Raw genomic sequence first — 60,948 nt, 5'->3', positions numbered from 1 at the left:
GAGGAAGAGGTAAAACCTAAAAAGCCCCACGTGATGCACAATACTACTGCTCTCTTCCCACTGACTGATGCCCAGCCCATTCCTGAGGGCGATCAGTGCCTCCCAGCCAGCTCTATCCCAGCCAAAACTGGGACCAGGAGTGTGTTGCTGCACATCTGAGCACTGTCCCAAGGGTACCCGCCCACTACTGCCCCATCCATATCAAGGATTCTCATAAATGGTGCAAGTGCTGAACTGTTCCAACTATCCTGCAGTCATAAACCTGAAGGATTAAATGTCTTCTACCCATAAAACTGATTCTTCTCCTCAATTTTAATGTCATGTATGTTCAAGCTGAAGATAAAATTTAAAACACATAAATGTTAAATCTTTCAGAACATAATCAAAATACTGGCTTAGAAAACATGGCTTTTAGAAATAAAAAGTGCTGAATTATTTCATTCATGTTCTCACTCTTGAGTTTCTATGAATGAAGCTTAATTAACTCAGGCTTTTAAGTTTTTACAGCTAAGAGGGTGGGTTGTGTAGGTGTGATAATCATAAGACTCCAAGAATTAAGCACTTTAATATGTTGCCTCTGATTTCCATGGCATGTGTCCAAGAGATTGAGAGCTGGCACAAGAGTATTAGCTTCTAGAATTGGCAAGGGATCCAAACCCCACAGCGGTAAACATGGATATATATGTCTGAACATGTTAGCCAGGGAAAAAAAATCTTTAAATCACACAGAAAGCCATTTTGAAGTCAGATGTCTTGCAGTGAACTGGGACTTTTCTCAAAAGGGTACTGAAGGCCTGATTTTCTTTTCTTACTCCTTTGCCCCTTTGGGTGGGCTCAGGTAGAGGAGAGGACATGGTCAAAGAGCTTGGAGTAAGAAGCAATGAGTGTGTATGTAGTAGGCAGTGTGATATTCACTGAGTACAGCTGAAATTTCAGAGCTGCTATCAGGAAGGAGCAGATACCCACTGCAAAAAGCCAAGGTGCAGCTCAGGCAAGCCACAGACCAGGAAGGAGAGAGTTTTCTTTGAGAAGTGGAGTGCATATTGATAACTGCCTAGGAAAGGGTAAGATTTGGAGAAGAAGGTGAAGTGTGAGAGATGTGTTCAAAGCTCCCAGTCTGAAGGGGGAGAAGTTGAAGGCAGTACCAAAACTCACCAGTTTTCCCAAAAATCAGTGGAGAAGGAAAAAGGGTCTTTCACTTTCCCAGAGGACCCAGGAAGAAACTTGCAAGTTTCCTTGCTCTCATAAGAGTAGCTGCAAGTAAGCAACAACTCCAGTGCTGCTCTGGAGTTTCTGGTTACTTTTTGTGGTGTGAAATTAGCTTCAGCCAAGTCAGCAGCTTTCTGCCTATTGACTCCATGTACCCAAAAATCTTCCTCATGCACTATGTCCATGGTAGGAAAGTCCTTTCCAAGAGCTAAACTTTATCAGAGCTAACTAAAAAACTATGCTGTGTTCTCTCTTGTTTGACAAGACCTGCTGAAGTTAGAAGCTGTATTGGAAGGCTAAAGCATTGTGTGCACCCTGTTTGCTGTGAACCCAATGTCAGACATTCTTTCCTTGGGGCATTCCTGCTCAGAGGCAGTGCAGTGCTCTTCAGGACACTGCGAGTGCCCAGCACAGCACATGCTGTACCACTGAAAGTCCCCTGGGCTTTGCCAGCACCTATTTCATCAGTGTGAATTTAAACAACTAATGCCTCAGTGATTAGTCTGCAAGAGAGAGGTTTAAGCCAAGCTGAGCAGCACAGAGTCTGAATCTGAATGAGAAGGGAGGGAGGAGGGTGTCTGCTGAGTGGAGTCGCTCATAGGCTGGCAGCCCCTGCTGTGTAGGAGGCAAATGAGTGCACCAGGACTTCTGTAGTCTTCAGAGAGACCCAAGCCCTGATGCTGAAGTCTCTTGCACAGAAGTAAGTCAGCCAAGCAGCCATGTTGGGATGTCAGGGACCTTGGTGACAAGTGGCAGCTGCCTTCTTGTGAGGCTGCCTGCCTTTACCAGGGGCATGGAGGGAGGCAGCAGCAGGCCCTGCAGGCTGCAGTTCTCAGCTGCTCAGGGAGCTCCTTCAATACAAATCATGCTGCTAAACTAAACAGAAAACTACAAGACAGGGTTTGCTTCACAAAACCAGCTTTGCCAGGGTGATATGTATCTTGGCCTTTAAAAAAAAAAAACAAATAAAAACTCAAATGCCAGAAGAGCAAATGCCAGCCTCTGAATTGCAGCAGGCTGCAATCCCCACCAAGTGTTTTTGGAGGATGTGTGGATGTGTGTCAGGGATCCTCTCTGAGGCCACAGCCCAACTGAGGGTTTCTTTCCTGATGAGGTTCCCCGGGCTCCCGTGGTTGCCCACCCAACTGATCTATGTTGGAGAACCAGGCAGCTCCTGCCGACACAGGCACAGCCTGCCTCCAGGAGCTGCACAACATAGTGTGAGGGGCCAGAGACCTGGTGCCTCAAGGGCATCCACTCCCTTCTCACGGTGATCAGGAGGAAGTGTCATTGAAGTGGGAAGCAAATAAGCTGTTTTCTGCCAGGCCTCTCTCTGCCAGCAAAGTGCCTACCTGTGCCTCCAGGACATGCAGTAGAGAAAGGAATCTGTCCCCTTCCTGTCAAAGTGTGGCCAGCATAGCATTTCCCCTGCCTGTATTTCAAAAGATGGGATTTTGGTGTGTGCAGAGGAAAGGATTCTGGGGCAGAAACCCTCCAGTTTTTCCAAAGAGCCTCTCCTGTATTGTCCTGGGTTCTAATAGATCTGTCACTCCACCTACTGAGCTTTCAGTGTCTCCAGCTCTGAAGGGGAATGGTAATCTCAAAATCAATTTGAGACACCCCAGATGCACAGTGTCCACTGAAGACTGCCTTTGCTACCTGTTAATGGACTCAGGTGACAGAGGTTCTGGGGAACAGGTGGCCTGAAGCATTTATTGCATTGTGGGAGTGCCCACTGCTCATTTCTTTGGGACTGCTGGGTTGAACACAAACTGACCTGTGCTTTGGAGGCTGGCTTCATTTCCTGCTTGCCTGCAATGACTTGAAAATTTGGATGGACTTTGGAAAGCTTTACCCAGACATTTGGTTTTAATGAATGCATGTAAAACTGCTTTCAGATTGCCAGCTGTGGTCAAAAACCAGCAAGAAGGCAAAGCATTAATGACATTTAGTTGTTTATTTTTGCAACAATAAGATTTTCAGGAGAAAACAAAACACATTGTCAGTGGAAATAATTAAAACCATGAAAATGACTGCATTTCCTGTGTGACTGACATATTCCATGTGGGAGAAAATGTTTCCCAGCAACAAAAAAAAATACAGTTCAGCAACTCAAACTTTTCTTAGCAATGTAAACCTCTTTCCTTAACTGGAACAGGCAAAGGGAATTTCAGCTTACACATTTTTAACAATTCATCACAAGAGTAAAGAAAAAACTCCCCTTTCCACTGTACAATGATCTTAAAGGGTTCAAATTTTGGCACCTTTTTGGAAATTCCTAGAAACCACCTGATTTCAAGCTGTGGGTGACATTACTAACTGGCTTCTTTGGGCTCAGTCCTCGCACTGGGAATGTGCACTGCCTCCCAATTTTATTTCAGATGGACAATTTTCTTTCCAATGTGAGGGCTGCTATTTCTATTATTTGTTAAAAAAGAAAAGGTAAATATAAAATATTTGAAGCAAACAGGAAAGAACAGTGTGTGATGACAAACAGTGGACATGTTATTCAGCAAGAAAATACAAGTGGCCCCTTTGGATTACTCAGAAGTTAAAAGATCTTTCTTTTTACTTGTTGGAAAGGCTACACAGCCATGAATGTGAAAACCTGAGCTAAAATTTATATTTTATTTTGTTTTCTCATCTCAATTCTATTTGTATTGTATTTTCCAGTCTTACCTTCAGTTTGATTTCAAGTTTCTGCCAAAACATAACTCTCAGAGTTGCTGACCAAGGCCACACTGTACTTCTAAAGAAGTACTAACAGAAGACCAAAAGATTAAATATTTCTGCCATGAGTCAGTGGGACTCTGGAGGGAGTCATGGAGTGTGATGAGCTCTGGACTATGTCTATGATTGAGTTTTTTAAAGCCAGATAAAAATATATTGGTATAAATCATTGCCTCTGAGTGTGAGTAAGAACATAACAGAAAGAGTATGGCTTAGTAAGAAAACACAGGACTTAGAGTGAAAAAAACTTGTGTTCTCAGTTGTCATGAATTTTCTATATGATATCAGACTATATTATTTATTTACTTACTCTCCATTATTATCCAGTATTATCCATTTATTGATGTGTCTGTACTTTATTCAGTTGCAAAATCACACAAATGGCATAGCCTAAACACTGTGTTTATGAAATATACCTTACATTTATAAAAAGCATCTTTGCAAAACTGACTGATGAATTGTAATTATTTTGCTGTGCAACAGTAATGACAATTATCTTTATATTCAAAGTTCCTGAAGGATGGATCATTTCACTCTCTTGAAGTGAACCTAGCAGCTCTCGGTTTTTGTAATCCAGCTCTCATTGCTCAGTAACTGGAATTTTGGCATATTTTCCTCCTTGTGTATGGGTATCAATGTGTCAACACTAATGGGAAAGGCTACTCATGCTTTTCTAGATTGCTACTCTTTTTTTTTTTTTTAATAAGGAGTATGCTTTTCTTTTGGTTTTTCTCCATTTCTTCCTTGTCTCCTCTCCATGTCACTTCCATTCTTTCATCTTCCCAGCCTTTCTCCTGCTGTTCCAAGCCAGCTATCTCATGAACATGTTCTGCAAATGGTAAACTATTTGTTCTGAGAATAAATCTCAACAATCAAAGATGAAGGCAAAGTAATTTAACCTGACATGTCAAGAACATGCTCTCCATAGTTTGCTGAAAAGCTTTGTTTCTACATTTTAAAATAAATTAATTGGGAGACTTCCACTACCTTCTTTTTAAGACTCATGAAATCTACAGAGAAATAAATAACCTTCTTTACCCCAACTCTGATAAAAGTGGTCTATGAAAACTGATTCAGAAAACTCTTCAACTCTTAATTAATTTCTATTGGCTTATCACCAGCTTCCCTGTCTTTCCACAGTCCCAAATTTGAGTTATTAGATCACCAGAAATACAAATACAAACCACGACCAGAGATTTTAGAAGAAATCCCCACATCAGCCTCACATTTTCTAGACAGATTATTCAGTAATTGAATGTGACTATCTTATCTTCTTTTTCTAGCCTAATCATGTTTCTAGTACTAAAGTGTTTGGCTGATTTTGAAAGCAAGGAACCAAGAAGATGGCAGAAAAGGTGATTTCTTGCCAGCTGTGTGTGGATAAAACCAACAGGGGAATCTTATGAGAGTGTTGCACTCATACCCCTTGCCTGCCTCCTGACCCTCTCCTGCTTTGGGCTTTTAAATCTTTCCCACTCTTGTTTCCCACTCCTGAAGGCTGTGACCTTCTGCCCCCACAGCACAGCTGTGAAGCCAGGGCTCCTACTCTGCAGAGCATCATTCCTCTGTTGCCCATCTCAGCATTTTGGATGGGCTGCCTTCTGGCAGCATTTCTCCCTGCTCTCTGGTTCCCTTCCTGGGTAGCCATGAGAGGGGCAGAGCAGGTGCAGTTCTGTCCTAGCCTGCCACCCTGGCAGGCTCCTGGCCCTGATCCAAGGGACACCTTGCTCCTGGCACAGAGCCCAGCCAAGCCATTGTTTGGAGCATTGTGCACAGGCAAGGCAGTAACAGGAAAACAATGGAGAACTGAAAAGCATCAAAGCACACTTCTTTTTCTTTCTCCTTATCCCAGTCATGTCTGTTGCACCAGAGTTTTTCTTGCTTGCTTGACTGTTTATTTCTGGTGGGAAGCAGAGGGGGTTGTGGGACCAGGATCTTGTGGCCACCAGCAAGGGCTTCAGTCACTGCATTTCACACTGTCCCTCTACAACTGGCTTGACTGCAGAACCAGCACAGGCTGTTTGTTTTCTCTCTCTGTTTGCTTTCATTGGTTGCAATCAGCTTTTTTACAGTTCCTTCATTTTCTGGGCTCCCAGTTAGCACCAGTAAACACCAGTAACATCAATCCCTCAGATTTTTGCCACAGTTGTGATAAGACATCCTCACACTGGCTGAGCTGTGGCTTTTCACTATCAGCTGAAAATTATGACACTGCAGCCCATCCCTCATAACAACACCATACAAACAGTAGATCTCAGGTTAAAATATTTCCTATTTCCACTTACTGGGAACATTTTTTTCCAAAGACCCTATTACACTGATACAATTTTTATTGGTATAGGGTATACCTGAGGGAGCAGGTCAAAGCCCAGGGACCTTCCTGGCACTTCAGCAGCACCCACAGCTCAGCATGGCAAGGGTGCACTGTCCTTTGGGCAGCCCAAACCCAAGTCCTTTGAATAAGGATGTGTTCCTTCATATTTTCTCTGGTCATTATGGTTTGTACTGTGTCTACTGGCTGCTTTACCCTCCGTGCAAGCTAGGTACATACCTTCTGAGATTACCCCAGGGGGCAAAGTTAAACCATTGCTGTGTTGCAGCTGGCATAAGTACCATAATATAAAGGCAGAACTAGAAAGGAAAAATGGATTATTTGATTGGATTTCTTAGTAAACAAGGAGATAAATATTTAAGATAATTGTAGGCTCTGGCTTTTGAGGGGACTGAACTCCAGGTGCAAACATAGTTAAAAAAGTCCTACTGTTTTTGTCTAAAATACTTTTTTGTTCCTATTAAACAAAAAAAGAAATTCACCATTGTATTCACTTAACATTCATTTCATAAAATCTATTCATCCTAAGATTTGAGAAGTCAATGTAATGCAGTGTTTTTATTACTTATTCCTGGGGGTAATATGCTTCTTGTTCAGGGGAAGGTGCAGTTCCTGACAAGTTTTTAAATCCTCCCGAAGTCTGTATGTGCCAGTAGCTGTGTATAATCAACATTTTTAGTCGGAGGATGGTATTTAGTTTAGGGGTTTTTGAACAGTCGCGTTACATCTCTTCTTTCCTCCCTGTCAAGTTGCCACAGGCACCTCTGGCATTCTCTGACACCTCCAGGACCATTACATGTGAAGGCACTTGGGATGTGGGAACAGCTGGGCACTTTTGGAGTCAGCTGAGTTTCCAGAGAGCTTGCACTGACCTGAGCTGTGGGTTATATGAGGTGTGGGCTGTTAGAGGAGGTCGATTACACACCACATTATCACAGAGGAATCTTATCACAGCTGAATTTGATCTATGAAAACATTTCCTTTCCTTCCCCAGCCTAAACAGCCTCTCTTTTTTTTTCCAAAACTTGCAAATAATTTCTTTAAAAGTTAACATTACTTTTTGCACATAAACCATGAAGAAACAACACCTCTTTGGATGTGTTAAGAAATTGCTAACAGCACCAGCAGCGTCCTGTAAGGACTGACAGGTGGACATTTTACAAGTATGTAACACGTGAGAGCAGGGTTAGGCTGACTCTGTAGATACACGTAAAAGGCACTGCCAAAGCCCAAACTCCCTAATGGAAGCAATGTCCCCATGGCATCCCTGGCCGTCCAGTTTCTGAAGCTGACAGTGAGGCAGCTGTCAGATGGAGCAGTTAAAATGTCTTTTGTCACGTTTTTCTTGTTAAGCAAACATCGATAAAGGGCTTATTATGCCTGCTCTACATAAGGAAAAAAATGTGTAGGAATTCTCCTGTCTGGAAATACTGCAAAGCTACTGAGTTTCTACGTCTCCCTTTCCCTCCCATGCTATCTGCAGGCATTAATGTATTACAACAAAAACAAACAAGCAAGCAAGCAATCGGAGAGCTTGTTGAAAACAAACAAGAAGCCTGCAGCACTGCCAGATTATACAACAGTGATTCCCACTGGGGGTAACTTGGACAGCTTGCCTGATGGAGGCAGTGGGTCTGCTGAGAGCACTTGGAGGCTCTCCCAGGACTGGGAGAGAGCGGGACAGGCAGCCTCTATAGGCATCTCACCTGCACCCATGCACAAACTCTCCCTCCTGCTGCCATCCAGCCCCTGGCCACTGCTGCCACAGAAGCAAGTAAGGATGGAGTGGCTCCCAGCAGTGATCAAAATCAAGTCTTTGACTCAATATAGCTGAGACAGTCTCAGTTTTTCTACAAATAATTCTCATGGAAAGAAGAGTGGCTTGCCCTGCATTTGCTTGTAAAATACCACGTGCATCTTTGCCATGTAAAGTCCTGGTTCATACTATCACTGGCTGCAAAGAGCTGTCATGGTTGTTTTCCTTTCCACTACTTCTCACTATAATTTGCTCAGAAGTTACAAGAATGCAGCAATGCCGTGTGTGTGTGCTCCGTGCCTTAACTTTAGCTGACAGAGCAAACACTTCAAACCCTCCCCTTCAGTGTGCCTTCTCTGCTAAAAACCTGTGAGTATGAACACAGGGAGAGGAGGAAAAGAGAGGAAAAAAGAGAGAGAGGCCCTGTAAGTGAATGGGTAAGGAATGTGCATGGAGCTGTGCATGGATAGATGTCTGATGTCCCAACTATTTGTTAAAAGGCAAAAGCAATACTTCCGACAGACGGCCCTCCCCTCGCCTGCAATAGGCTCCCCAGAATAGCAACAGCCTGTGTCACGGCAAAGGGCAAAGCCTTCTGAAATAGCAACAAAGTTGTTCACGAGCCACTTTGTGGTTTGCATTTGGTTTCAGCCAGCTTCGGGAACTTGTTGCCATGAGGAAAACAAGCTGCCCTTTCCTGGCCGGCCGGGGAAGGAGCGCGGCGCTGTGAAGTGCTCCCGCCCAAGGTGCGAAGGGGCACTGATGGCACCTGGGCAGAGCACGGAGGACCTCAGCCAGCAGAGCCAGGCGATGGGAGCAGGGCAGGATGAGGAGCGCGGCCGGGGCTGCAGCCGCTGCCGGCTCCCGGCTGCAGCAGGTAAGGAGGCAGGAGCTGAGAGCCAGCTGTGGCAGCTGCAGCTGCCCGCATCGCGAATGCTCGGCCCCGCAAAGCACAGGGACGCCCGGGACGTGCCTTCTCAGTTTCTAAACGTGCAAGAGGGGAACATGTGAGCAAGGACGGGGACTGCCAGCTTGAATTTTGAATGAATTTTGAATGAATTTTGAATGTGTGATACTTTCCCTAAAAGGCCTTGGTCCTACTACTCGTGTAGGTGCTGTCTGTTGTGTAAATCATTTTCCTTTATGACCATCAGCCATCTGAAAGATAGGAGAACCTGCTGCCCTCTAACAACAGTGATCTGGTCCTTGCACACTCGGGGGCAGTTCAGCCCTTTCACCAGAGTGAGTGGAGGGAGTCCAGGCAAGCACTGCACCTGTCCATGCAGGGGAACAGTTCAGGGTGGGGGGACAGGATCTCCCTCCTGTGTTTACTTCCCTAGCATTTCAGGAAGAAACAAGGTTTCTGTGCTGACACCCTCAAAAATTAGCTGTAACATTTCTTCTGCAATAAGTTCTAAGTGCAGAAACTGCATTTCATAGCTCTTCGTCTTTGCTGTCCTACCCAGCCAGTTTTTCTCAGTTGCAGTGTGGTTTTGCATTTTCAAACACTTTCCCAGATGATAAGATGAAGGGGATAATGCCCCACAATCATGATATTTCTCAGCCACAAGGCTTACTATGCCCTATTATAAGCTGTACCCAAACAGGACAGCATGGTCATAAGCCAGAAATGACAATGTCCCAAGGAGATTTTGTTCACCTTGAGCTGAATGAACTGATTAACGCAGGAATATTCAGGAACCATAGGCACAAATGCTTTGTTGGAGTGTAATAGTGATCCGTCAAGCAATGTCTCCTGATTCTGGAATCAGAGGTTAGCCAAGAACAGAAAGTCAGTAGATGGGCAGACATTTAACATTGCCTTTGGGACTGAGGAGAGCAGTGCAGATGGTTATAGGATAGCAATAAACAGCAAAATTTCTGCAGCACATGGGTTAAGGTTAGAAGAGTATGTGCAAGTTGCATATCTATCCTTACCCTCAAAAATTAAAGCAGTAACCTGAGGAATATGTAATTACATAGTTAGAAATTAAAAGAACTTGTTGATTCTTACTAGAAACAAACAAAACAAAACCCAAATGCCATTTCATGTAGTGAGGGGATAGGCTGCCTGTTGACATAATGAAATTACATAGCAGAGCAGTAAGAGAGGACATGGCCATGGTGGGTCTGTCTGGGATCTGCATTCCCTGTCTTTCCATCATTGTCAGGGAGCTTTTGTTCATGAAATTTCAATATTGTTTACAAAGTACATTATGGCTTATACTGTACAAAGTATTCAGTGCTTCCCACCACTGGAGGAGTTTAGATTAGTGGAACATTTGTTTCGACCTTCTCTTTTAGTTCAATTTACAAAGTATTTGTTTTGGGTTTGCCTTTCACACTTGGGTGGGAGGATTCCCATTTGTCAAATGATTGTGATCCCACATGGCCCTGACATTATTTTTGGTGGGTCAGATGTATTCTAGGTAATAGGAGAAATGCACCTACTGAGCAGCTACTGGATCTAAAGAAATCTCAGGTGTTAGAATAGAGCAACAGAGTAATATATATCTCTTTATACCCAACAACTGGATGAGATAGAGAAAGTGACTGTGGCAGCACAGCAAAGATCCTGATAACATGAAAATGGGAAAATTACTTTTTATGAGAAGCAAAACCATGATTTAATTATGCAGCAATTCCCAATACATGCCATCAAACATTTATCCAAAAAAAAAAGATCCTCATATTATACACTTCAGCAAAATACTGTTTAATACAATTTGGGAAATTTAAATACTATATCCCTTGAAATTTTGTATGTCAGACAGCACTCAGGTGGAAAACAAATCTGTTATTAGAGACAGCTTATTTTCAAATGATGCTGTAGTTTTAAAATTTATTGTAGATAAAAGTAGATATCATTCTATTGAAAAAAAAAAGATACTCCATGCTGTGGATTTATATCTAGGCAATGCATTCAACTCATTAGGGTTTTCTAACCTGTGCTTATTTACCAATGGTTGACAGAACTTGAATTCACTTTCCAAAGGTCTAAATAGATCAAAGAAATTGCAAGGATTTCAAGAACTTTCCTGACAGGAAAATACTTTCCTTCCCTTCTAAACGGAGATGTTTCTCATCTCAGATTGAATCAAAGTAAACAGAAGAAAGTACCATGGTGGAAGAGATTGTCTAGTCTCCTCCTATCCAAATAGATGTATTTGCACAGGTTACATAAAGTATTCTCCCTAACCCCCCCCCTCCTGTAGTTTTCTATATGCACCCTGAATGATCTCTTGGGAGAAAGCAAAGAAAACTACATCACAGAAATCTCAGAGTCTGACTAACATGGAGCTTGGTACTGTCAAACTGAGCAGGAAAGGGCTCCTTTCCCATATCTCTCCCTCCCATTAGGCAGGTGAAGAGTGCTGTTTCCCAAATCAGCCTGCTTGCAGATCTTCCCTGGCACTAACCATTTATCCATAATGCCCATAAGATACATGCACAGACCAAATACTGTGCCTTTGGAATGAATGTATTTTCCCAAATATGTGCTTGAAAGTGAGTAAAGGGGCACACCCTTTGTACTTGGCCCCGTCCAGCCTCATGGTCGGTACAGTGTGCTGCTGTACTACAACTGCAGTTGGTCTCCTTTTCAGGAACCAAGCATAAACACTTCCAACAAATGTTCTTAAAGATAGGTTTGTTTGCCAAGTTGGGCTGCTTTTTGACTTGAACAACAGTTATGAGAAACCACTTTGTTTACATGGGAAACTAGAGAATAGACTTTCCAATCACTGGTCACATACCAGCCACACACTCATTAGCCATGGTGTTAGTGGCAGACAGAAGGAGAAATTCTCTGGTAGCTATCATTAAAATATTTTATTCCCCTGGGCTGTACACTGCCATATGCTCTGTTGGCATCTCATAAAAATTAGAGAAATATATGTATAAATATATAAAGAAGCTTTTTGTAAAAAAAAGGAATGCCTAAGAACTGCCAGCAGCATCATTCAAAGTGACACTTAAAAGGATTGTGAGTACAACTACTGCAACATTTTTTATCTGGAAATGTTAAAGCAAAACATATGCTGAAGTCAGAGGGAATTTTGCCTAGAGGAAGGTCATGAAGGGAAACTGAGCAGAGATTTCAAGGTTTAACTCAGCAGGCAGTGGTGAGCAGGCAAGTTTCGGGTACACCAGTTAAAACAAAAGCTCATGGTGATATAACAATGTTTTTCGGTGGAATAGTGCCTGTGAGGGACAAGAGACACCAGGTTAACTACTGACTTTGTTGCTGCTAATGCAAGAGGACAATGTGTCTCCCTCTGCAACACGTTGGGATCTGCTTCTCATTCGGGGGTGCTCTAGTTACAGCCCTCCACTATTTCTGTACAACTGTGAGTATGTGTCACTGCACACATGACGAAGGATACCAGCTGACCCAGTAAAAACAAAAAAAAATAAACATGAAGACATTGATCAAGTTGCTCTACTTGGAGAAGCAGTAAATATATGGGCTTGAATGCTTCCCTATCAATTCCCAGGTGTCCAAGCTCTACATCTAAGTTGGACAGACTCTCAGACGAAAAATAAATAACCATCTCAATTTCTCTGATCTAAGTACCACAGGTTGATGTGAGCACAGTTTGGATTGTAAAGAACAGTGCTGGTGGTGGACTTTATCAAGACATTTGACATGACACTCTCATTCAGAAACTGAAACCATACAAAAATGACACTCCCAACATTTTAAGAATTAAGAACTATGCAGGACACAGACTTCAAAGTATCAACAGAGTACACTGTCCATGCTGCTGTGTTTCGGCTGGAGAGCCTTAAATTCAGTTTTTGCCCCTCTGTTACTTACTGTTCTTAGTTTTTTGGAAGAAAATAATAACAGATTATTTAACAGGTGATAAAGGTGATGGGTGTTAAATAAATGGGACATGTCACTGGCTGAATGCAATTCGGATGCTTTGGCCTGCTGACTGCAAGTGAATGTGCTGTCTGGGGTTCCTTTCTGCTAACTTTAGACATCTGCATCTGAGCAAGCCACACAGTTTCCTTTTATAGGCAATGGAGAGAAGTAGGCATCCGCTCTAATTCAGATGTCTAGAAGTGCCTATTTTTCTCAAGTGTATACAAGAGAAATCTAGAGATGATGTAGATATTTCACAGTTAGGTAAGTTGAACCCTAATACAGACAAATGTAAAGTGATTTGCATTCCTCATTAGCATAAAACAAGGCAGGCCATATTTAAAGACAAGGCAGTGCCTTGGAAAGAATCCAGTCTGAAAAGAAGTAGGTTTTCCTGAATGATAACTAGAAGATAAGCTTCTGTATGTGTCTGTGAGAATCCTTGGACAAGCAGAGAGGGAAGTGTCCACCAGGACTGGAAAAATTATGTCAAGTTTCTCTTTGGCACTGTGTAATCACTGCAGGAACACTGGGTCCAGATCACAATTTAGTGAAGAAGTTGGTGGTCTGAAAAAGTTCAGAGAACAGAGGTTTGAATACTTAAGGATTTGGTGAACTTGTAAAGCCTCACAGGGTAAGCAGCTAAAAAAGGAGATGTCTGTGGATGACCCAATGGCAGGCTATAAGTTCGTACTCAGTGAACACAGTTAAGTGTGGGGACATGGAGAATGGGATCTGATGGCTGGAAGCCAAAGTTGCAGAAATTAGGTCTAGAAATAATTTACAGATAGCTTACAGTGAAAGCAATTAACCATTGGGATGACCTATGACTTAAAGTCATTGGTTTTCAATCACTAGCCATTTTAAAATCAAAGCTGAATGTTTTAAATCACCCAGTTCAGATAAAACATAATTGAAGTGTGTCTGAAGGATCATGTTGTGCTGTTGTGAGTGTCAGACTGGATGAACACAATGCTCTCTAGTCCATAATATATAAATTGAGGTAAAATCCTACATAAAATATATTTGGCTCAATGATGTAAAATATTCAAGAGATAATCAAGAAAGCACAAACATCAGCACTGAACAGTAGTTTGGGCAGAGCACTGTGATTAGATTAGCAGTTTAGTTTCTGATATGCTCATTCCTTCAGCACAATACTCACTGTGCTGTTATCAGCCCAGATTTCCAGCCAGGATTCACTGGAAGGGTATATTCTCCAGATACAATAATATGCAGCAAGCAAGCAACTCAAAAGTGTAAATGGGAAGGAGAAATTATGTTTTGCAATGATAAAACAAATACTGCATATGTGCATTGCAGGATGCAGCACAAAGCAGCTTAGCTGTAGTCAGCAGTATTTCCACTGAAGTACTGTTCAATGGGTGAAGGAAGTAAGTACAGCAGGACCTAACCCATGCTTCTATTTAAAATCAGTGAAATGGTCTCAGATACTGCAGATATAAAAGAAGAAAAATCTTTAGAAATATTAACAGATCTGGACAACAACAATATAAAAAGATTGCTCTATCACTGGAGCATTTTGCATATTTGTTTCTGTTATTTTCTTCAAGATGTCCCATCTCCATTCCCAATAAATCTACCACCTGCCCCCCACTTCTGAAAGACTTTTCACAATAATCCCATTCCCCCTGTGTCCTTATAGCCCATCAAGACAAAACCGTGTGCTTCTCCCCTATCTCTTATCTATCTCTGGTTTGCCAGCCACACCAGCTCAGCAGCTGAGTGAGTTGAGGTGCATTTGGTGCACTCAGTATCTCAGGGCTGCTCCTGTTTGGCTCAAAGTTAGGAGAGCTAATAGGTGATACTTATCTTAATAAACTTAATGGGCTTGCACATCTCCCCTGACCCCTGAGGCATTGCTTATATTCACAGTTGTGCTGTGCTACCCTCCATAATAACCCATCTGCCTATGGAGCGGCTGCAGGGTGGGGTGGTGGAATTGTTTGCTTCTGGGAGTTGTTAGGAGAACACAAGGTGGCTTGGGCTGCAAATGTGCCAGGGATCCTGCCAGCAATTTAGTAGGGTATGTGGCCACATGCCAGGGTCTGGGCCTGGGCTCTGGCACTGTTTACTTTAGCAGTGCAGATGTACTGCTAGGGCTGCTCTCCTTCTCTCTATTCAAGATTTGCTTTTGAAATGTAATATCCTCTATCAAATAGGGCTGATCCTCACCAATGTGCTCAAAATTATTGGCAACAAACTCTGAGCAGTCAGTGTGATCAAAGAGCCTTAATGCCTTAGAAAAATGAACTAAAAATAAACAAACTCTGTGTATCATTTCCAATTAGACCATATACCACTCGTTCCAGGAGAATTAACTAAATACAGACTCTGTTATGCTGCAAAAGCCACCTCTCCTCTGACACATCCCATCTCTCTAACTAATTGCAAAATCAGAAGTTGATTTACTCTTTTCCTAGCTGTGTGGCAGCCAACATCATGATGCGAGGAAAATCATGCTGGGAGGAAGAACGAGACCAACAATAACAAATTGATGTATTCCTCAAGGTTTAGGGTGCAAAAGGCTTCACAGTTAGTAGAATATGATCAGTCAAATCTATCTTGTAACAATAAACAATGAATCACAATTGTATAAGATGAGTTTGTTTTAAAGTGGAGATTCAAAGGCATATGATCTGCATTGTTTTCATCATCTGTTTCTTGTTCCTGACATTATGGCCATCAAAAGCGATGCAAAATATTTGATCAAGATATTCCAAAGAATCTGAGTTTAGATGTGAGCAAAGCCCAGAAAGTTCATGTGTTTACCTCAAAGATCAGTTTCCCTAGAATATCCCAGATACCTGCATCAGCCTGATGCTCACTGAATAAGTCTCCAATTTGGCAAAACAAAAACAACGGTACCAGCAGCCTTCATCTCGTCCTCAGGAGAAACAAAGGAAATAATAAGTGGTGAGGGAAAACTTGTTACTTATTTGAGTCAAGGTTGAAACAATTTGGCTAAGAAATTTATGCTTTCCTTGCTCATGGTACTCTAGTTGGGTGGATGAGAGTTTCTCAGTTTAGGAAAAACACTGAAAAATCTCAAGGCAAAAATTGCTTTCTCACCATTTCTTTTTGCAATAATATTCTGAAGCAAATGGTTTAATTATTTAGGACCTGATCAAAACCTTATTGACTTTTGATCAGAAAGATAAGGGACACAAAGGCATTAAAACTAAAGATTTTGTATTCATTACTTTGTTTTTTCTTTTCAGAATTAGCTTTTTATGTAAATAGCTTTTATGTCACCATTGCTGCTGGATGTGTATTGTACCTAACTGCTTTGCCTAAAAGTTACAGAGAGATTTTTTTAAACTGGAGGATCAAACAAAGTTTTTATTAATTGTCAGAATGTTGCAGAAATCACCCTTTCAAGGTTTTTTGTTTTATCCTCTTATTTCAGGTTGTGGAACATTCACTTTTCTATCTTCTGCCATTGCTGCCATAAGTGGACTTCTGATGGGCTATGAGTTGGGCCTTATCTCTGGAGCTCTTCTTCAGATGAGCAGCATTTTAACACTCTCTTGCAAAGAGCAGGAAGTCATTGTAAGTTCCCTGCTTTTTGGGGCCTTATTTGCATCCCTTACTGGTGGATTTCTTATAGACAGATTTGGAAGGAGACTTGCTATTATTATTGCATCTTCTTTACTTGTGCTGGGGAGTCTGATTCTGCTGCCCTATGAATCATACGAGGTACTCATTGTGGGCCGGATTGCCATAGGTATTTCCATATCTTTATCATCAATTGCCACATGTGTGTATATCGCTGAGATCGCCCCACAGCACAGAAGAGGCCTCCTTGTGTCATTAAATGAACTCATGATTGTGATGGGCATTCTCTTTGCCTATATTTCAAATTATGCATTTGCCAGCATATCTCACGGCTGGAAGTACATGTTTGGCCTGGTGATTCCATTGGGTGCTTTGCAGGCTGTTGCCATGTATTTCCTTCCCCCAAGCCCTCGGTTTCTTGTGATGAAAAATGATGATGAAGCGGCGAGAAAAGTACTGGAGAGGCTACGGGAAACATCAGATGCTACTAAGGAGCTTACTGTGATTAAGTCTTCCCTGAAAGATGAACATCAGTATAGTTTCTTGGACCTGTTTCGTTCAAAAAACAACATGCGGGCCCGAATGCTGGTAGGACTCATTCTAGTTTTTTTTGTGCAAACAACTGGGCAACCCAACATTTTATTTTATGCATCGACTGTTTTGAAGTCAGTTGGGTTCCAGAGCAATGAAGCTGCCAGCTTGGCTTCCACTGGAGTTGGAGTGGTTAAAGTGGTCAGCACAGTCCCAGCCACGTTTTTTGTGGATCAAGTTGGAAGTAAAACTTTTCTGTGTATTGGCTCTTCTGTTATGGCAATATCGTTGGTCACTATGGGCTTGGTGAACCGTAACATACATGTGAATTTAACCAAGGTCTGCAGAAGCCAGTCTCCAGAGGATTTTTCTCTCCAGAGACCAGGAAACTTCACTGTCACCAATGGGAGTCTCAAGGACCTCTTTGCTAGCAGGCCTTCAACAGAAAGATTGTCATTTGATGTACAAAGCCCAGATGTTTCCAGGATAGGAGAACTGAACAGGACTGCCCTGGCAGGAGGCAAAAGCACAACAGGGTCTCACGTGGAAGGTGGGGAGGTTCCTGTTGTCCTGAAATGGCTCTCACTGGCCAGCCTGCTTGTCTATGTTGCTGCATTTTCCATAGGTCTTGGACCAAGTAAGTGTTTAATTTTTCTAACTGTTTGTAACTTACATTATTAAGTGCTGGGATGAGGCAGTTCCTAAGTTGGGCAAAGCACTGTTGTCTGCCAGTATGCACTGGTATTGTCACACACCATCCTGGTAGGCCTGGCATGTACTTTACAGCAAGAGGTCCTGCCCCTTAAGGCCAATGACCTGATCTCCCTTCTGTTCACTGAAATTAACTGTTCCCTCTCCAGTCAAGAACTGCTGTTAGCTTTGTACAGCAAAATTATGGAGCCCCCGGCTATCTTTCCTCTTTCTAGTCTATTGTGTCCTTACACTGGGAAGGTTAGGATGTAGGCATTTGCTGCTGCTAGCTCCTAAACCCAAAATAATGATAAGCTCTGGACCTCTGTATGGTATGACATTGTCAAATCCACAAAATACCAACCTGAGTCCTGCTGAGGATCTGTCCCTCTGACGGTGTAATAGTCTTCAGATATGGAAAACACATTCAAGGTACCATAATTCACGAGCAAGCCGTAGTACCATTGCCACTGCTTGGGTGGAACAGCACAAGTGGGAGGGCACAAAGGTGTGCTCCTGTACAGCTGACACTGTACTGCTGCACCTGCCATCACACTTGCACAGGTCTCACTCTCTCCCGAGGGAGAGGATGTCTGTCATTCCAAGGGACTAGAAATTAAATCGCTCTGTTTTCTTTTGTTTTGTTTCAATAGCACTTGCATAATGTTGTACTTTGAAGGGGTTGACTTTTTAAGTCGCTCTGCAAAACCCACATGCCCAGCCCATTATTTATTAACAGACTTTATGTGCTCTTGCACTCTGGCTCAAACTTGCATTGCAAACAAACTGTACTCTCCTGTACTATTATGATAAAAAGCTTGTCACAAGGATACAACCCAACAATTGTGCTAACAACAACTCCCCTGCAGTATTTATTTATTTTAAACATTGCTCACAGGGAGAGCAGTGTGAGATAAGCATTCATTGCCAGGGTTGCAAGCTTGACTGTGTTATTACAGCATTATTCCTTCCCTTGAAGATTGTCTTGGGGCTGGATTCTGCTTTCTGTGACATAGGTTCAAAAACAAGGAGGTAAAGTGCAAAGAAAAGAAAATGTTACTTGAACTTTTATTTGGGCATTTCAAACATATATTTAATGACCCTTAGAGTGGGGTCACATGTTCAGTCTTGGCCTCCTGCTGAAATCTGCTTTCCTGGTGACCTGGCTGTAAACGGGTTCTTAGTCATTTGAGTTGGCCTAATGTACAGTTAATGAGAACAGTGTCTATTTTCTTGAGGGCTACAAAAACTGATGTGTTTTCCAGGCAGATCTGAGAAGTCTCTGAGGCCAGTGCTTGTTTTTTGACCTCTTTCTTGACTTGAGAGCTCAAATGCTTTCAAACAGAAAATGGGAAAGAACAGACACCCTCTCAGCTCCATCATGGAGAAATCATGTATAAAGCCACTGTGAGGCAATTTGTACTGACAGATGTGTTTGCCTAGCAAGTGAAGGCCAGATCTAGCAGAGATACAGGCATTTCAAATTGCAGCTAAGTCCTTTCAAGGCATTTTCCTGCCTTGAAAGCACACTGTTCAGTTAAAATTTCAGTTAAAAAGTATAGAAAATGCAAGAGTTAGACAACCAAGAGATTGTTGGAATCTTCAAAGGATCTATCATGCTTGAATAGTCTGGATTGGGATGCAGGATTATAATTTGTGTCTCTTGTACAGCCTACAACATCTCCTGTTTGGAGCCCTAATCCCTGAATGTGTTTTCAAAGCCTAGCTTTCTTAAACCCAGTGAACCTGTCTTAGTGTAAAGAAAAAAAATGAGGCACTCTGCTTATGTAAAGTAAATAGTTTTAACATGTTTATGTTACTCATCTCTAAATCTGGCCTGTGCTCTGGACCAGACTGTTCTCCATTGCCTGCTGGTCAGTGGGAAGGAGGCATCAAGGCTGCACTGGCTGGCTGCTGTGTCCAGGCTGTGCCTGGAGCACCTGGGGACAAAAGCACTGTAGCACCTGCCCCACTGTGTTTTCAGTGGGAACTCATGCTCCATGCAATGCCTGCCCCCATGCAATGGCTGGCTAAGGTGAAGGTGGTGTTGAGAATGCCTCTCTTGGTAGATCAAATTGACATCTTTTGGATGAAGAGCAGAGAAGATCTTGCTCCTTTCTTTCCACACCACAAGGCCATTTCTGGAATAAATTCACCCACTTTATTTTGAGTCTGTGCTGCACTATGTTCTGTGGGGATAAAGGAGACTTTATGTAGGACCATTAGGAGATGCCACACTGTTTACAGGACAGATCACACAATCTGAGCTCTATCATCTTCTTTTTAAGTACTTTGTACTTTGTACTTTTACCCTTTTTATTTTTTTTTAATGCTCATAGAAGAGAGTTACAATCCAGATTAATGTAGCAGACATTTATAAATGATTTCTCTTTTGTTGCCAAATTACATAAAGTAGATTGATTTTTTAAATGAACTAAGCATATGCTAAATATATTTATTGCCCTTTATCAAAACACCCAGGCATCACAATGATGAGCATTCAAAAATAGACAGTGAGAGATAAAAGTCATTTTTGCATTACAAAAGAATTCACTGACTAGCAAGCATCTGCTTAGTCAATTTTTTGATTCTGGGGTGCTCTGTATTTATATTATCAGCCCTTACACAAGATAAAAGGGGTATTTCTGCTGCTGTGTTTCAGTTTAATTATGTTTGATGAACTGCAATTTCAAGTTGTTCACACTCAATTTCACACAATTATGAGGACGTTTTGTAGATGCAACAAATCAGTGTTGCATCACACCGCAGAACAGCACATGCCATTTCTCTTGGGGTGTTTGCAGAGGTGTTTCAAGGCATTCAGTCATTAGCTAAGGGGGCTTGCTTGACACCCTCGTTTGTCTTGGGTTACCCTTTGTCTGTGTGTCAGAAAGGACAAAGAAGGATCAGCCATTCTCAGGAGGGAATGATGCCTGCAGAGCCCTAAAGAAACCACTCCTGGCTCCCATGTGGAGGATGAGGAGTGTGAGAGGGCTCCTGGTTGTTTGCAGCACATGTTTGTGGAGAGAAGCATTGGAACCTGCTGCATGTGGACAGGGGAGGGACGGGAGAAGTCTGGGCCTGGCAGAAGCAGTGCTGTGCCTTTCACAGGGGCCAATGAGTGCAGGCTGATGAGACGAGTGTGGTGTGGAGGTAGATCACCAGTTCATCACCCAAGCCAAAATGTGATCACTCAATGTGACCTTGGAAATTAATTTAACATAAAGAACACACAGAAATAAACTAGTCAGGGCTATTACCGTGCATGAACACTTACTAAATGGCACAGTATTAACTGAAATAGTTTCAGGGCATCTAATTTGCCAATTGCTGTGTTCAAACCATTTGAGGGGCAAAAACTAGAGGTCCTTTCTCATAAAGAGGTGTCACTTCCTTCATTCACCACTGTGTGTGGTGCAACATGTAGGGATGCCAGAACGAGGAAAGCCATGCTCCTGGGATGTCAGACTTATTTTCCAAAATAAGGCTGTAAGTATAGCATTCCTGTGTTTGGATAGAGTATGTGCAAAAGAGTTCTCTTGGTTAGCAACTGTAGGGCAGCTATAGCCTCTCTGAAACAGAGTGGGTGCCCAGAGCTCTGCTGTTCTCCTCACAGACCCAGTGAACAAAATTCAGATATCAGGTTGCACCCATTACCACAGATCTGCTTTTCTGCCTTGACCATCTCCTTTTGCACCATTTATGATCAAATACTAACTAGGGACAACTTCCCCCCGTATTTCCCTGAGTGAGATGATCTCATCAGTAAATAGCTGGAAGAAATACAGTAGCACCACACACAGGTATGCAGGATGCAATGGGGTCTAGAGGCAATGCTCTTTATCAAGAAGAAGTCAGAGTGGCTCCAAGAAATCCTAGGCTGAGAAGCAAGTAATGCCGACTGATTCTGGACCAAACAGAAAGTCTGTTTTCCCAGTTGGAATTTGTTCTTGCAAGTTAAAGGCAAGTGAGCAAAACAGGACTTGGGCAGTACCTCTTTGCACATACTGTGGGAGTGAAGTTCAAGGGAATCCATTAACATCTCAAGGATTTTTTGGTGTGGAATGAGGAACACCTTTAATGAGAGAGGGATGTCAAATGTATGCATTTGGACTGCATGTATGGCATTGGTGCCTAGCACAAGAGCTCTTCCTCTGTGAGTCCTTTAAACACATTTCTGTGTAACTGCAAAAGCATTTAGGCAGTTGGCCAATGAACTTTGGGATAATCTGGTGGAGCAAATCACATCAGCTCTGCTGGCTTCATGGCATTTCATGCTGAGCATGCAGATGAAAATCCACAAAAACACCTACAAGTGAGACTGAGGGGCAATTTCATGACATGAATCATCCTCAAAACTCCAAAACTTAGTTGTAAAAAGTCCGAAGGTACTTATGTCTCTGCCAACCTGGGACAAAGATGTTCTATTACTTCATGTCCTAGAGCAGCTGCCAGTTTTGTGTGGCTCTTCAGAGCCAAGGGATAAACTCTAGATCTCTTCTCTTGGAGACAAACTCCTCTTTCAGGCAACAACTTGGAGCTGCAGATCCAAGCACTTAGAGCCTTCTTTACACTCAGATTCCTGTGGGCACAACACACCCAAGGCAAGTCAGTGTCTGCAGCTGGAGAAGTGTTTCCTGGGTTTCAGGGTTTGGCACAAAGAAATACATTTATCTATCCATGTATTTTTAACATACTTACGGTCAACAAGTGTATAACCAGGTCTTGGAAGAGGGGTTTAGAATTTATTGCAAACCCTGATTTTCCATGTTGCTTTTGCAGTCCCATTGAATCATAGCTCCCATGAATGGATGCTTGTAGTGTTGGCAGTACTTGGGTATTGCTAAATACCTGTTAAAGAGTGAAATTAAATATCCACAGGAAGCCTTATCAGGCTGGGATATAATGGCCTCTGCAGCCATCTGCTAGCCTCAGCCATCAGGTGAATATTTCTGATTGGAAAACTGGAAAAAAATCACGTGCTCATCACTCTTTCTTCTTAGCTCCGGAAGTGAGCACATTACCTACAAAACAGGAGACCCAGCTGACTGCTGGGAGCAGCACACCAGTGCCCAGGGCTGTGAGGTCCAGACTCTCAGTGGATACAAAGTGTGTCTGCAGACCTTGTACAAGGGGAGGGCAAGCACAGGACCCACAAAATTAGGACATTGCAGTTTTGAGGACAGCACTTCCTCCCAGGATGACTCTCTGATGGACTCTCAGCCACTCATAACCACCTCAGACTAATGCTCCTCCTGCATTTGGGGATCCCTAACATCTCCCTTCTCTCCTTGTGTGGATGCAGAGGCACTTAGAGCAGGCAGATTCAAAGTTGTTGGAGCAGGCACAAGAGAGGATAAACACAGGTGAACAAAACAGGGGCTTGTAGTCACTACAGTCACTATCTCTATTCTAATGCAGGCAAGGCTGGCAGGCCACCAAGCCTGCCTTCATGTTTTACTAGTTTCACACTGGTTAAACTCCTCCCACATGAAAGACCCAGGGTTGTGGCTTTGTGCCCACCAGGCTGAGTTCCCCCAAGATGGTGCAGGGACTGTGGTCTCCAGCAAGCCTTACTGTGATGCACCATCTTGTTGCTGTGGGAGCTCTCTGTGTGGATCATCAGCCCTGGGAGGAGCAAAACCTGTGCAGAGAAGTTGGTAAAGACAAGCCCCTAGAGAGGGCACACCTTAAGAGCAAATTTTTACTGATGAAAGTGTAGTTTAGGATGATAGATGTCGATTTCTAGTTTAAACCTAGGCAGATTTGCCATATTGAGTATATCTGAGTTAAATTTATATCAGCTTGAATGAATACTTTAAAACTGAGATAATTTGTACCTAAAATGGAACAGATGTTTCAATGTGTTTGGGAATCCAACTGATGCAGGAGCCAGATTCCTCAGATTATCAACAAAGACTGATATTTTCTTCACCAACGTGGGACTTTCAGACCCCTGCTCTCTTACCAGGGCATGGTGTGAATAAAACCAAGGTTGTGGGTTCAGCCTCTGTTCAATCCCTGTACAGGCCACTCACTTAAAAGTTGGACTCAATGATCCTTGTGGGTCCTTCCAACTCAGCATATTCTGTGAAACCTGTGAAATCTGTGACCTTTCCTTTGGCACAATGCTCCCTTCTTTACTGGCTGTTAAAGGAACTTTAGGATGACTGGGAAACTAAATTAGACAGCATTCCACATGTAGTATGCTTTAACTTTTGGTAAGCCCTGAAGTGGTCATGCAATTGGACTAGATGACCATTGTATGTCCCTTTGTACTGAACTATTCTATTCTATTCTATTCTATTCTATTCTATTCTATTCTATTCCCATGTAAAAACCCACTTGTTTTCTCTATGTCTCATTGTGAGCATTGGAGTCATTTAAATGCAGCTTTAAAACAGCATTGGAGAAAATTGAGAAGAAGGATCAGGCAAGAAAGATCAAGGAGGTTTGAAGAAAGCTGCAAGGTTCACAAGAAAAGTGAAATTCATAGAGGTGAAGAAGGAAGTAAATCCATCCTCAATCCATCACTGTCTTTCTTATACAGTCTTGAGTGGTTTGTGGTGGTCTCTCTCTGTGTTTTATTGGTTTAATCAATAAGACTCAAGAGACAAGACAAGACACAAGACTCAGAGCTGGAACACTGCCATAAAGCCCAGAGAATTATACTGGAGGCAAATATAATCCCTTTGTCTTTGGTCCTGTGATTGTTAGATTAACTGGCTACCTGAGTAGATTCACTAACACAGTTAAAGGCTGAACCTTTACATGTCTTTCACCTCAGTCACTAAATGCATCTGTAACAAAGCCCAGAACAGCTGGTTTGACACATGACACTGTACAGCCCAGGGACTCGATGACAGAGGTCATACCTCCAGCCATCCTGACAATCCAGATTGCACAGGATGCTTTTTCCCTGCCCCTTAATGCTCTTGGGCTTCATTTTGGCCACCAAATGCTTCACCTGAAACTGGACAATCTTGTGGGAATGAGAACTGTTAGTGTGGAAATTCTGAACCTTCTATGGATTTAGTTGGCTGTTCCTGTGTTTTGAAATACTGTGTGCTTAATGGTTTTGCACTGTCTTGGAAAACACCAGTAAAAAAATCAGATCAAAACCTAGAATTCACATCACTATCTCCTACATTAAAGCAGTATTTCAGGCTTCTAAAAGCATGTCATATTAATTTGTAGTGCACAGGAATCTTATCTTAACAGACATTCATGCTCAACATTGCCTTGCATGACATTTGTTTACAATGTTTTATTTTTGAGTTTCTACATTTTCCCAGCAGCTGTGGCCTGACCTTAAAATTCACAGAAATTAGAAGCATAAATTTTATGATTTTTTGTGGTTTACTCTGGAAAATGGGAGAGTGGTAGGGACTAAATCGAGTTTTCAAAACCAATCCAGTGCTTAAATGCTATGTTGGAATTTAATGAAGATAATAAACCTTGGGAATATGCATGTTTCACTGAGAAACAGTACAGAAAGTCCTATTTCAGATAATAAAAAAAAATTATCTTGGATTCTTTGTTTTATGACAAGATTCCTAGCACTGTTTTTTTTGTACTGAATAGTCTTTTAATGCATGCATCCATGTGGTTTGAATATGACACTCCACGTGCTTATCTAGTTCATCATTCCTGGGCTATTCAAATGCTGCCTCACATGGCCTCTATTTCATACTGTCTGTACTACCAAGCTGCAGTAGAAAGACAAGGCATACCAAAATGAAAAATAAAGCAAGGGTTGTAAATTGCCCACTTCTCCCTATTTCCCTGCCCCAGATAAAGTTTATCTGGAACCTCTTGTTAACACATCAAACTATCCCAGAATAGGTTTGCCTTTTCAAAGGCTGATTAGTAGTAGTGAAGTGCAAGCCAATTTAAGATATTTTTGGATAGCTGGATATTAATTCTAGGATTCCAAATTGCAGAGGCTGCTTTCTAAAATATAAAATGAATAGGTTTGTCTTATCTCACTTGATAAAACCTACAAATTTGGGGGGCTTTTGTAAGTGTCAAAAAGGTCACAAGAAGGAAAAATTGCTTTTATGATAATGAGACATGGGAATGTCAGTGGGAGCTTCTTAATTGTTTTATTATGTTATTATATTTCATCCCCAAGACTGAATTTAAACTGTATATTGAAATGCATCTGAAATCAGAAACATGATTTTCACTGACATTTGTGTTCCTGTTTGTAACTCTAATATGTTAATGAGGGAAAGTCTTGGTGCATCAGGCCAAAGGCTTTGCCTTCTGAGAGACAGAGCCCTGGCTGCTGTGAAAAGAGGGAGAGACCACACCATGCCCCAGCCACTCTTCCTGTGTCTCTGCAGTGACAGTGGTTCAATCTGCTGTTGAAAAGGTAGGTGACTTCCTGTGGTTTGGCATATTATGCTCCACATAAAGAGGGATTTGATTCAGTATCCTGAGCTTGGTGCTCTGCATAGTGTAAATACCTCTTTACTAATAGTTCTATGTTAGTAAACCCATTGACACAAAGGCATTGCATAAGAGAAATGGAGCCTGTGCTTAAAATTATGCACAATTTTAAAGTTTAGCTCATATTGTTTTCCTTAACCATGTTCTAGGAGACAAGATCCTTTTGATACTGAAATCAGTAAAATGTTTGCAGGTCATCTGTCAAGCTTCATAAAATCCAGTTTCCTTTAGGAAGGAGGGCTGGGGAAGAATTTTTTAGAGGCAAGCTAATCTTGGGCCAGCTTTGTGCAGAAACTAAAACTGTCAGTAGGACTTCAAGTGCAAAGTCAGTATTTTATTTCACTTGTAAAATTCATGAAACTAAAACAGGTACTATAAAGTATGAGGAAATAGTTATGCTGAAAAGGTAAAAATGTGTCATCAATCACATGACTTACTGGCTCTGCTGAGGAAGGTGAAGCCAAAGCACAGAGAGCATGGTAAGTCAGTGCATGGAGGCAGGAGACTGTTTCTCCCATGGCATCCAAGTTCCTGTGCCACACTGAGCTCTGGGAGGAAAGCCAGGAAGATTTTCTCAAAGGGAAAGGTCATGCAGGAGGGCACCCAGCTTCTGCTGCATTGGAAAATCAACCCTAAGTGCAGAAAACTCTTATGGAAGAAACAGAACTAAAAGACACTTTGTGGTGGCTAAACCCAGAGCCTTCACACCTTCCTCCTCACTGCCTTCCTCCAGCAGCAACCAAAGCAAAGCAGGGGCAGCCATTTCCTGTGAGGAACTTAAAAAAAGCCTGGATCACTACAGGCTGCTCACTAAATAAGTCACTGTTGTAAAACGCTGCTTATCCTTTCTACTGGAAGTTTTGTGAGGCATGTGCACAAATAAAATCTCTGTTTTTCAAGAGCAAAGGCCTAAATTGTCCCCAGTTGCTGTGTCACAACAGGTTTTTTCTGCTGTGCAACCCCTCAAGGACCACCAGTAGCCATTGGGTACTGGAAAAACAGGGTTACCCACACAACTGGGTAATTTCTCCTCTGCATACTTTGTAGAAGAGAAATATGTGATAAGCTGAACTAATTCACATAGAACTTCCTCATGAATTAGGGCTTCTGGCTTCTGCAGTCATTCCTCCGCAAATGCCTCAAAGGATTATCCTGGATTCAATATTCTGAACAAATAAACACCCACAAACAGGAATACATATTTCAGGTTTTAATTAAAAGTCCTTTTTTGGATGGCAGTATGTGTTTTATTATAGTAAGCATATTCTCCCTTGAAAGCTTTTAAAAATTTTTCCTTTTTCTCTCTTTTTCTTTTCTGCCACTCTGCACGTGGTTCTGTCTTGATGGGAGAATTTGAGTGTCTGCATAACAAAGGATGAGAGAAAATGTGACTGTGGTATCCAGTTGCAAACAGAATTGTCATCTCACACATCAGTTCAAAACAACTTTTCTTAGGGTACCTGAAAAGAGGTACACACTATCAGCATATCTGCCAACAGCAAGGCTATGATACATTCTTCTTTTTTAACTTCAGCTGGTAGCTAAGTACCTCACAGCTGGTGGCTCACACTTTCCCCTGCCCCTTGCCCACTAGGGAGGAGAATTGGAGAAAAAAAAGTTAAACCTCATGAGTTAAGAGCAGTTTAATAATTGAAATAAACAAACAAAAAGAATAATTCTAATTATAATAATGATTATAACAATAATAGCAATGACTATGATGAAAAGGGAAGAGGCAGAGAGGGAGAGGAATGAAAACCAAGAGAAACAGATGATGCACAACACAATTGCTCACCTCCCACTGACTGATGGCCAGACTTTTCCTGAGCAGTGATCAGTGGTTCCTGAGCAGTGATCAGTGGTTCCCAGCCAGCTCTTCCCAGTTTATAATCTGGGCATGATGCTCTAGAATAGAATATATATTCTGTATGTAGTATAGAATATTCCTTTGGCCAGTTCCTTTCAACTGTCCTGGCCATGCTCCCTCCCACATTCTTGGGTGCCTACTCACTGGGAATGGAAAACTGGGCATAGGAAACTGAAAATCTTTCATTTAGGGTAAAGCACTACTCAGCAGCACACTAAAACATCAGTGTGTTATCAACATTGTTCTCATACCAAATCCAAAACACAGCACTGTACCAGCTACTCAGAAGCAAAGGGATTCTCTACCAGCTGAAACAGGACAATTCTACTGATAGATTTTCTGCTGAGCACTTTTCTTGGGCAGGATAGTCTACAAATCACATTAACTAAGAGAATTCTACCATTTCTAGATCCTTATATATCACTTCTTGCCCAGTAATCACCTCTAAAATCTCATTTATGACTATTTTTTCCAGATGAAAATGGACAGTAATTGAGGACCACTGCAAACATTTTTAAGAATATATTGAACACCTTGCATTTAAAAGGAAAGCCCATATGATCCATTTCTTTCAAGTTCATGGAGATGAAAATTTGAATAGTAAAACAAACAAAAAAAATCATTAAAAAGCAGCACCACTGTTGAGAAGGTTAAGGGAGGAAGGATAGCTAAGAAAATCAGATGTGAATTGCATCTCACTGCCCTCCTTCTCAAGTGGCCCAGAGCACAGATGATGGAGGTAATGCTTTGGAATCACTATCTTCCTTCAAACCCTTCCCGCTGCTCTATAATAAACTGGAGGAGGCATGAGTGATTTCAGTGGTCCACCACAAGGCTCCTTAAAAAACCACATGGGAGTGCTCAACCTGTCTATTAGACAGTGATGCAAATAGCACAAACACTGGGCAACAATTTTTATGCACTCTGATACAGCCCCAGGGAAAAAAAGGATTAAATCCCACTTGTCCTAATAATGTTACTCCAAGGAGTCAGCCTAAAGGGTTAGCCAATAGAAATAGAATTGTGGTGTACCAGAAGAAAAGAAAAAGAATTTAGATTTGCCACACACCACGTCAGCTCCTTCTGGATCATCAGTGGCATCGGGTATCTTGTAACCAGTAGTCTGTTGCTTGGAGAGAAACACCTTGGCAGCCATAGTATTAAAGTACATATTTATATTTATAGCCTTCATCTGCAGAGATCAGGATGCAGCCAGAGGTGTAAGATAAGCTGAGGCTTCTCCTGACTCCCCATCTCACAGCAATACAGTAATTCCACTCCTTTTGATGGGCACATACAGGGTAGGACTTGACCCTGTCAGGCTGGCTCTCTGCTGGCAGCTCACACGCTCTCCAAAGCAATACAGCTGCACATTTGCTCTATGTTTGCCAGTTATTAATTTTGAGCAGCCATTTCAGTTTCATATTATGGGGCAGAGGCAGAGAGAAAGATGTCTCTTGTTAAGCAAAGTCAGAGATTTTTAACACCAGTCACAATCATCTACAAAACTGTGGGGCAGAATGTAAGTCCACTTTTTGTGTGTCATATCTCCTTTATCTGCTTTGGAAAAGGACCAATTCCCTCCCACACTCTCCTTTTTCCAGTTTAAGCATCCCTCACTTTTGCCAGACCCCCAGATGACTTCCACTGGATCTTCTGTGAAAGCCTTTGCCAGAGTTACATTATGTGGGTGCTTGGAGCCGTGCTGGGACAGTGCTGGTGTGTGACAGCAGCACACGTGTCCCCCAAGCCCAGCTCTGTCCCAGTGTCCTCACAGGCACACACCTCACCACCAGCACCCACTCTGAAGGCTCCTGCCATCCCCTTGAGGGCACAACGTGCCCTTTGAAATCAAGATCTGCTGAACCTGGCCTTTAGTGGGAAGTGGGTGGCCACCTGGCTCTTTCTGGTAATACCCAGCAAAGCCAGAAGCCAGGAAAATGAAAAACCTGTTGGGTTTAATAAGCCTGGAGTAAAAATCTGGTCTTGGCAAAGCCAGTCATTAGCCAAGTCCCGCCATCTCATGGCAGCTTTGCAGTGACTTGTTTGCATCCTTCCCCAGCTCTGATCATTTGTTACACACTCTTAGATGGTCTGTGTTACTTCATATCTTCCTTATCTTTGCTTGGACCCTGTTTTGTTAACAACCCAGTCCTCCTTTTCAAAATCTAAAGTACTTCTGCCCACTTCCCTCCTAAGCTGTAAGTCCAATTAATCACTTTCCAGAGTTTATACCTCAGAAACCTGAATTCTTTCAGGTATTGCAATGGCCATTTTCTGAATCTCACCATAAAGAATTTGATCTCACACAATGCAGGTACAGGAAAAAAATTGCCAAGCAACAAATTAATACCAAGGGAATCTAATATTTCACTAATAAGAGCTGCTGAGCAGCTTCCAATTTACTTCTACCTCCTGGCAGGAAAAGGTCAAAACAAGGACGTTTTTCATTCATGTGCCTCACTTGGATGTTGAGCACCCTCAAGCTCACAGTATTTCTCAGTTATTCTCAGATTTTTCTGCTTCTCTGATGTATGTTATTTTCTCTTTTAAAAATTTATTTACTTCATAGCAGTAAAGTAAGGAAGTAAGGAAGGAAGACGTCACATGAAGTTTGAGATGTTTCTTTGCTTACAGCCCAGGTATAAAGTTCATTAGTTTGGCCATGTTGGCTCAAACAAAAAGTCCACTTAATCAGTGTGTTACCCTGCCTCCAACCATAAAACCTCCGGCCAATAACAAGTGCTGAGAGACAATGCAGAAGAAGAGGCCCATGCAGCATGCACAGTTAGCCTTCTGCCTATCTGTAGTTTAGAAAACTTCAAGAAAAATATTGAGGAATTATTTTTACTATTGTGAACAATAGTTCTGGATGGATCTTTTTTTCACACATATGGAGAAATAATGTTTGACACCCAGCATTTAATGATTTAGCTGACCAATACTTTTCACATTGGAAGTATCTTGTGATAGTGAGTTCCAGGGCTGAAATACACATTGTGTGAAAAAGCATATCCTTCTGCCTCACCTAACTGCTGTATCTGGTAATTTCACTTGGATTCTCTTAGTTTGTATCTTTTAGGATGTGACTAAGCTCGCTGCTCTTCTATCCCAAACACTTCACCAAAGCTCTTTGAGACGGAAAAGCACAGTGTCTCATTTGTGTCTTACCCCGTGTTCCTTAACTCTTTCAAAATGACATGGTTTTCCTTAGAACTCTTTTTACAAGACACTGTAGCCATCCCCCTTTCCAGCTGATATTAGTCAGCTTTATCCTAGCTCCAGCTAGGAGCTCGGTACAGTCTAGCAGAGTGATCCCTTCCTGCATCCCAGTGGAATGTTTCTTTAATCCTGGGATGCCACTGCCTCTGTCCCTGGCCTCTCATCCTCTCAGCCAGCACGCTCAAAACACTTGGCTGCCTGATGATGATACTGCAAGTAACATTTCAGCAGTCATACTGTGTTTTCTTTGTCTAGGCACAATGTATGCCTTTTCTAAAGGCACTTTCCTATTTCTAACAGTTTTCTTCATTCAGTAGTTTATCTGTGCTATTTCTCATTCATTTGTTTGTATGTATATTTTAAGCCTTCAACCATGTAGTTTAAACTTTCTCCACAGCACCACTGAAGGCCTTACTCTGATCTTTATAGAAAGGAAGCTTATGTTAATATTGTTCTCCTTTCAAAACAAAATGTGGTAGGCTCTTGGCTTTTCCCTTTCTACAAGAATATTGAATGTTAAATGTTATAACCAGTGTAACAGAGCATCTTGCTCATGGTTGCATCTTGAACTACCCAGGCTCAGCACTGAAGCACAATTTGCCTTTTATTCTCTCATTAAATATCCAACAAAATGCTTAACGGAACCATCATCTCTGGTATGTAAAATGTACTCCCAGCACTGTGCTCAATTATGCATGATTTATTCAGTCTTAATGGGACTAGCTGAAATCTTCCATTACTATTCTGCTTCCTGCTTGCACAGCCCCTGTGACTTTGTTTAGAGGTGGATGTCACCATCCTGGTCATGGGGCTGTATATTATATCTGAATCCTCTTCTCTTTCCACTTGGGCATGGACTATCAGGCCATCTAGTTTCTGTGATATTTAATGAAACAGTTAAGCTTTCTGAGCCAATGCAGTATTTCTGTCTGCATTTGCAGCGTGTGTTCTTTTCTCTATATTGTACCATAATAAAGAACCATTAAACTGCACAGTTTTTCTTAACTGCTGTCAACACACAACACACTGCAGGTCAGCAAAGGTGAGTTACTGCCTGCAGCAACAAGCCCTGCAGTTGTTGAATTGAGCACAGAGAATCATGCTTAGCCTCATCTCTTACCTACCTCTCACCTGGGGATCACCAGCTCTTTTCCCATCCATTCCCACCAGCTGGGGGTGGCCGGAGTGGACACTGAAACCTACAGAGTGTGATTGCTATCGCAGCATCCCTTGGGAAAACTGCTGGATTGCACAGCAGATGGAGGGCTGGAGGGTGGACGGTGGTATCTGGATCCTCTTTTCAAGGACAGGCTGATTTCCCCTGGAGAATGCCACTGTTCAGGCTGGTGAAGGCAGAGCACAGGGGTGGCTTGGCAGCGACTTTGGGAGTGTGAAGGTTAAATGTCTGCAGTGCTGTGTGCACGGCACAGAAGGCAGCAGCAGTCATTATGAATGGGAGCCTGAACCTAGCTGCTGGCTTCCCCAGAGCAAGTCACATCCCTGCCATACCTGCAGCAGCTGCTGCTTTTTGGCAAAGGTACAAATAGTAAACACAATCCCAGAGAGGTGCTAAAAGCAAAGAATCGATGGTTATTGCTGCTTCAGCTTGGGGAGAGGAGTAAACAGACTGTAGTGTCAGATTTCTACCACTGCTCTTTCTCCCTGGGGAACGAGCCTATCTGCTCCTTGCCAGCTAGGCAGAGGTCAGGGACATGCCAGCGGGTGTAGCTACCATGAGCAGACTTGAAGAACAGTCCTGGTGTTTTGGTGGCATCTGTCAGTACTAAATAAGTGGTTGCAATAAAAGCAGCTAACCACTATTACAGCTGATGCAGATCCTCAAGTATTTTGGTTTCTTAACAGGAAAACAACACAATTCAAACCTCCAGACAAATTATCAGTTAGGCTGAAAGGGCCAGTCTGTCATTGGAAAACTGCATGGTATTGGAGTTGCTGCAGTGCCACACATTTCAGCTGCAGCATGAGCTGTCCTCCCGTGCCCAGAGCACTGCTTTGTTCCTGGAGGTTGGTTTATGCCCTGCAGAAAGTGGGTTTGGATTGGATTCCTTCAATCTTTATTTTAATTCTAATGTGACAGTAAATATCTCTTTTGCCAGTTTTTGGTGTGTAACTCTTTTTGCAGCTGAGCCTGTGTGCTGGCCGGCAGGCTGCCCTGTGGAGATGAGCTGTAGGGGCTGTGAATGCACACCTCAGAATGGCTCCTCTGCCTCTTGATTACTTGCTGCTTTGCTTTTCAGGTCCTCAAGTGGGCCACTTGACTGTGCCCAACAGGGTTAGGCCATTATGAAGTGTGGTCTTGATTCTCTGTAATAAAATTATCACTCTTCTGTTCACTCCCATGGCAGGAGCGAAGCTTTTTTATTTTTTTCTTTAAGAAATATAAAAATCTGGGCCAAATCCACAAAAAAAAAAAAAATTCAAATCTATGGTACTATGAAATCTAGAATTTGCTCAAATGTGCTCTATTGACTCTAAACTCAGGGGTTTTTTCCCCATTTCAGCTTTTCTAGTTTCCTCCTGGACAACCTTTTTTTTCCTACCTTTACCGGTGAAACACACTTGGACATAGAGGAGCTTGGTTTTAGAATGTATCTTTTACACTGCCCAGTGCAAGTGTTCTGGGTAGACTCCTATCTGTAATTTTGCAGAAATAACAGCACAGATGAGTGATTTATAATGGCCAAGGGCCTGAAGACACAGCTCAGCCATGTGTACCTTGCTGCTCTTGTGCCAGTCACCTGCTAACCCAGAGCCTCTCCATGCAGCAACATCTTGCTAATGCATCTTGCTTGTCAACAAAAGGAGAGGGTGGAGCAGGTTTTTGGCTGGGCTTTGGGTTTGTTTGTGTATGGGTTCTTGTTCATTTGTTTTCTGATAATCAGGAACAGTACAAAAATGTATCTTTTTTTTTTTTCCCTCTTGCTATCAAGGTGATTACAGAGCCAGCTCTTCATGTCTGAATTTGCTTTGGGAGCTAGCAGCACCAGCATTTAGATCACCTGTGGTGTGGTGTGACGTGATATGAAGGAGTCAAAAATCAGTTCCTCTCTCTTCATTTATACCTCAGCAATCTCATTTATGTGCAGCAGAGAGCTGGAATAGCAAGCATAGTTCAGTGTGGCAGGTTGATTTATAAGGTGGCATAAACACACAGTGCCCCTCTGAGGCTGAAGATTGCTTTGGTTTGCTGCCCCACTTCCATTAGTGTTATGTCACTCGAGAGTTATTTAGTCAGAACTTGCTTTCATACCCAGATGTGCAGTCAGAGCTCACCTCCCCAGTCCAGTGCCACCTGTCACTGGCTCAGGCACCCACTGGGCAGAGATGAGGGGATGGTGACCCCAGGTGATGCTGATTGCTGCACATGCTGTCTGCAGAATGGGGGTCCTCACAAATCTAACCCCTGAAAATCAACTTATTCTTTCAGGTGGCCTCACCTGAATCCATGGACTACCTAGACTTATAGCAAGAAGAGTCATCCTTCCAAAGAAACATTTCTTTCCTTGTATTTCAGTGTCCTGGTTGGTCCTGAGTGAGATTTTCCCTGGTGGGATCAGAGGACGGGCCATGGCTTTGACATCTAGCATGAACTGGGGTATAAACCTCCTCATCTCCTTGACGTTTTTGACTGTAACTGGTAAGATTTTTCTGTGTCCTTCCAAGTTGATATTCTCCTAGTGGGCAAAATAAGTCTCTCTTATACAAAAGCATTGCCAAAATTGCAGCTGTGAAAGCCCAGGAGACAAGGTCTCTGTTTAGGGGTCGGTGTAACTTCACCATTCCCACCACATCTTTGTTTGTGCCAGTAACTTCAGCCCCACAGTGCTGCTGTCAGACCTTGCACATCCACTCCACAGGCTGGGAAACTCGGGTCTTAAAAACAACATTGCCTTGGTAGGCTGAAAATACATAATGTTTAGGATTAAGTCCTGCATCTTCTGAAATCAATGCAAGTTCTGTTCTAGATCAGACCACAGCTTTTCTGATCAGACATTTTTTTAAACACAATCCCATTTCATTCATTCCTTTTCACAGGAATGTCTCAGCTTTCAGAAAATTTTCTTTAGAAAAAAATGTCTTTGTGAGGTTAAAGTCTTTCACATTTGAATGTAAGAATGTAGAAGACTACCATGTATGACTTCTAATTTGATGATAGTCAAAGGGGAAGGTTAAATGCTGATATTTACTGATTAGCAAATTTATTTTTTTAATTTTATATTGTATGAGGCTTTGCAAATTTTAGTTTTCAGTCTTATTGTGACAAAAATACATGCTGAAAATCAAAATATAGAAGAGAGTAGAAATTCCAGGTTTCCCTTAAGTTTACATTACTTTCCGACAGAGGCAGACAATCAACTCACAAAAAATCAACGCAGTTTTCACCCTGTTAGATGTTTTTTAAGAGAAATTTGAAAACGAATGTGATCTATTACTAAAATTGGTTTCACCCACTTGCATTTTCTTTCCAAAAAAAAAAAAAAAAAAAAAGCAAGAGAGAGAGAAAGAAAAAACCACATCCTCCATCCTGAGTACTATCTTGATTAAAACGAGGAAAAATAGGACAGGTAAAGTTCACTGTGCTGACACTCTCACTTTAATTGGATCAAGAGTCTTCTTCAAAAGGAAACCATCCAGTTACTCCCACTCACTGCCCATCAGTTTGCATCACTGAACTGCACAAGCTTTTGGACAAAAGCAAACAAGAAAATGCATATTGTAGGCAGTCTGGCTGCCAGCACTTGCTCAGTCCTTGGACCAGATCTGAGTTATTCCTAAGGAAATGTCTCCAAAACCACCTGGTGCAGACCTCAGGTGCTGAGTGTCAGCTGTTTCCCCGGCAGGTCCCCTCTTGTCGTGCAGCGTTACTTGTTACTGTACATCTCTCTGTTATCCAGGTCTCAGTTTCACAGACTGTAAAGCCCCAGTAACTCCCTTGGCTTAACTGGGTCTAATCTGGATTTATGAAAGTGTAAGTACAGGAAAACATCCATTCCTCATCTATGGCAGAAAGGCAGGATTGGGAATTCTATTGTCAGATGAATACACGTGGAGGTCACAGTGGCCAGCAGCATCTGCACATAGGTGCTGATGCAGAGGTATCAGCTGGATCAGAAGCTTCAGCTGCAATTTTCAGCTCATGACACAACTGGCAAATGTCTCAACTGCCCAGGTTTATCTTAGCAGGGAAAAGGGTAAGGGGACTGCAGCACACACTCTACTTTCCAGGGGCTGCAGAGTGCATCCCTCGGCCTGAGGATCTACAGCCCCCGGACTGTAGGCTCAGAAGACCACCAGTTCTTGGATGGCCCCACTAAGAGTTCACTTTCGGATCACTTTCTGGCACAGCACCCGTGACTCTCAGTGGAAATGCTGGGCACTGACAGGTGGCGAGGATTAGCTGGAGACAACTGTAATAGTGTGAAAAATGCTTGGAATTACTCCAAGAAAGAATGTGCACCAAAACCAGACCCAGGCAAAAATCCAAGGCACTCATTATCCCCACTGCCTTCCCACAAACCAGTAACAATGGCTACTCACTGTTTTCATGCAGAGTGATTGCAAATAAAATAAACCAATAGGTTCATGCTAAGTGGACCAATATGAACGTGTTAATTTTCTTTCTTAAGGAGTATTAGAAAAAGCAAAGCCAATCTTCTTTTTCAATATATGTGAGCTGAGAATAGCAGCCTGGCTTCTTTCTAATTTCTCCTGTGCATTAGGGGCTGTATCCTATAAAACACAGCAACAAGAAGAAAAATTGCAGTATTTGAAAATTAAAAAAGATATGTTTTCTTCCTTTGTAGAACTCATTGGATTGTCCTGGGTGTGCTTCATTTACACAATAATGAGTCTAGCATCACTGGCTTTTGTTATCATGTTTATACCAGAGACAAAAGGATGCTCTTTGGAGCAAATATCCATGGAACTAGCTAAACAGTAAGTACCAAGCATGTGACTGCATCCCCCAAGTGTCAGAGGGACAAAACCTTTCAGCGCCACATATTGGAAAAAAATTAAACTATTGAAAAAAAGGAAACTATTGGGAAAAAAAGGGAAACTAAAGGAAAATTCTGATTCTCTCAAGGCTTGAGCTCGCATATGTTGATCTCAGCTGCCAGCCAAACATTTTGTTGGTGCTGAAGGACTGGCCCTAAAGACAAGGTGGGTTTTGAGCACCCCTTTGAGGACACGCAGCCAAGCCTGGCTCCCCAGCACTTTTGCTGTCTGGCATTCCTGGATGGGAGGGTGACTCTGATCTTGCATTTAGGACTGTGTGTTTTGGGTTGTATGCAGAAAATGGGAGGGAGAGATCCTGTATTTCAGATTGGCTTGTTCTAGATGTCGCTTCAAGACTCCATGTGGATTTTGATAGCTGTTGTAGATGAGCTTTTCTTGTGTCTTTACTAAATGCTGTAGACAGGTGAGGGTCAGTCTCTTTTCCCAAGCAACAAGTGACAGAACAAGAAGAAACAGTTTCAAATTGCATCAGGGGAGGCTTAAATTGGATATTAGGAAAAAAATCTTTACTGAAAGGGTGGGTAAGGTGTTGGAAGAGGCTTCCCTGGGAAGTGGTGGAATCACCACCCCGGAGATGTTCAAAAATTATCTAGACTGGTATTTGGGGACATGGTGCCATGGTGAAGAGAGCAGTGTTCAGTTAACAGCTGGACTTGATGATTTCAGAGGCCTTTTTTTGACCTAAACTAACCTATGAGTCTAGACACTTCATTATATGTGAACAACTTAGTATCATCCTGTATTTGTACTTTTTAGCTTACGGGAGAATATTTGCAACTCAGCAGGCATGAAGGAGCTTGTTTATAGACTAATTAGCTTACGGACTAACCACCGTGCTGCCGCTGGCCCTCGGGCTGTCCCTTCCCCTCCTCTTAGGGAAAGGCACCCATCCCTGCCGGAGCGGGAGCGGGAGCCGGCGCTGCGCGGGCGCTGCGGGCGGAGCGTGCGGCGGGGCCGCCCCCGCGTGGGCAGGCGGGGCAGCGCCGGCAGCCGCCGCGGCTTCCATCCCGGGGCATCCATCCCGGGGCATCCATCCCGGGGTATCCATCCCGGGGTATCCATCCCGGGGTATCCATCCCGGGGCATCTATCCCGGGGTATCCCGGACATCCATCCCGGGGCATCCATCCCGGGCATCCATCCCGGGGCATCCATCCCGGGCATCCATCCCGGGCATCCATCCCGGGGTATCCATCCCGGGGTATCCATCCCGGGGTATCCATCCCGGGGCATCCATCCCGGGGCATCCATCCCGGGCATCCATCCCGGGGCATCCATCCCGGGACATCCATCTTGGGGTATCCCGGGCATCCATCCCGGGGCATCTATCCCGGGGCATCCATCCCGGGCATCCATCCCGGGGTATCCATCCCGGGGTATCCATCCCGGGCATCCATCCCGGGCATCCATCACGGGGTATCCATCCCGGGGTATCCATCCCGGGGTATCCATCCCGGGCATCCATCCCGGGGTATCCCGGGCATCCATCCCGGGGCATCCATCCCGGGGTATCCATCCCGGGCATCCATCCCGGGGTATCCCGGGCATCCATCCCGGGGTATCCATCCCGGGGTATCCATCCCGGGCATCCATCCCGGGGTATCCCGGGCATCCATCCCGGGCATCCATCCCTGGCATCCATCCTGGGGCATCCATCCCGGGGCATCCATCTCGGGGCATCCATCCCGGGCATCCATCCTGGGGCATCCATCCCGGGGCATCCATCCCGGGGCATCCATCCCGGGCATCCATCCTGGGGCATCCATCCCGGGGCATCCATCCCGGGGCATCTATCCCGGGGCATCCATCCCGGGGCATCCATCCCGGGGCATCCATCCCGGGCATCCATCCTGGGGCATCCATCCCGGGGCATCCATCCCGGGGCATCCATCCCAGGGCATCTATCCCGGGGAATCCATCCCGGGGCAATCATCCCGGGCATCCATCCCGGGGCATCTATCCCGGGGCATCTATCCCGGGGCATCCATCCTGGGGAATCCATCCCGGGGAATCCATCCCGGGGCATCCATCCTGGGGCATCCATCCCGGGGTATCCCGGGCATCCATCCCGGGGCATGCCGGGGCACCCCGGGGGCTGGGGTGGCTCTCTGGGGTGTGCTCTGCCCTCCTGCTGGGCCCCCATCCCTGCCCTTGGTGTGTCCCGCAAGGAGAGCGCGCTGCCGGCTGCCTGCAGTGGCCAACACGTGCGGGTTTTGTGCTTCTGCAGGAAATACGTGAGGACGCCCTTGTGCAGGGTGAGCCAGCGCAGAGAGAAACTGGTGCCCGTGGAACTTGCCAAGAGAGAGAAAGAGCAGCTCTACTAGACGCTGGGCAAGCAAAGCAGCCTTCACCAACAGACTGATTAAAAAAAGGAAAATGCCCTGTGATGCTCGCACTCTTATGGGACATGTGGTATTGTTATTATATACAAGATATTCTCTCTTTTATTTCTTGGTAGAACTTCTTTCAGTGGCAGTTTACAGCCAACATTAAAGGTTGTTATAGTTTACAACTAACTGGAAATCTGGACTCTGTCTGTTTCAAACCAGCATCCCTCAGATCCCCTGAGATTACCTCTTGCATACAGGAGGTGAATGGAAACTGGAATATTGCACACAATTCTCCTAGTCATATTCAAAGACAGTTCAGTCTGGAAGAAGTGCAAAGAAGAATCAGAGTGCCAGGGACAAGAAAGAGTCTCAACAGGAGGAGCCTACCAAAGAAAGGTCGATTTAGGCTAGCAAAAATGGATCTGAAAAGAGTGAACAACTCTCTGTTGGTAAGTTAGGGAAAATAGTGCTATGGAAAAAATGGTATGTCCAAAAAATGGACAACTATGGAATCCAAAGGATGATATTAGTGCAGAACTACTGGTATAAACTTTTTATAAATTAATTTAGGATTAATTTAATAAGATTTAACAAGATTTGAAAAATGATCTTGTTCATCTGAACTTAATTATTTGTAATGCAGAGTACAGTCAGTGTGTAAGAGGAATTTTACATACGTTTTCTCAGTAAGGCCAGGATTCAGTGACGTAGGAAATACTCCTTAGAAAACACTGTCAGATTGTTTAATGTGGGAGACATTAAATGCATCACTCTCTACAACTATCCAAAAAGACATTGTTACCAAGTGGGGGTAGGCCTGTTCTCCCAGGCAATCAGTGACAGGTTGAGAGGAAATGGCCTCAGGCTGGGTATCTGGAAGAATTTTTTCACTGAAAGGGCAGTTAAGCTTTGGAATGGGCTGCCCAGGGAGGTGGTGGAGTCATCATCTCTGGAAGTGTTCAAGAAATGACGGGATGTGGCACTTAGTGCTGTGGTTTAGTGCTGTGGCGTGGTGATGTTTAGTCAAAGACTGAACTCGATGATAGTGGAGCTCATTTCTAACCTTGTTGATTCTATGATTTGCATAATAAATTAATCTAAACTGACAATGGCCTTACAGAAGAGGAGAGAAGATTTCTTTGGCCTCATTTCCAGGAAAGTTGGAAACTGAAGGTACCAGAGTTGATGCCAAAATAATTTTATTTCTTAACACAGAGCACACTTGGCTTTTGGGCTCAGAAAGTAAAAATTGTGTGGTACATGGCAGCGCACAGGGAGTTCAAGAGGGAACCATAATGACTGCAGATCATAAATTATGTCCAATTCTTGGTTACTGCTTAGCAAGTATATCCTGAAGTACTCAACAAGTCTCTACAAAGGGTTATCCAGGTGGCTCCCATAAAAGAACATGGGTATTTTTTTCTTAGTGGGTTAATAGTTGTTGTTAGAGTGATCAGTAGATAAATATATATTAGCAGATAAATAAATGATTCTTTGTTTAAAGAAAAAAAACCCCAAAGCATGCTTAAAAGCATGTTGGCTGTCTCTGTGGCCACAAAGTGGCATTTCTTCCAGCACTTCATTGAGGCAGCTCGAAGACTGACAGAGTCAGCTGGAGTGCAGATACTAGTTTGAACCAAGCACATGATCCCACTTTATTTGATGTCTCATAGCATTAAAACAACCTGACTGTGTTCTGCACTGAAGGAAAAGTGACTTACTAACACAAATAAAGTTTTACTTCTGAGCAAAGCAGATCAGTTCTGATCAGATTTTCACATGGTCACACTTCTAGATCACAAATATATATGCAGAAGTCTAGTGAAGACAGTGAGCTCATGTTCAAAACCTGAAAAAAAACTATTGAAGCCAAGGCCATTATTTGCCTGAAGTCACTGAAAATCTAGCTACCTCAGGATGAGAGACTTAACTTTATAGCACTGATGTCTATGAAAATCTCTTTACCTGCTTCATGTTTATGCTGGGGGATGGTTATCAGTATCATGCATTCTACTGAGTCAGCTTCAGAATGAGAAATATTAAGGTGACTCTGGGTAGTCTTCCAGATATGCTGCCAACATAATTCTTATACTAACAACTGCCTGAGATTAAATCCAGTAATATTTAGTATTTTAAGACTATATTGCAGGAAAAGAATCTATTTTCTGATCCTGGACTTTACCAGGTAGTGGACTATTTGCATTTCCTTTTACATCCCCATTTACTCTGGCTGGTACTGTTTTCTGATAGCTGCCTCCAGATAGCAGATGTTTGCACACACAGTCCAAGCCTGTACTGGCTTTAAATTCTATTACATTGTATTTAGTGAAAGGGGCTTCTGCAAAATCTTTCTCAGCATTGTAGCTTCCCAGACAAACCTCTGCTGTAATAATTTTTCTCAGTGTTCTTACAAAAACAAATTTAACTCAGAACATACCATAGAAAATGTCTACCCAATTTACAGGTTTTGGGATCATTGCAAACTCTTCTAAACTTTTCCTATCCACACCTATTTAGTGCAGAAACAAATAAGTAAAAATGCCATATTCCTGAAGAACGGATAGTTTCAATACTGGTTTTACTGATGAGACAGTGATAGACCTTGAGATAACTCCTAAAAGTGATGATGCTGTAGTAAAGGATTTTTAAAATCATTTTAACTACAGTCTTAATTGTAATCCTACAGACTTAGCCTTATATAACCTATAAATGTAGCCATAATTGTACAGTCTTTTATAACAAAGCCTGCACATCTGATGACACAGAGCTGGCACTCACCATCTCATCAACTATGAAAATACAAGGGAAAAAAAGGATACATTTCACAAATCACATCCCTGAATCTCTGAAGCACTCCACAAAGAAATTTGTCCCAGATCTAAAATTATTCAGTATCTTCATCAATGGGACTGGATTACAGAACAGAATATGCTTATTAAATATGCAGGCAACACTAAGCTGGGAAAGACTGGGTTGGAATTCAAAACTCTGCAAATCCGTGAAAAAAGCAGCATACAATTCTGAAAATGAAAGCACAAATTTCTCTGGTAATGCTAACTGCAAGTCAGAGAATGATAAAATGGTGCTAGAAATGGCAGGAAAAGTTCCAGTAGCTGTGACAACCCACAAACCAGCAATGAGTCAGAGTTATCAATCTACTACAGTTAATGGGGTGTATAAATAGAACCAACCCTTCTCTCTAAAGGATGTGAAATTAACTTTTTATGGCACTGCCAGTGCTACAGCTGAGCACTTTGGGGAGTTTTGCATGGGACCCACATGAAGAAACCAGGGACAGATGAACAGTGCTCTAGGAAACATGGTCACTGAGGAAGAGATGGTTGATTGACAGGTAGGTATATCCAAAGCACTGCTCCCCACACTGGAGGTGGGAGCCATTCCACTGGGACACACTGTCTGACCTGGATCTCCTATTGAGCATGCAGGAGTTGGTAGCCAGAGCCTAGGTGGAGGCACCACAACACAGCAAGGGAGCAAATGCCAACTGGTGCTGATGGGGAAGGGGGGCTGTGTGCACACACAGGAGAAAGCATCAGCAGCAAGGCCTGTTCCAAACTGAGGCGGGGACCTACCTATTCAGAGCAGTAGGAAAAGGAGTGATATCCCTGAAAATAAGTATACACCAGCAGATGCACTTCATCATCAGAGGTTTTAAAATGTAGTTTTCACAGTTGGAGGCTCCCTTTTAACTAGAAGGACAGGTGGGCACACATTTCAAGGGATCTTTTATTTGCTATTATTCTCTTCAATACTACCCTGCAAGTTTGGTAGTGTGCTTTTTGGCTCTGTTATGAATTGTTACAAAGGCTTCAAACTGCTAGCATGGATCTAGGCAGCACTTCAAAAGAACCAGTGCCCATTTTAATACATTGCAGCTCATTATTAGCTTTCATTTTTGTTCTAAGAGACAGATTTCACACTACGTGACAGTACTAACAAAGCAAAATGTTCCTCTTTCTCCACAGATAAATTTAGGAGACACATATGCTTCATAAGAGCTCCAGATATTCACTGGTAGCACTCAAGAGCTTTGTAATTTGATTCAAAGAGGCAAGCCTAATCTACAACAGCTATTGTAGTTGTAATGGCCAAATCTTCATTCATCAGTTTGGGACTACACTTTGTCCCTCAAAACCTATTACAATTTTGTTCATTGTTCAAATACCTTCTGCTTTTTCCTTTTAAAAATTGTAATAATGATAACTAGTATTCCCTAATGGTGGTTTGTTCATTGCTCTTTGACTATGCACAAAATCCCTATTTATGTCAGGAGTGCCAAGGTCCATGTTATTTGATGCAAACTGGAAAACTTAGGTGTAGCAAGCTTTGCTACACATAGCATGCTATATTGAATTCCTTGACTGTTGAACTCAACCTCATAATTTCACGGTTATAAGCCCTCTAAGAAGGTCAAGAAGTGGGCCCATGCAAATCTCATGTGATTTAACAATAGGTTTAACAAGGGGCTGCACCTGGATCCAGGCAACCCCTGGGATCAGCACAGGCTGGGAGTGAACAGTCTGGGAGCAGCCCTGCCCAGAAGGACTTGGGGGGTTCTGGTGGGTGAGAGGCTGGACATGACCCAGCAACGTGCACTTGGATCCCAGAGAGCCAACTGTGTCCTGGGCTGCATCCAAAGCAGTGTGGGCAGCAAGGCCAGGGAGGGGATTCTGTCCCTCTGCTCTGGTGAGAGCCCACCTGCAGTGCTGCATCAGCTCTGGGCTCCCAGCACAGGAAGGACATGGACCTGCTGGAATGAGTCCAGAGGAGCTCACCAAGATGATGAGAGGGACAGAATACAGGTCCTATGATAAAAGGCTGAGAGAATTGGAATTGTTCATCTGGAAAAGAGAAGACCTAACTGCAACTTGCCACTACCCAAAGGTAACCTCTAAGAAAGATGGAGAGGGACTTTTCACAAGGCCATATGGTGACAGGACAAGGAGGAGCAGCTTTAAACCAAAAGAGGGTAAGTTTAGATTAGGTGTAAGGAAGAAATTATTTACTGTGAGGATGGTGAGGCACTGGAACAGATTGCCCGGAGTTGTGGATGCCCCATCCTTGGATGTGTTCAAGGCCAGGTTGGATGGGGCTTTGAGCAACCTGGTCTAGTGGAAGGAGTCCCTGCCCCATGGCAGGGGGGCTGGAACAAGATGATCTTGAAGGTCCCTTCTAACCCAAACTTTTCTCTGACACCTACACAGAGTTCCAAAAGGCCTTTATGAACATACTACTTATAACTTACGGCAAAATTCTGTTTCTTTTTGTTCTGAGGGGATTTGGTGAAGCATCTCTCATACTACTCCTTCCTTTACATACTTTCTGCACAAAGTCACTACGGACAGCCCCAAGTTCTACATCACCCCATCAGGCAGATGAAATCCGTCATGCCAGGCATTTGCTTCCTCCAGCTGTTCTTCCACCTTTTCTTTGGAAGCTGTGATTTTTGGTACAGTAACAGCTCAGTTTACTATTTTTAGCACCCCCTAGGAGGGAACATTACCTGCAGCATGCAAGAGCAGTGTTACATTTCTCTTTGGTGAGATAGGGAAAAAAGACATTACATACATTTATACATATTTATTGTATCTTTTTAAAAGTAGCATTTGCAGTTACTTTTAAGCATTCACCTCTCTTCTGCTTCAAATGTGCACTTACTGAGAGAAACATCTACTGGCTTCCAAGTCCAAGATTAATACTAATAATAATACATGCCAGAATCAAGCTTCACTGCTTGTTGGCAGCTCCTGTCATCAAAACAGTATACAGTAAGAAGAGTGTAGAAAAGGTCTGTGTTAATTTTTCAGCAATAGGCTGGGGCTGGATTAGAGTGACCACAACATCTTCTCCAGTTGAAGCACAACAATTTTCCTGAAGTTCACATTTAAAATTTTTCTTTTGCATTGAGTAGGTGGACAAGGCAGTTGTTTTTTCTACAGTAGCTTCATAAGTTGATAACGTAATTAAGCTATCAGACAGCGTCCAAGGGCGGGCTGCAAGGATGGTGAAGGGTCTGGAGGGGAAGCCTTATGAAGGGCTGAGGTCACTTGGTTTGTTCAGCTTGGAGGAGAGGAGACTGAGGAGAGACCTCATTGTGGTCTTCAGCATCCTCACGAGGGGAAGCAGAAGGGCAGGTACCGATCTCTTCACTCTCGTGGCCAGTGAGAGGACTTGAGGAAACAGCGTGAAGCTGACTCAGAGGAGCTTTAGGACAGGTATCAGGAAAAAGCTTTTCACCCAGAGGGTGAAAACAGGCTCCCCAGGGAAGTAGTGACAGCACCAGCCTGACAGAGTTCAAGAAGCATTTGGACACTGCTCTCAGGCACAGGGTGTGACTCTTGGGGTGTCATGCACAGGGCCAGGAGTTGGACTCGGTGATCCTGATGGCTCCCTTCCAACTCAGCATATTCTACGATTCATCTACAGGAAAACACTTGGTGTAGACCTTTATATTTAGAAATGTCTTCTCTTCATGTAACAACAAGAAAATACTTGAAGTCTGGCATGTAGTTAAGAGAACTGGGAACAAACCAAATTTCATCCTCAGATAAACATACGTAACTACTATAGATTTCAATCTAGCCCAAGCACAAAGTTTTACACATACTACAAACAGAAACAGAAGGTATCAGCAAAAGACTATTCTTACATTGTTTCAAATTAATTTGCAACTATACAATTTTAATTGTAATATAAAAAGGGAAGGAATATAACAGAACAGGTATGAAGAGAAATATTTTCCAAACTTTTATTTGTGCACATTCATCAGGTGAAAAAGATAACTTTTACAGCTTCTTTGGTGCCCAATATTCAGCATACAAAAATGTAAAAGACTATTCACAAATAAAACACAAGCTCAAGCTAAAAAAAAAATGTCTTAAAGGTAGTGCACATCGTGACAGCTTTGCTTATGAATACACAGAAATTACTGCAAAAATAAATAGAATGTCTTTTTAAAAGCAGCAATTTCGTATCTTGTAAACTTCCGTTTTTACAATACAGCACTGTTAAGAGTAAAATCCAAAAGAACTGGAGTCTATACTGTGGCCATGAGCAAGTAAAAGAGTCTGTATTCCTCTGCTATGGTTGGTCCAGTTTTCCTTTTTGCTTTTAGTCCAATGTGCAGCAGTCTTTGAAGGTGCTCGGTTAGGGAACCTAACCATCAAGTGGTGAATTACAAAATTTATTTCCTGCTTTCAAACACGAATGGATAAATCTGTTCCACAGCACTGGCAACAGCCTTTACGTTTGGCCCTAAGACACAGTTTAAAAGAAAAAAAGGCGGTAGGAAGAGAAAATTCAGGGAATCAGAAATTAAAATAACAACAGTACCTTTAAAAAAACCTTAATATTATTAGCAATCACAACTTCATACCACAGACAATAACAAGTTCTCCCCCATTTCTCCTAACTTAACAGATTTTCTCTGATCGCTTTTCATGTGAAAGTCTTTTCTTGTAAATCTGCAAGATGTTCTACATTTGTCAATGGATAGATTACAGTTAAATAATACTGTCATTTAATTTCATAACAACTTGGCTGATTTTCAATTTACTGGCTTAAACAGCCCAGAGAAGAGGCTGAGTGGCAGAGGTAAATTAGTTCTTTTACTTATGGTAATCTTCTAAGAATTTGTATTTCTTCAAGCCTAGCCACTTTTCACTCTTGCTTTAAAAACCTACCAACAAAAGCTACTGTTAAATAATGCTGGATTTAACTGAAGTACATTTCAAGCAAGGTTATTATAGGTTTGAAAATTAGAGACTATTACTTTCTATCCCAGGTTTTGCAAATAGCTTCATCACTGATCTCACGACAAAACCTGCAAGCCAGGGAATGGTTTTATCATCTCAGGATGAAGCATAAGAAGGTTATCTAACATAATCTGTGAGTATCCAGGCAAAGAAAATGAAAAATGACCTAGCAATGCTTGCTGGTAGTACCAGGCCACTTTAGCCAATGAAAAATTAAGATTGCAAATAAGTGAGCAGTAACATCCTGGAAGATATTAATTCTGAATAGAAGATTGGTGATGCAGGTAAAGGAGAACAGCAATTTCTCACATGCTTTGATGAGTAGGAATGCAGGGTTTTTGTAACCCCACTTTAGACTTCAAAAGTTTCTTCCAAGTATAGAGAACTGTTCAAAATTACTCCCAAAAACAACTTAAGCATAAGTTACTTAAGTAATTATTGGTTTACGTGCTCAGTCAGAAAGCAAATGGACAAGAATAGGATTCTTCCTTTCAAACTGGTTGAGTGAAACACCCAGATAAAACAAGCCTAGTGAAAGGTATCTGTCTTCTGGGTAGATACTGCACCCTCCTTAAACTTGGCTGCTATTAGAAAAGAGAGTTCTCAGGAAAGGAGAAGCCTTCAAATAGTGAGAATATGAGTAGGCAAATAGTTCCAGCAAAAAAAATACTATTCTCTCTAAGGCTGAAGAGATATAAAAACTGGATCATCATTCTAGGGCATATAAAAGAAGGAAAGAACATACCAAAACAACACAATCCCCCTAAACAACCCCCTCATTTTTCATTTTGGAGTCAAAGAAACAATACTTCTTTCTATTACATGCTAGTGATTTTTACTATCTTTCATGAAAGTAACAAAATCTTTTTATACTTGTCTCATGAAAAGAACTCACCTTCCTGGGTTTTTTGTAACATTTCTAATTATGTATCTCAAAATTCTCTAAGGCAGAGGTATACAAGTACTAGTACTACAGAAACATGAATCTTTAAAGGAAACTTCATCTGAGCACACTTGAGAAGGAGTGCACTATGGCTGAAAAGTAATTTAAGTCATTTTTAGGATAAGAAGCATAAGACTCAGAACATTTTTTTCCTCTAGAAGAGGCAAAGCAGAAACCTAGAAAATCAACAGAGGTCTGAGTTAATTTTTCAAACTCACTGCAACAACTAAACTAGAAGTATGCAAAACTTCTATGTTTACCATATTTACCTTCCTATTTGAAAGGAAAATTTCTAAAAATATGGAAGTGATTCTGTAAGCAATGAAGTAATAAGAATATTACAGAGAAGCTGAATCTCATTAGGGGGCTGACAAGACATGCTGAGAGCTTTTTATTACTGCAGTGATACTGCTTCTTATTTATTTTAAATTTAGTTTCTAGTTTTGGCTAGACCAGTTGCACTGTTCCAAACATATACTGGAATCTTGAAGTACTTTTTAGTCCTTCATTTTTAGATTACCGAATCTGATGGAAGTTTGTCTTCTTTAGAAAACACTGCTTCCAATATCTTGTGGTTAATGTTCTGCATAGGGATAGGCATTTGAATTAAGATGTGAAAATAAAAGAAATCCTTACTCAGCTTCTGAACCAGCAGCTGAGCTCTAACAACTGCAAGACATAATTCCTGCAAACGTGATACGAAATGGTTTTTTTTGTTTTGGATCATTTTAACATGTATTGTCTGAAAAAATGACTTCTTGTACCTGGACACTGGTGGGGGACATCTCACAAACAAACAGAAAAGAGAATGAAAAATGAAAATGATGAAGAGAGAAGAAAAAATTGCTGGCCTCTCCAAGACACAGAACAACCATGTCTCGATTACATGGGAAAAATCACTGATGCCTGTGATTCAGTGGTTGTTCTCTTAGCTGAGCTTTAAAAGACAAGAGCACAAGTCTGAAGAACTGTAAATTATTGGTCCGCTTCATTTATGCTACACTATACAAAGTGCTATACTATCCTATGAGTTTCCATAAATCTGCAATTTGGAAATATGTATTTATGGAAGGGATGTTAATGCTAAATGCAGTGTAGTTAACATCTCTACAAATGGAAGAAAAAAAGGAAGAAAATTCAAATATTTAAATAAACAATAATTACCTGCATTCTTAAGTGCTACCTTACTTTTGGTTTCATTAATAAAACAGACTGGGTACATTCAGTCTAACTAATTTTTTGAACCTACAATAATAACACTTTCTCTCCAACTCTTCTGGCACTTTCACTCAAAAACAAACAAGGTGCTAGCACAGGGAAACTAAATCCTTTCAACATATTTGTTTGACTGTTTTAAAAATCTTGTTTTCCCAAACCTACTGGCTCTAAAGTTAAATATTCCCAACAAGTTAAATATTTATTTTTTGACATTAAAATACCTGTAACTGTGATACTGCCTGTGGAAAAAATCTGTAAGGTAGCTCTGAGAGATTTTATTCTGTAACACACGGCAGGATGAAGTTCTGGTTCATAACTAGAAAACAAAATGAAAAGTAAAAAAGAGAGATCTAGAACTGAAAAATAAAACTTAAGAAGTAGTCCAGGACTAAAATTCTTTAAAATCCTACGTACCTCGCATGAGGTCTGTTATTCTTCGTAAATTCTGGCAATCTTATCTCAAAGGGCATGTTGCACACTGCTAAAACATTCACAACTTTAAAATCTGTGAAAATTACCTTTTCAAAAGAGACAGGAAAAAAAGACATTAGAATTTACACCAAGTCAGATGCATGGGTTGCAAAAAAAAAAAAAAAAAAAAAAAAAGACAAGGCTACTACCTAGAATATTTTGATGGGTCAAAATTAGAATCTTGAGACTGATGCTTTTCTAATAGGCATCTAAGAGTACTTAATGGACTCAGAACATTTACATTATCCTTCTGTGGTGAAGTAACTGCTGAACTAGATACCTCACAGCTGTATCATGGTCACTACAGCAGTATGGTTATAGTACAGTTTACGGATGAGATACAGAAACAACTCAAACTGATGTACTAAACACCTCCCCACTGAAAATAAACTAAATTTAACAGCTCATGGAACATCATAGTAAGCAGAGAAAATGCTTAAATATTGTTGCAAACTTCTCTAATGCCTTGTTGCTAAATACCATTTGTATTAAAGCTAAGAATAAGAAAAAAGGTGACAACTTTTGCTTTAATGTCCAGTGGCGAGTAGAGCAAACTGGTTTTCTACTCTGTAACTTTCTGAAACCCAACCCAAACTATTTGAATAACTTTCAGTTATTCTCTACCACAGACCCTTTAGATGACAACAAAATAGCCAACAGACAACTGCCATACGAAGAAACCGCAGGTTTCTTGCTGACAGGTCAGTGTTGGCAATGTCACTGGGGACACTTTTGCTCATTTTCTGAGGTTGCCTAAACTTTAAATGGCCGCTCTTCTTCAATCTACACTTAGAAATATAGTTGGAAAGATAGTTAGAAAGAAGCAACTTAGCCTTAAGTCAACTTAATCTTCAAAATACAAACTGCTCACTTTATGACAAAACTTGGTGTATCCACCCTGGAAGTACTGTGCACTTCACTGACTTAACATTCCATTCCAACTTTAAAGGGCTGGGTTCAAAGTACACATTTGTGACAGTAGGAGTGTCACACTTTTGCTGGGGTCTGATGCAGCATTACCAGCATAGGCTGCCACCACTGCCTTGATGTACTATAATCAAAAGTAGTCTTTCCCTGGAAATGACAGCTGCTGTGTCTGTTTAATTGTCTGTCCCTAAATTGAATCTGTGTTTAAAGAGCACAACAGACTATCAGGAAGTTTTAGAGCACCAAGTTGTGTAATTTTAAGTGGTTCATGTTGCTGTTTTTCAATCCTTACTATGAAATGCAAGTGGTGTTTCTGACTGGCAATGTTAACCCAAACCCAGATAAAAGAGGGTGTTTCCTGTCCTAAGCATTTTATTTGGCATATTTCCAGCTGTGCAACATGACAGTGCAGGAGCACTTTTCTCCCTTCCTCTTTAGTTTAAGAAGCTCAAACTTGCCTTTATTCAGATGGCAATGTATCTGCTATTCCATTAGAAATGAGTGACAATTATGTTCAAATTACAGTTAAGTTTCAGCATTTTCCAAATAAATCTTTTGAGACATAGTACATTCTATCTAAGACACATCTGTTCATATATTAAACAAATTTTGTAGTTCATTATCCAGTGAAGAAGCACTGCTCTGAGCTGCCAAACAAAACTCAAATCCACAAAACAAAACAGCTTCTCTTTAACCAGCATCTGGAAAATGTATTCCTACACAAAAGGGCCATTTGAGCGAAAACACATTAACTGCTAAATCATTATGCTCCCTCTTCTTTGTTTCTTTCTAAAAAAAAACAAACTACCAGCACTGCTTGAGTCATGCAAGTCCTTTTTCATCAGAATTACCTGAAAACCTAGTTTCTGTAGACTACGAGCTAGTCGTCTGGCACCAAATTTAGCTTCTTCTTCACTATAAAGGAGAAAAAAAAGAATCTAGCATTAGCAGAAATAGAGTATATAGTTGTGCACACACACACACACCACTACTCAGACTACAAGATGAACCATTATATAATGTAGCACATCAACCATGATCCCATGGACAGCCTTCACTTCATCCTACATTTTAACTAGACAGACTTTCATGCCCTATTTGCAGAGTATCTTGGCACTTGGCTCAAGCTGAAGTGAGAGACATGTTTTAATCACACATGGTTTTAAGCACCCTTAACAGATAAATAAGATCATGGGTAGCCTGGAGTTAACAGCCGGAACAATCCTCTTTAATTTTGGAACAGAGATCATACACAGAAAGTATGCAAATTTACTCTTTTACCTTGACTTATCCTTACTTTGAAATGCAGACATATATTAAAGGAATTCAGTTCTTAAGAGTTTAGTGAGTGTCAGATGTCTCTGAACTGAGTTTGCTTTTGCTTCTTTTCAGTCCCTCAACACTGTAAAACTTGATTAAATTCAGGTGGGTTTTTTTTTTAAAATAAAGAGATATCCTCAGGAAAGGTCATCCCTTCCCAAGTCTCAACTTCTAGCTAAACACACAGAATTCTTAAAGGCTTCTCAAATCTCTTTAGGATTTTCTTAACAAGGCAGTTTTCCCTGCTGTTCTCCCAAGAAGGCTAAACTGATGCTGTTTAAGATTTCAACACTATCTGACACAAACACTTCACATAGAAAACTTCCTCCCAAATCTAGGATCTACATGTGATCCAGTGTGAACCAATTTAAGTAGCAGCCAGAACTACCTCTTCTTCATTTATAATGTTGTATTTTAAAATACACTAGGATTTAGAGGTAGAAAAAGAATCTTCATGAACTCACCTTGTGGCTCCTGTGCAAATAACTTTTCCTGAGGACCAAATTGTGGCCGTAATCCTAGGTTTCCTAAGCTTCATTAAAACCTTCTAAAAAAGAAAAGTAGAAAAATTGGAAACTAGCAGCAATTAAATTTCATACCAGAAAAAAAAATACCTGTTACCCAAATCAACTAAAGTTACACTAAAACTCCCTTTAGTTTTGATAGGCTTGAACTGCTCCTTCATCTCTTTCAGTACTTAAAAAGCCTAGGTCCTGAGAAGAGCAAAATAAGCATGAAATAGCCAATGATTCAGTGTACACAGAATAGATAAAATGAAGGTATTTTTCACTGAATAAAAAGCTGAAAACTACAACCACCATGCTGATTTTTTCTTATTACAATGATTTTACATTGCTGACTCTGTATCATGATATATTTTCTTGACACAGTTATCAAATTTTGGGAGGCAAAACAGACCCTGAGGTCTAAGAGGTCTCATCACATACCTTGTACCCAATATTCACCTCACCAAGTGCTGTCTCCTGAGACAGCATTTCATCACTCCCATTTCTGTACAGTAATGTATTAGTAACTAAATACCTACAGCAAGCAAAATAGAGAAAGAAAATTCTGCTTTTCTTTATCCACCATACACAGGTGTTAGCAGAAGAATGTTTAGCTGAAGGAACATTTCTAAAAACAGATAATTAAGGTTTAATGCTGAATCTCTTACCCCAACATCACGCTTGTATATCACATTTGCTCCCTCTAATGCAATCTTCCTCAAGTTTAAATGACATCTTGTTCTAAAAACACACACTACATTTGTGATTAAAATGTCCAGTGCAACATCACTGTCTGCATCCATTGGGGTGATTTACAACTCAATTTTCCCACCAGCTCACCACGAAGATCACATCCTGAGAAGGAAAAATGATAAAATTAAACATACCAATAGAAAATTGCCTGTTAATGCCATTGTATACATTTGCCCCTTAAAAAAGACAAGAAGCAGAAGACACGACATTCTGACTAATTTAACAATGTGAGGGGAGGGGGAGGTCTGCATCCTTTGTGCTCTAAAATAGGAGGTAACTTGTTCAAAGCCATGTTGCCAGACTTAACAGAAATGAAGTGCATAGACACACATATATAAGAGTATTTTAAATTGCCAGTTAAATATGTTACAATTCTTACTAAGCATATTAAGACACTGTAAAGATTACTGAAACTTCTTCCATAGCTCCAGTGGATAATCTTTCCTCAGCTCATTTGAGGATGTCATTAGACACCTCAGGAAAATACACTTCTCTGACTGCTGAAGTTGATAATTCTGAACAGTTTGACATTTGTGTTGGAATGGATAAGCCTATGAATAACTTTGAACTAACACCGGTTACACAAACTGCAGTCTGTAGACAGCCTGCTACCACAGCTTTCCCATCTTCATCCAGCACTCTTGGCCTATCTCTCCCAATAATAGCTCAAAGTAAATTACACAAAATGTCCTGGTGGCAGCAGCAGCCTGGGCTGACTGTCTGCACTGCCCACAGGAAGGCATTGTACAGGCAGAGTGAGATGGAATGCTCCTGAGGAAAAGCACAGGTAACTGTGAAGGCATGGGATGGCCACCCAGTGCACGCACTGCCAACCCAAGGCACCCAGGAAGCATCCATGCTCAAAGACAGCACTCCTCACACACACCTCACTGGGAAAGAGAATCCTAACTCCAGCAGCTGGGCTACCACTCATCCCAGCCCAAGAACACCCGACATCTCTTCTGGAACCATACAAAGCCAAGACAGCAAGCATCTCAAATAGATCTCAGGTGAAGAAATGAGATGGGACAAGAGCAAGATCACTGGTATACAGTGAAAAGGACTTACATAAATATTTTAGCAATATTTCATTCAAAATAAATAAAAAGGAAAGCAAAGAAAAAAAACCTGTCACGTATGCGAAATGCTCCACATGGTCACTGCCATGGAAGAAGCAGGACACTGTGCATCAAGAACAATAACATACCTAACAGACTGTGATGTATTTATATCACTTTAAATGTTTTGGCCTTATGTTCTATATTAAAAATCTTCAAGATACAACATTAATGCTATTATCAGTATTTTCATCTGACTTTGCCTTCCTAAACATCATGACATAGTCTATAATGGAGAACTCAAGCTGCACCTTTGACTACCACTCACTGACAACAGAGAAGTAACAAACTACACGGCAGATGTGCACAACGTACTGCGTCAGCTGCTGTGGTGGCTCCTGCTTACACTCTGCAGCTTGTTCCCTGCTGAAAGAATTATTCTGTAATTGTTGGCTTGTCCAATATAAGAAAAGGCAAGATGGATGATAATACAGAAAAGAGATGAATAAACAGCAAGAAGAAAACATAAAAACCAAAGGTTATGTGTGGGGGTGGAGGGAATGCAGGCAAAGAAGAGAACAAACAGTAACTAATTAGTACTCCCAGATCCCTTTATTAATCTTTTTTATTGAACCAAAAATTACATGAATCCTCAAAGTCAGAAATTACTTATCCCATCTGGTTTTGATGGACTACTACAGATTGGGAAAGTAATTTACGGCACCAGATCCAAAGATAGCACATGTGCAGATTTTGAATGGCATGCAGGCAGGGCCAGCACGGAGCTGGAACCCGTGGCATCTTCAGAGAGGCATTTGTTTTCCACCCTGGCTCCGACTCCTGGCTCTTACTGGAACCCAGGAAAGATTGTCAACAAGATACCTCCAATTATCAGCATCTCCCAATTATCAGCGAGGATCTGCTGGCACACTCGGCTTCCATCTACATTCTGAAAGAACATCAGAGCTGTGCATAACACCACCGAAAGGTTGCTAACATCCAAGCAAACCATAGTATTGTATGATAAAGTCCCCATAAAACATGGCTTATCTTCAAAAGAACCAGGGAGAAAAGTCACATGCTCATTCAGAACAAAGGAAAAAGTGCTTGCAAAGAGAGGAAAATTACAATTTAAAAGGAAACGATCTATTATTAAGGCAAAAAGGCAGCTGTGGAGCTGTCAGTAAGGATGTTTTCAGCAATTACAATGTATCTTGGTTAGAAGTACAATCTACTTGCATAGATATTAAGACGAGAAAAATTACACAGATTACAGTGGTGTGCCTCCATTTTAATTAGCCACGTTCTGAAAGCTCAAGACAACAGATACTAAGGGAAGGGCTTTTTAATTTCAACTTCTATATATGATGTCAATGATTTTGAACACACCCATTCCTACTAAGCATACAAATACACCGTTAAAACTCTTCCAAGGCATGGTTTGGAAAGATTGGGTAAATCAAAATGTTTCTAGGCTTGGATACTTGCGATCAAGCAGTAAGTAAGCATTAACATATCACAGTCTTTGATTTAAATATTCATTTTAATGCCTCATACCTTACTTACAAAAAAGGAAAAGAAATCTACAGAGAAGATGTCCTGTTACCTTTCTTTTGGAAGCCTTAAATAACTTTAAATTCAGAGGAACCATGAGAACAAAAGCAACTTAAACTTTCCTAAAAAATACAAATACATGGACTACATTAAAAAAAAACAACTGAAGAACGTATTTGCGAAAAAGGTCTAACAACGTCCAAGAAAGAAAGATCTTGCTCTTATTACACGTATCTCCAGAAAGCATGACCAGCTGGAACATTCTGATCCTTCTCTTTCCCAGCTGTCTCTTGTACTCTCTGCTATTCATACACACCACCGTAGCACTGACTGTTATTTCCCAAAACCTGAATTTCTGCATTTCCATATCTTTTTGCAAAATGGGGAAAATAGTGTTCCTTACTTATAAGCCTATTTATATTCCATACTTATGCAGTTACACTAGCAGAACAGAGAGGTTGAGTAGAAACCAAACATCAGGTTCTTTCCAGTTCTGGATTTGCAAGTGCTTAAGTTGAGCTCAGTTTAGGTTTTGTTGATTAATTTTGCCCTTTGAAGGTTCTCTCATCTGAACTGTAGAATTTTGGCAGTCTAAATCTCATTTCTAAAATTATGCTTTGCCAGCTAACACTAATTTAATAATAGGCTAAATTTGAAAATAATTTGTCTAAATGTGCAGCATTTCTTTTAGATTATGTACTTCATTTGACTTTCCCCAACACAAGAAACTAGCTAACTTTGATTTCAAATTGTTTTGCACCAGCTTAACACAATCTATCCCGACAGAGGAAACAAGCTGAAATATCTCTCTGCAGAAATTTGCATTATTTTGTTTTATCAGAGAAATTTTAGAGGATTGTTCTTTCTTTTCAACATAGATTTCAGGGATATATCTGAAAAATTACCTTAAGAGGAAAAAAAAAAAGGAAAAAAAAAGTAGCTAGATTAATCATGATAACACAAAAATAAAAACAACAACAGAAGCTAATGCAAGGATATTTGACACTGTAATGTATCCTACTCTGAAACTAGAGAAACTCCACAGAATTAGAAATACTTTGGAGGGAGGAATGAACACTCAAGTTCTTAAAGCATTACCTCTACATCCACTGTTAGAATCATAGACATACTATTTTAGATACTCTATAAACACACGTGAAGACAAAACACCCTGCACGGAAACCTTACAATCTTAAAAAAGCCAGCAGTCTGTCTTCAGAAAGTTTCAAACCAACCACAGCACCATCATCAAAGAAAAAGGAAAGGCACTTGGGATGGGGTATATAAACAAAGTATTATTTTAAGCTCTTGACTAGCTTTGATCCAAGAAACTCAGAGCTATAAAGGTAGATGGGGGATATCTAACAATGGTTATGTTAATGTCAGAACAGTTTAATAAACACCTTTTTCACCATCAGCCTAAGTATAAGCAACTTTTACTGGTTATTTTTAACCTTTCTCCAAAGCAGTTCACAAACTGACCAACTCCATAAAGAATTCCAACAGCCTAGCTGAAGGGATATTGGTCACTACTGTGTCAGTTGACATTTGTCAAACTAATGCCTGAAAGGCATCTTTGAAGAAGTTAACATGAACCTCTAGAGGACGTTTCCATATGAGAATGGAGAATAAATAAAGCCTCCCAGGAATGGGGAGAGATGATTACATCCTTCCACTGAAGATGTACTTTTAAAGATTTGTGTTCAGCCCCTCAGGAAACAGGTCCATATGGAATGCCAGAGGTGACACTCTGAAATCTGCTGGAATTCTTAGGCACACTAAGATCACAGTGGCTGGTGAATGACTCCCTGAAAACAAGAGCAACATAGTTACTATTGTCTGTGCAGAACATTCTCTGCTCCAAACAACTTTCTTAGTTCCAGCCACTGAGCTAGTTGTGCATGCTTTTACTTTCTGTTACAATGGCAAGGTAAACTGTGCCTAAAGCAAAAGGCCATCTTGAAGCTACTGTTCGTTCTCACCTTTCAAGATTTGTAGAGTCATGACTATTGATATTTTGGGGGAGAAAATTTTCAAATACGTGCAAAGCCAGCATCTAAGCAAGGATTTGTTCCATTAGATCCATGCAGAGAGTGATAATACCAGCTATATCATAAGCAAGTAGGACATCAATCCTGCTCTTGGATAAGCCCACTGCATCTCCGTAGGGTCGTCCAACACAAATCCATTTGCAAGAATAAAACCAAAGAGTATATAGAGCAAGACAAGAAAGCGTATTTTAAATAATTCATTACACGCCATTTTCCTCAAATCTTTCTCTCACCAAAAGGTCCATTCATATTCAAAACAAGATGCATTTGAACTCAAGTTTGTGCCATCTTTCCCTTAAAACATCCAGGAGTACCTGACTGCCAAGCATTAAGAAGAATCCTTTTGGTCCTTATAATATGTGGAAAATCATCGTAAGTACGACAGAAGTCCGAACCAACAAGTTCGGTGGCCATTCCAACATGATTAAACGTCGTAAGAAAAGTAAAAATGTTTAGCTGTAACAAAATATTTTAAGGCAACGGGTAAGCCTCTCACCCCCTCCCAGTCAAACATTTTTACCATTTGCGCGTCCCAGCTGAAGAAGCACGAGTACCCTTCCTATTCCCGCTGCTGGGAACCCCACTCAAAGCCCTACATGCGCCAGCGTCACAACGCTCTGGTCAACAACTATTCCTTCTCCCCTCTCAACCCCGGCCCGAAACTTCTGCGGCCAGCACGGCACAAACAAAGCGCAGGCAGCAAGGCGGCCTGGCCACGCCGAGCTCCGCCGCTCGGCAGCGCCGGCTTGTGCGGGCATCGGCCGCCGCAGGGCACGGGGCCGCCACAAAGCCCTCGGGGCCGGGCGGGCCGGCCGGGAACGGGCCGTTCCCCCGCAGGATGCCCTGCCCCTTCCTCCCTCTCCCTGCCCCGGCGGCCCCGGCCACGCACGCCCCGCTGCCCCGGGCGCGATCGGCACCGCGGCGGGAGGCACCGGCAGGGCCGCGGCGAGGCGGGGGAGGCCCCGCGCCGCCTCCCTCACCTCGGCCGGGCAGGGGCGGCGGCGGAGAGGGACGGGACGCGGGGGCTCAACGGCGGCGGCGGCTGCGGCCGGGCCCGCGGACCCGAGACAGCGGCGAGGGGGAGGAGGAGGAGGAGGAGCGCGGCCCGTCGGCGGGCGGCGGCCGTTACCGTGCGGGCGGGCGGCGGTCGGGGCGGGGCGGGGTAGGGCAGGGCGCAGCGCGGTGCCGGTCAGTGAGTGCCGGTCGCCCGGCGGCGTTCCGGGTGCTGGGCCGACTCCCCGCGACAATAAACATCCCCCAGCGCCGCGGGCATAGACGCGGCGCGGCTAGAGCGGCCGCCGGAAGTGGCGGCGGCGGGAGGGAGGGAGGGAGGAGGGGACGGAGGGGGCCGCGCTTGCAGCGCTTCCGCTGTCGTCCGCCGCCCCCGGAGTCACCGTACGCCCCGGCCGGGCCCGCCGCTCCGCACGGAATCACAGAGCGGGGCATGTCTGACGGGACCACAGCGGGTCTTCCGGTCCGACCTCCCTGCTCAAGCAGGGTTGTTCAGAGCACATGGCACAGAACTGGGTCCGGGCGGTTCTTGAGTATCTCCGGTGAGGGAGACTCCACAACGTCTCTGGACAAGCTGTTCCAGAGCGCGATCAGCCGCACAGTAAAGTTCTTCCTCATGTTCAGCTGGAACTTCCTGTGCATCAGTTTCTGCCATTGTCTCGTGTCCTAGAGCTTGTAGAACTGATAACAGGCTTCGGCTCGGCCACGTCCGAGGCAGCGCCTTTGCCAGCGGAGCCGCTGGAGAGCTGATGTACATTTCAGCTCGGGCGCTGTGAACACTCGTGGCACGCACCCGGCATTTCTGTGGGGCGCTGGCCTTGGCACCCTTCAGCTTGCTGCAGCCCCCTTGGTCTCTGGCCTGGCCGCTGCACACACACACACACTGACTGAACCGAGCGGTCAGCCTTGCTCTGACAGGAGCCAGCAGGCAGCGGGGCTCGCTGCAATAGCACGCTGCCAGTGCTGCTGCTCCACACGTGCATGTTGCACTGCAGCAGCACTCTGGTCCCTGCATGGTGCACGCTTGGAGGGCAGACAGAATGGGACATGCGGACGCAGTGTGGGTGCCTGCATGGTACTGGTTCTCCAAATCTGTCACTGTGCTGTCTGTAGGGAGTAGAGCGTGTGATGAACTACCTTTCAGCTACATTTACATTTTCTGTTGGAAAAGCTGTTGTGCTTCACATGGGGGCCCAGGAATGTGCCTGCCATGTGGCCCATTAAGGACTCACCACCCAGACTGAATGAAACAGATGTCAAGTTGACTTCAAATTTAGAAAGAATATTGGTCCTAATATGAAAATTATATAATTGTATATTCATATGGGTGTACTGCAGAGTATTCACTGAACTGAAAATTTTCTGAAACTGAGGTTCTGTAATTATGTACTTTGCTTATGTGATGTGGTAGCAAAATAGCTTTAATTAGGATAGAAGGACATTTATGTATGAAATTTAAATTTTGAATTCTTTAGAGTTGGCGTGTTTTCTTCTGCTAGATTCAGTTTAATCCTTGGAATGCATGACTAGGTTCGCTTGTCAAAAATAAGTCTTTCAAATTCTCTCTTCAAATCAGCTGCGAGGACCTGGTTTGGCTCTCGTGTTCCCAGGCTGGTTGCACTCCGGCGTGGGGCAGCGCTGCCACCCTGTGGCTTCCTACAGACACGGATCCCCCGCCTGCGGGTGAACACAGGCAAGCAAGGCATGGTTTTGGAAACCAGGGTTCTGAATTTACCATAGTTCAGTAACTCTG

General features: G+C 42.4%; 2 protein-coding genes across 5 annotated transcripts; one reads left to right on the top strand and one right to left on the bottom strand.

Moving 5' to 3' along the window:
• Positions 1–1,787: 1,787 nt before the first annotated feature.
• On the top strand, positions 1,788–39,794 carry SLC2A12 (solute carrier family 2 member 12). 2 transcript variants are annotated; one of them, XM_077175347.1, is made up of 5 exons: positions 1,788–1,909; positions 16,328–17,644; positions 34,776–34,898; positions 37,066–37,198; positions 39,506–39,794. In XM_077175347.1, the coding sequence occupies exons 2-5, from the start codon at positions 16,384–16,386 to the stop codon at positions 39,600–39,602; spliced, it is 1,614 nt and encodes a 537-aa protein (XP_077031462.1). In that variant the 5' UTR covers positions 1,788–1,909; positions 16,328–16,383; the 3' UTR covers positions 39,603–39,794. The 2 variants fall into 2 exon arrangements, with proteins under 2 accessions (XP_077031462.1, XP_054486159.2); XM_054630184.2 differs by lacking the exon at positions 1,788–1,909 and adding an exon at positions 8,587–8,904.
• A 5,400-nt stretch (positions 39,795–45,194) lies between these two features.
• On the bottom strand, positions 45,195–59,515 carry TBPL1 (TATA-box binding protein like 1). Of its 3 annotated transcripts, none has more exons than XM_054629086.2 (7): positions 59,314–59,515; positions 53,437–53,623; positions 52,727–52,809; positions 51,794–51,857; positions 49,959–50,062; positions 49,766–49,860; positions 45,195–46,883 (listed from the first exon to the last, which is right to left on the bottom strand). In XM_054629086.2, exons 2-7 carry the CDS (start codon positions 53,569–53,571, stop codon positions 46,813–46,815), a joined length of 552 nt encoding a protein of 183 aa, XP_054485061.1. In that variant the 5' UTR covers positions 53,572–53,623; positions 59,314–59,515; the 3' UTR covers positions 45,195–46,812. The 3 variants fall into 3 exon arrangements, with proteins under 3 accessions (XP_054485061.1, XP_054485063.1, XP_054485062.1); XM_054629088.2 differs by lacking the exon at positions 59,314–59,515 and adding an exon at positions 59,165–59,307; XM_054629087.2 differs by lacking the exon at positions 59,314–59,515 and adding an exon at positions 58,705–59,028.
• Positions 59,516–60,948: the final 1,433 nt, after the last annotated feature.

The sequence above is a fragment of the Agelaius phoeniceus genome, chromosome 3 (assembly GCF_051311805.1).
Source record: "Agelaius phoeniceus isolate bAgePho1 chromosome 3, bAgePho1.hap1, whole genome shotgun sequence".
Taxonomy (NCBI): domain Eukaryota; kingdom Metazoa; phylum Chordata; class Aves; order Passeriformes; family Icteridae; genus Agelaius; species Agelaius phoeniceus.
This window is presented reverse-complemented; position numbering and strand designations above follow the sequence as displayed.

Excerpts from the sequence above, each read along its gene's own strand:
- SLC2A12 (XM_054630184.2), top strand. The coding sequence starts at position 8,790 with ATGGCACCTGGGCAGAGCACGGAGGACCTCAGCCAGCAGAGCCAGGCG. Across the intron at positions 8,905-16,327 it reads CCGGCTCCCGGCTGCAGCAG|GTTGTGGAACATTCACTTTT; the intron begins GTAAGGAGGCAG and ends CTCTTATTTCAG. Across the intron at positions 37,199-39,505 it reads TCCATGGAACTAGCTAAACA|GAAATACGTGAGGACGCCCT; the intron begins GTAAGTACCAAG and ends GTGCTTCTGCAG.
- TBPL1 (XM_054629086.2), bottom strand. The coding sequence starts at position 53,571 with ATGGATGCAGACAGTGATGTTGCACTGGACATTTTAATCACAAATGTA. Across the intron at positions 51,858-52,726 it reads ATTTGCACAGGAGCCACAAG|TGAAGAAGAAGCTAAATTTG; the intron begins GTGAGTTCATGA and ends TCTCCTTTATAG. Across the intron at positions 46,884-49,765 it reads AGGCAGTATCACAGTTACAG|GGCCAAACGTAAAGGCTGTT; the intron begins GTATTTTAATGT and ends ACTGTGTCTTAG.